Source organism: Sorghum bicolor, chromosome 8 (genome assembly GCF_000003195.3).
Source record: "Sorghum bicolor cultivar BTx623 chromosome 8, Sorghum_bicolor_NCBIv3, whole genome shotgun sequence".
Classification (NCBI taxonomy): domain Eukaryota; kingdom Viridiplantae; phylum Streptophyta; class Magnoliopsida; order Poales; family Poaceae; genus Sorghum; species Sorghum bicolor.
In genome coordinates, this window is record NC_012877.2 from 12354094 (window position 1) to 12426182 (window position 72089).

At 42.9% G+C, this 72089-nt stretch overlaps 3 protein-coding genes and 2 pseudogenes across 3 annotated transcripts; 3 read left to right on the forward strand and 2 right to left on the reverse strand.

Annotated features, from left to right (window-relative positions):
* LOC8084209 lies at nucleotides 8365–12657 on the forward strand (annotated as a pseudogene).
* Nucleotides 21801–23256, reverse strand: LOC110429943. Its single transcript, XM_021446720.1, has 3 exons — nucleotides 22741–23256; nucleotides 22618–22674; nucleotides 21801–22047 (listed from the first exon to the last, which is right to left on the reverse strand). Exons 1-3 carry the CDS (start codon nucleotides 23254–23256, stop codon nucleotides 22036–22038), a joined length of 585 nt encoding a protein of 194 aa, XP_021302395.1. The 3' UTR covers nucleotides 21801–22035.
* Nucleotides 27725–51155, forward strand: LOC110437509 (annotated as a pseudogene).
* Nucleotides 41654–50185, reverse strand: LOC8084212 (obtusifoliol 14-alpha demethylase). Its single transcript, XM_002443015.2, has 3 exons — nucleotides 50134–50185; nucleotides 43230–43782; nucleotides 41654–43074 (listed from the first exon to the last, which is right to left on the reverse strand). The coding sequence occupies exons 2-3, from the start codon at nucleotides 43704–43706 to the stop codon at nucleotides 42049–42051; spliced, it is 1503 nt and encodes a 500-aa protein (XP_002443060.2). The 5' UTR covers nucleotides 43707–43782; nucleotides 50134–50185; the 3' UTR covers nucleotides 41654–42048.
* LOC8084213 lies at nucleotides 60508–61281 on the forward strand. The gene has a single exon (XM_002441972.2). It carries the CDS (start codon nucleotides 60508–60510, stop codon nucleotides 61279–61281), a length of 774 nt encoding a protein of 257 aa, XP_002442017.2.

Genomic DNA, 72089 nt, shown 5'->3' on the forward strand with positions numbered 1-72089 from the left:
CCAAAGAACAATAAGAACAAATAACTTACTAGAATTTAGAAGTTGAAATACTGAAGAATCCTAGGAGCAAGCCTCGGGTTAGGAGACTTGATCCCGCAGGTACAACCTCGGAGTAGACACCGACAGGCCGGGCTTCCTCCGATCTACACCTCCACTCTATCTCTCTCAATCTAGAAGAACTAATTCTAATCTCACATTGGATGCTAAGCCCTATGAGGTTGGAACCCTAGAGGGACCTCTCTCTCTGAATCCTCTCTGGAAAAATATGCTAATGAATAATGGGATTGCCCTCCTCCAGAGGCCAGGGGGCTTGCTTATATAGCCCCTCCAAATGAACGTGGGCCGTCGGATCAAACCGACCTTAATCGCACAGTTTTCCTTAATCCTTTAGGTCGGTGGAGCATAATCCGCGAGGTGGAGCCTGATTGGCTGAGACACCTAGGCGGGCGCCCAAGGGGGAGGGCGGGCGCCCTGCCTCCGGGCCCGCTCGGCCTCCCGTTTGTTCTCGTGGCTTCTGGACTCTTCTAGATGATAGAAAATTACGCGGCACGTAATTCTGTCAGATAAAACCCTAAGTCTGGGTGTTAGTTGCATTTGGATCTTTTTCTTTATTTATTTGATGATTATATTTGGTACTTAAGGACCGTCAACAGCCATAATGTGGACAATGCCACCATGAATAATATTAGGAACATTTTTCCTGTCCCTGATTTACCTCCTAATACTATGCACCTTGGCCACCCTATTATTTTCAACCACAAAGACAAGAACCGTGCCTACCATTTCATTTACAACAAGTTCCTTGCCAAACTCACTACTGCCAAAGCTAATAAGCTTAACCATGCTGGCCGGCTTACTTATATTCAATTTGTGCTTTCTTCTATTCCTGTGTATTACATGTCCACTGTGCTTTTCTCCAACACTTTCATTCAGAAAATTAACTCTGTTTTAAGACATTTTTGGTGGGCACGTGTGCAAGATGATGATCCCACAAACCCTATTGCTCATAGGTCTTGGGATGACATCTGTCAATCCAAAGAAAATGAGGGGTTAGGAATTAGAGATTTGCACACGGTTAACAAAAGTCTTCTCATTCATACCGCTTATAATGTGGCTAACTCTAAAAACAAGTTCCTTTCTACAGTACTTAAAGCAAAATATTATCCCTACTCTTCCTTTTGGACAGCAAAGAGTACAGGAACCAAGTCTATATTCTGGTCCTCTCTACAGCAGGTAAAAAATGAGGTCCTTGAGTTGACAATGTAACTCTACAAATCCATGCAGGTGATTCCTCCATTTGGTCCACGCGTTGGTGCCCCTGTTGGAAATCCATCCATAGCCACCTGCTGGACCCTACTACTACTAATCCTTTACCTGCCACAGTTTCTGATCTGTGGCTACCAAATACTCACAATTGGAATATACCTTTATTGAACCATACTTTTGATAACCAAGCTGTTCAGGAAATCCGAAGCCTTAGCACAGTGCCTCAAGATACCCCAGACATTCGTAGATGGGTTCCCTCAAAGAATGGTATTTGTACTACTAAAAATATTTATAGATGCCTTGCAGCCCAAAATCAGGTGCAGCTACTCATTCAAGGATCGAGGAGCATCCTTCCTCAAGTTAGCCACATCATGACCAAGGTATGGAAAATAAAACAACTCCCCCCTATCATTAAAACCTTTACTTGGAGAATGATTAGAAGAGCTTTATCCACGGATGAAAGGGCATCTAGGTTCTCTGTCAACATTGATCCTTTCTGTGCCAGTTGTGGCCACGTTGAGGATGACGCCCACCTATTTTTCATTGTAATCTTCCTAGGGTGGTATGGTCTTCTTTCACGTCTTCCTTGAGAACTGAATCTTTACCCCAAGAAGACGATAGAGTACACCTTATTCTTCAAACCATTACTGCAAATAATATTACCAATGACTTGCTCTCCAAAATGCTAATTACATTGTGGTTTATATGGAAAGCAAGAAATGACTATCACTTCCACAGGAAGTCTTGGACACCCGTGCAGGTACACAATGCAGCTAATGCACTGTGGGAATGGACTAATGGTGACCAACTAGTGCCGCTACATGATCCGCCTCAACAGCAAAATCTGCAACCAGTAACTCTCCAACAAACCACTATAAGCAAACCTGATATCAATCAAGGCATTCACCTTCAACCTGACACTGCTGACACTTCGAACCGCCACAATACTACAGGTATAAACTTTTCCTTGCAACAGCTACTGAACCATCAATGTTGCAAGGCTCTAGATGCTACTTCGATGCTTCCTTGCTGCCTGATAACATCAATACTAATCCAAGGCAGGTAGGGATAGGCATCTTCATCATAAACTTGCAGGCTACTCCAACACAATACATCCACATCCAAGCTCGACTTCAGATGTGTACTTGTGTGCTCATGGCGGAATCAGCAGCCCTAGCGCTGGCTGCTTTGATGGTCAGCAGGCTCAACATCATGGAGTGCTCATTCCTATCTGATTGTGAGCAGTTGGTGCGCTTCATCAACTCCCTAGATCACTCCAATCCTCCTGACTGGAGAATAAAGCCTTTCACCCAGATCTTCAGTAATCTATATAGGGCCAGCTCTTCAAAACTCCTAAAAATTAGCAGAAACTTCAACTCCACAGCGGATGCCTTAGCACGTCAAGCTCTCAACTCTCAATCTATAGGTCTTCAGTCTGGGTGTTCTCATCAGCATGGCTTAGATCATTGCTTTATTTCTCAAGCTCTACATTCTGTAGACTTGCACAATGTACTTATACTTGCAGCGCGTTGCTGCCAATGAATAGAAATTTATGATTGCTGTAAAAAAAACGGAGTACAAAGGGACTTGTATATACTCCATAAGTTTCAAATTATAAGTTGTTTTGACTTTTCCGGTACATCTATTTCGATAATATATCTAGGTACATAGCAAAATGAATGTATAAAAAAACAAAATAACTTATAATTTCAAACAGTATAACTATCTATCTATGGACTGAAACCTGCAGCAACCCATTCGTTCGCCTCCTTGAGAATCCGTGCTGCGCAAACTTGTTTGTTGGGAGTGTTAGGAAATAATATAATAACAGATCGAACACGAGACATACATTTTATATGGAAAACCCTTACGAGAAAAAATCATGGGCGCCAACCGGCGATCTTCACTATATGATGAGAGTTTACATCTCTCTCTCTTAACTCTTCTCATACGACATCCAAGATGTATATGGATGGACTGACTGCAGTCAAATAGGGAAACAAATCCGCTAATAAACATAACCTGAACAACGGGCCCTCTAGGTATTTTCATAGGACTCACGTTATAATTCGGATCATATTCTGGAGAGTGTTCCTTTAATTTCGTCGTGACAAACTGACTGCAATTAAATACGAAAACAAATCTGCTAATAAACATAACCCGAACCGCGGACTCCTCTAGACGTTCTCATAGGACTCACGTTATAATTTGGATCATATGAAAAATGCTCCTTTAATTTCGTCGTGAACACCCGGATTCCTTTTCCATCCAAAGTCTCCATGCAACAAGCATTACTTCGTCGGAGCCGCGTATGCAGATCCTTGTTCGGCACTATTTTCCTCTAGCGCGCAAAAGCCGCAAACAGGTGCCCCGAGGTTTCTCGAAGCTGATCACATACAGAGAGCGCAGTCATAAGATGGCTGCATCAGGTTGTGTTGATCTTCATTGTCGCTTCCCCGTCCATAGCCTTCCATGGAGTGCCAGGCCAAGCCTGTTCATCTAGGTGGTAAACTATGATTAAAAGTACTGTTTGCTAATTTGTTATGATAGAAAAACATCGTTGAATGGTTGATAGATTCGACAGATAAACTCAAGCAAACCCTCAGCAAACTCTGCAGGAGGAGGACGCAAAGTAGCAGCTGCCATCAACTGATCAAACAATGAACTTGTCTGCCACCGTCTCATCGATGCTGACATCCTGAAGAGTCTCCCAGAGACGAAGGTAGTGACATAGGCCACCTGCTTGCGTGGACAGTGCCGGTAAGAACACATCGGCGTTGATGTAGAGCTAGAGGCTCATTCACTGTCGATCCTGCTAGGGATGGAAACCGATCGAATTTACATGGAATCAGATCTAGATATTATCTTTTGTCATATTTCAATTCAAACTTGAATATAAATATGGATACTTTTGAATGCAAATGCAAAACGAATGTCTTGGATTCATATTTCTATTCGAATATTTATTCATTTCAACTCAAAGTGTATATTGTTAAATTCAAAATACGTGAATAGAATTTTACTACTAACTTTACCAATAACCAAAGTGAAATAATATCAAAATACACTTCTAATGATATCTAATATCGATGTGAACTAAATTATAGTAGATAATATTTAATAAGATGATAGGTCAAGTAAAGAAACTCAAATAAGAATGGTAGACAATAAGTAGCCATTTACTTTACTATTTTGTAATTACAGAATTCTTACATAAGTAGAGATTAAAGTATATGGGTTATAACATAGACAAAAATAGCTCAACAGAATAATATAGTTATCAATAAATATTTAATAGTTAAATGTATCAATTAACAAATAATTACTTATATAATATTTATCATATATTTATAAATTATATAAAATAATTTACATAAGTAAATAATAAATAAAATTTCAAAATAATCTACAACAACAAATATATTAGGTTTAGGCTAAATTAGAAAACTACTAATTATTATTTAAGTATCAGTACTAATACTAAAATTTATTTATAGATGTAATACTAAATAATTTTAATAGATGTACTCCTAAATAGTTTTAATTTATCATTAGTAATATTAAAAATTAAATAATTAGTCACATGAAGTCATGGAGAGAAAAATTTAAATAGTTTCATTATACCTTGTTCTTCACGGATACAGATAAATGTTGGATATTCTACATTTTTATCGAATACGGATCTGGATTTAGATAGAATACTGAAAAACGAGTTCAGATATATCTATTTAGCATCCACAATAGAAAGAAATACGAATATTGGATATCTATATAAACATGTTTTAGCGGATACGAATGTCAGATAATAATTGGGATATCTATTTCTACGTTCCATCCATAGATCCTGCAATGGAAATTCTTTGGTAGCCCCTTGGCATGAAAATTCGGCGCCACACTTGTAGCCAAAACCCAAAATCTACACTGCAAATGCTGTGGCTGCCAAAGCTAAACAACGGACCAAACAACAGCAGTATATGTGGCCTCAGGTGCCCAAATCCACTCTGGTGAACGTTCACTACTTTTCAAATGAGCGATCACTTTTTTCATGCTCTTCACTTTCACGCACACTCTCTGCACTACACTGGTTATGTCAACAAGCAGCTACGTCCCCCTTTCTCAATTTATTTTTCATTTTCTTTTTTTTGATGAAACTGGAGGAACTTGAAAGCCCCTACAGGAATTTACTGGAATAAAAGCACAATTTTACAAAAGTAGCAGCCTGAAGCAAAAGACTCAAGAAACAAAAAAAGAAAAGAAGAAGATGAAGAAAGAAAGACAGATTACAATAGATTTTGAATCCATAAATCAAACTCTACGGAGTGTTTAGTCTTGACCCTTAAGGTAAGAATTTTCAGTTCTAGGGCAAAGACTGCTTTTGCTCTCGTGACATCTGGGGGAATTCCTTTGAAGATCCGATCATTTGTTATTGTCCAGATTGCCCAACACATCAAGATTACCAACATCATAAAGAAGTTTTGGTTGACCTGTTCCCTAATCTGTTCCACTGCTTGAAAAATGCTCACTTGATCATGAATGACAATCCCCAATAAATCCCAGCACTGACTCGCGAATTGACAGCCTAGGAAAATGTGTTGAAGGGTCTCCTCTACTCCTGCTTGGCAGAGAACACAGCTATACGATTCCAGTTACATTCTTCTCCTTCTGAGGACATTCCTTGTACTCAACTTATCTTTCAAAAGGAGCCAAAAAAACACCTTGTGTTTTGATTGACACCTAGATTTCCAAATCCAATTAAATGCTGCATGTATCTGGTTGTGCCCTTTAATGAATCTGTAAGCTTTAGAGCATCTCCAAGGGTTTTGCATTTTTTCTTTTGCAAAACAAGGAATTTGTCAAGTCTAAAATCAATATGCCAAACTCTAAAATTGAGTGTCTCCAATGGTTTGGCAAAATTGAGTTGGCAAAACTAAATAGTGGACCCAGTCGTTATTTTTTCACACACTTTTTTCTTCGCGTGCGCCGTCCAACCTTGGTCGCGCGTCTTTCTCCTGCGACTTCTTACGCCGCCGCCCATCACTTCCACACTTTCGGCCAGATCGCCCTTTGGGAGACGTAGTACAGATGAAGGGGATCGCTGAAGGGGATCGAGACTGAAGGCCTTGAACTGGCGCTGAACGCCAGCGTGGGAGGAATGAAGGGCGGCCTTGAACTCATGATCATGGGAGGAACGAAGGGCCGGCGTGGGAGGAAGGAAGCAGCGCGATCCTGTCCAGTCAGTGGCGCGACGAGTAGGGTTTCTCTTGCGATGGAGAGTCCTCGCGACGAGTAGGTTGTGTCGCACGGAAGTTTCCCAGGTCGCGCGCGAAGAGGAGTCGGGGGGAGGCGCGGTACACCAAGACTCGCGCAGGATGTGGGCCATCGGCGTTTGGCAAGTTGTCCTGGGTTTGGCAAAAATGCCAACTCTCCTCCCTCATTTGCCAACTTTGCCAAAATACAAAACTCAATTGCAAAACCATTGGATACCTTAATTTGAGCTTTTTGGCAAATAAGTCAAATGCAAACCTCAATTGCAAACCATTGGAGATGCTCTTAGCAGCTTTGAAAGCTGCCCTTCATTTTCTTTTTTGTTTCTACTTTTTTCTTTGCCTTTTAATTTTTTATACACTAACCTATCTATTTGATATGATTGTATATGATTCATATACTAGTTGTACACATATAATATAAAGTTGTGCACTATGTTTTAAATGATTGTGTATTTTTTTGTTATATATTTATTAGTTATAGTACAAAGTTATTTTCTTACATAGTTTCCATATTTTCATTTAATATGTTATGATATTAATTTGTACATCTAAATTCTTGAATATAACTTATACATCTAACTTTACTCTAAATTATTCATCTAGTTATATATCTAAGTTATACATAAAAGTTTTGTATATAAGTTTGTTTCACAAAATATTATTTATACATAAAAGTTATGCGCGCGTATAACTTTGTCACTTAGTTAGTTATATGCATGAGTTATGTGCATAACTTTGTCACGTTGAAGATTACATTGAAGTTATGTGTATAAGTTATATGTATAAGTTATACGTTGAAGTTTGTTCCACAAGTTATACGCAAAAAATATGAATATAACTTTATAACTTCCCAAAAAGAAAAACTAGATAATATTTTGTCCAAAAATGGAAAAACTTTCAAAAAAAGGAAAATTATGGATTTTTTTAATAAAAAAATAGAAAGTCACGAATTTGTCGGATCGTTCCTCAAATTTCTGTTCGCTAAGGCTAGTTCAATTTTTTTTACAAAATAGACATTATAACATTTTCGTTGGTATTTGATAAATATATGCTGCAAGATTTGATGTAACGGAGAATCTATTCTCCGAAAAATTTTATAAATTTTTTTGATAACTAAACAAGGCCTAAATAGCGTGTGGCCGCCTCGGGTGTGCCGGTGGCGTGTAACCAAAGCACGCTAGAGGTCCGCAAAACTCAATCCCTGCAGCCGGCAGCCGGCCAAAACTTTTCGGTTTCAGAATCGTAGCACTTTCGTTTTTATTTGACAAATATTATCCAATCATAGAGTAACTAGACTTAAAAGATTCATCTCGTGATTTACAGATAAACTATACAATTAGTTTTTATTTTTATCTATATTTAATGTTCCATGTATGTGTTGTAAGATTCGAGGTGACGGGAAATCTTGAAAAGATTTTGTTCCTTGTTTAGTTCAGCCCAAAAACCAAAAAAATTTCAAGATTTCCCGTCACATCGAATCTTGCGGCACATGCATGAAACATTAAATATAGACGAAAATAAAAACTAATTACACAGTTTACCTGTAAATCATGAGACGAATCTTTTGATCCTAGTTAGTCTATAATTAGATAATATTTGCCACAAACAAACGAAAGTGCTACAGTATAAAAATCCAAAAAGTTTTCGCATCTAAACAAGGCTTAATGGCAAGAGGAGACGTCACGGCCCTCCCACCTTGTGTTACAGCAACTGCTCAACTGACAAGTCACTAGCTATTATTGGTACTGGTGGTACTGTACGCTCCACCTTACTAGTCACCAGAAATAGCGCCTACTTCCGACTTTAGCCACATGCCCACATCCACAATATATATATAGTACCAACTCTGAAGACGACGTCGAATGAGCATAGGAGATTAGAGAGCCAGAGCACGGGGAGAGTCAAGAAAAAACGACCAAGGAAACGAGAAGCAATGGCGCCGCCGCTGCCGCCGGTGTCGTCGGAACCGGACGAGGGGGAGCTGGTGACCAACAGGCGTGTGATCCTGAAGCGCTACGTCACGGGGTGCCCCACGGAGGAGGACATGGAGGTCGTCGTCGGCAGCCCGTGCCGCCCGGGTCGACGGCCATCGTGGTCAAGAACCTCTACCTCTCGAGCGACCCCTACATGCGCACCCGCATGTCGAGGCACGACCAGCCAAGCTTCATCCCGGATTTTGTCCCAGGGGAGGTACGTACCGTTTGTATGTGTATAGGTGCTATAACCTGTCATTGATCACAAATCAGTTTTGTTTCCCCCTTCCCGTCTAGTCATCTAGTTTAGGGGTATATGTACATATGTGCTTTGAACATGTTAAGTTTTTTCTACGGTAGTACCGTACTAGTTCATTTATTTCTAGCATTTGATTTGTTAGTTAGTAGTAGCCTAGATCATAAAAGGCCTAATTCATTGTATAGCTACTTTATTATTAAAGCATAACTACTGCATTAGAGCAAGTATAGTAGCAGATTGTAGGTGAGTTCAATGATAAGAGCAACTCTAACAGATATGTTATCTATATTATCTAGGTTATTTTTATATTTTTAAAGTAAAAATTAAAGTTCAACAGCTGTGCTATCTAGTTTGCTAAAATAGCAAGTTTGCTATCCCTAAACTTTCGCTTGTCATATATAACATGTCGTCCTCACTAGCTATCCTATACAAAGGCTGTTGCGAAACTGTTTGATTTGAGTGAGTTTTTTATTTTGCACAATGGCTAAATCTTGTAGTTTAGAATATAATTTTACTTAGTCTCTTGGAGATGCTCTAAGGTGGAGAAAAGAGAAGGTGAAAAAGAAGAAAAACATGCGGTACGCTTGTTACGCACAAGAATCAAAAAACATTGTGAGAGAGAAAAAATAAGTCATGTATTAATAAAATAATAGTAGAAAGATAACTATTATATAGGTGAGTTAAGGGATAGGCTACAAAGATCTATACAGTCAAGAGTGGACTATATTATTAGCTTTTACTCTGAGCTTACAGTAATCAATTAAGGCCTTGTTCAGTTCGTATTTTTTTTGGTTTTGCTACTGTAGCATTTTGTTTGTATGTGACAATTATTATCAAATTATAGAGTAACTAGGCTCAAAAGATTCGTCTCGCAAATTACAGACAAACTGTGCAATTAGTTTTTATTTTCGTCTATATTTAATGCTCCATGCATGTGTACAAAGATTCGATGTGATGGGAAATCTTGAAAATTTTTGCAAACTAAACAAGGCCTAATATGAACTGCTCGTTTCCGTTGAAACTGGAAGGCTTGATGCAATAATCTGATTCTTTCCATTAACACATATACTGTCAGGTTCTGGATAACTGGGCTGTGAGCAAGGTGGTGGTCTCTGGGCACCCGGATTTCAAGCCCGGCGATCTTTTGTGTCTTGTGACTGGGTGGGAAGAGTACAGCTTGATCAACAACACAACACTCTGTCGTAAGATTAAGCACTCCGAGTTTCCACCCTCCTATTACACCGGTGTTCTTGGTGAGTGCTTCATCAAGTTAATAAATTTTTGTGGTAAAGCAAGTAGCTAGTAACATTTTTCTGAATGGAACAATTCTGGCCTCTGCGACCATAAACAACCAAATCTTACAAATTCATTCAGCTAAGTAGCTGATCATATAAATAGGCAAATGCGAACCTAAGCAAAAAGGTAAAATCATAAGCAAAGTCTCTTATTTCTTCTGTATTTGTATTAGAAAAAAAATAACCATAGCAATGATCCCTAAGTATTGTCATGCATATAAAATAGGACAGTCACAAGTCCCGTGTTTTTTCTTGTATGTGGCCGCAGGGGTTCAAGCTTACAACCTCAGGTTTCGGTTTCACGCATAATTGCGCTGATCACTCCATCCTAAAATCACTTGTGACTAGACAGCACAAACACTCTCTCATATTCAGTTTACCCAATTGGCCAAATTTGAAATCAGTCTTCGAGACCTAAGTGAATTCAAATGAAAAGGCTTCAATTGCAAAGTTGAAGATATCATTGAGTCCTAAAATTTTGGTTTTGCTCATTTTTCCATCTGAGATCATTTGAAAATTTGTAAATCTAAAAAATTCAGACATAATTTTCATTGATAAATGGCCTAAAAAAATTGTCAACTCAAAGTTGTATAGCTCTTCAAGATTTATAACTTTGCCTTTTGTTGTAATTTCTCCATCTAAGGTCGTTTGAAAATTTAAAATTATAATATATAAGAAATTTAAACTGAATTTTAGGTCCATAGATTATTTCAAATAACTGTTTTATATCTTTTCGTGATATATAACTTTGGTCTTAGTCATTTCTCCTTACAAAGTCATTTGAAAAAATCAAAAAATTTGAATTAAAAAAATGAGAACTTCAAATAGAATTAGTCAAAACCAAATGATTTTAAATAAAAAAAGTTATCAACTATAAAGTTGTGGATCCTGATAACACTTATAACTTTGATATAAATTTTATCGTAATATAACTTCGTTTGCAAAAAGTTATGACTTTCACCATGCTACACCTAAAGATATGAATTTCACCATGCTACACCTATTTTTAAAGACAACTCAAGATTAGGCCGTCTCTGGCCTACTCATATCTAAATACATTTACAGAGACGGCTCAATTTAGAACCGTCTCTAACAAAAGGAACATATATAAAGACGGTTAAAAATAGCATCCACCTCTACAAATTTACTTTTAGAGGCAGCTCCTTTCAGAAAATGATGTTATAGAAGTGGCTAAAAACATCAACCATCCCTACAAATACATAGAAAAAAATATCAGCTACTCGGTCACAAAATGATTTTGAGGTGTGTAGTGGAAGCAACAAGTAAACCAAGAGGTCGATCTTGAGTTCGATCCCCGCAGCCACAAGTAACAAAAAATAGTGTGAATTATGACTGTGACGCGATTTATATATATAGGAGGCAGAGATTCAACTAGTGTAGGTAGAGGCAGTCCACTGCATGTTTTCTTGCTACTCCAGTGCCAAGTTCATTTTGACTAGATGTGTTTCAACAAACTCGTGGATAATTCAGGGGTGCCGGGGATTACCGCACATGCTGGGCTTTTTGAAGTGGCCAAGGCTAAGAAAGACGAGTATGTCTTCGTCTCAGCGGCATCAGGCGCCGTTGGTCAGATCGTTGGGCAGCTTGCTAAGCTCACAGGCTGCTACGTTGTCGGCAGTGCTGGCTCTGATCACAAGGTACCCGTACTCAATTTCTTTTCTCATTTGGTAATAAGAGGAGAGCAAAATCAACTAGATCGAGATGTTCGTTCCATGTCTTCTTCTATATATACGTGACGAAATACAAGCATTTGCTCTGCTACATTAATTTTAGAAGACCAATTACAGTAATATGTCTTTGTAAACTACAATGATACTGCTATTGCTGCGCATCTTCTCAGGTCAATCTGTTGAAGACAAAGTTTGGCTTCGACGACGCTTTCAATTATAAGAAGGAGCTGGACCTCGACGCTGCCTTGCAGAGGTTTAGAAAAACCATCAGACCTGTACTTAAGTTCCACTCCCATTTTGTATGTTCACAAAGCAGTGCAAGTGATGAACGCAGTAACGTCTGTCTTCTATATACAGGTGCTTCCCTGAGGGCATCGACGTGTATTTCGAGAACGTGGGCGGCGCAATGCTGGAGGCGGTGCTGCGCAACATGCGGCCGTATGGCCGGATCGCCGTGTGCGGGCAGGTGTCGCAGTACAACCTCCGGCGGCCGGACGTCTCGCCGGACCTCTTCCTGCTCGTCGGGAAGCGCCTCCGCATGGAAGGGTTCCTAGTGGGCGACGTGGAGGAGATGGTGGCCTACCTCAACGAAGGGAAGGTGGTCTACGTGGAGGACGTCGCCGAGGGGATCGAGGCGGCGCCGGCAGCACTAGTCGGCCTCTTCTCCGGCCGCAACGTCGGCAAGCAGGTGGTTGCCCTCGCGCGGGAGTGAAGCTTGGAGTTGTCGGTGCTCTTGTCCCACACTCTACATTGGCTATGAAAATGGTACGGATATTTTCTGACCGTATTTGAGATCGAATTTGTTTAGAAGGGTTTAGATTTGTTCGTATCCAAGTCCGAATATTCAATATCTCCGTATCCGAATACTTAAATCATATATTTATATTTTATGATGTCGACATCCAATCATATTTTATCCGACAGGATTGATAGTATCCGTATTCGAATTCGAAATTAATCAAAATTTCACAAATAAATGTGGTATTGGTGATATCCGTCTGTATCCGATCTATTTTCATCTCTACTCTACGTGCACGTACGATGCATGGTTATGGATTTAATTTTTGTCTCTCGCAGTTAAAAGAGTGTATTAATTATTATCTTCCTTTTCAAATATTAAAACGAAACAAAGTTTCATCCTATAATTAACTTCATACACATTTCATTTCATGACTCATGTTGATGTGGTAATGGTGAGTTCCATCCCAATTCAAAAACTCAATTCTTATCTAGCTAGAGCACCTCCAAAAGTATTCCATATCACTTTCCTATCCATATTTTTTTGGAAAAAAAGAAAAACTCATATCCAAGAGTATCTCATATCTCTTCTCCATCTATTGGCAATTGCCAAATAGGTAGGCATTATGCGTAAAAATACGTGCAACCTGCCATCTTCTACATGTTTTTTTAAGGAAATCAGCAGGGAAGACCCCTACCTATTTTTTTTGTTTTTTCTATTAAATGAAAGAATAGGAGCTGTACAAATTACAGGGCCTCCAGGGCCAAAAGAGAAATAAATCAGAAAAAAGAAAATGAAAAGGAGGAATAAAATTACATGAGATTATCTCTCCAGAGTCTAAGCAGGAGGCTTTTCTCTTCTTTAGCTTTGGTGCAAACCAAGCCAATTTCCTCTTTGAACTGACGATTCCAGGTGGTGACGAAGGGTTGCTCATTGTCGAAGATGGTAGCATTTCTGATTCTCCATAGTATCCAACACACAGTTATGAGGATTTCTCTGAAGATGGAACTTCCAAACTCCCTTCTGGCAGTGATTATCATATCCAGCGGTGGTAGAGAGAGATCCCACTGTATGTCTATACTGTCCCAACATTCCTTGCTAAACGGGCTTTGGAAAAAAAGATGATAACTTGTTTCTTCAAGGCTAGTGTTGCAGAGGGCACAGGTGTAATCGTCAAGATGCATATGCTTCCTTCTTAACATGTGTCTGGTATTCGGTCTGTCTCTTAGTAAGAGCCGAAAGAAAAACTTATGGTTGCCCAGGTTGCTGGATTTCCAGACCCAAGCATGTGCAAGGGTGTGGGAAAGAATAGAGCATAGAAAAGGATTTCTAATACAGATGTATGAAAGAGGGAATATATAAAAGTGGTTATAATAATTTAGAAAAAGTTTAAGATTCTTGAAGTAAAATTATCTTTTATTTTAGGAGTGGATTATTGGAAACTCTTGGAGATCACCTTTTTTTTCTCCCAATACCTTTTTAGGAGTAAAACTACATTGTTTCAGATAGAAATGATTTTTTGCTGATTCTAAGAAATTATTCTCTGAAATGAACTAAAAGTTTCGAAGCTAAAAAAGTAGCTTCTCTTGATTCTATGAAGTGATTCTCTATCGTGATTTTGAGAATTTATGCTAAAAAAACAAAGGGAATCACTTTTTATCATAAAATCACTTTTCTAGAAGAATCAACTTCCATAAAGAATTAAAATCATATGAAACTCTACTAAACAGCCCCTCTTGGCCGACGGCTTGCTCCGTCCTGATTAACTTGGTAGCATTTGGTTAGGAGTCAATATAGGGTGAGATGGCCCCATCTGAGTTTTCAGAAGCGGGGTGATCTGATAGGTTACCGATATGAAACGGCACGAGGGTGGTCCGATCTTCACGACAGTAGATCAAAAGAACAAGGATAACTTGCTGCGAACAGCGGGTAACTAGCTTTATACCTGACAAAGGTTGGATGCGACCAAGCGACTGGGAGAGAGGCACCGAAACCACGAAGACTTCGACTCGATCTCCGAACGACCGCAGAACCACAATCCGGAACTAATCCACACAATACGGCGCAGCCGAGCGGAAGCCGTAGAGCACGAAGTAGGGGAACCCAGAGGATTCACTTCACAAGTCCAAGAAGAACAAGGAAGAACAAAGATTGAGTAAGGCACTCAGCAGCGCGGCTGCAATATCATGTAGTTTATCAAATGATCAAAGGTTGCTAATAACTTAGAGGTAGGGGATATTTATACTAGGAACAACCCTCCTAGATAGGTATGAAAACAAAATAGAGTTTCTAAGGGAAGGCAATGTGAAAAGTCCCCTCGGAATGGATTCCCGAACTAGCTTCGCGTAACTGTTGGCCTCCAGAGCAGTTTCCAATAAACTGACCATAACTTTTTATTGGCAAGTCCAAATGACGAACCGTTTCTTGGGTGTGAAACTAGACTCGAAGAGCTTTCCAGCAACGTATGCCATGTACCTAGAAACGTTGTAGATTGGTACAGTTTTGCACGGCAAGTTGTACCAACGTTCTGTCATGGCAGACTGTTGACCTTCTGAGCAGTCTGTACTAATTCTGGTCTGCAGGCAATATGGAGTATCAAAACTGGTCGCCATTAGATTCATTGTAAAGTAGACTCAACAAGCTTTCCAACAAGTCCTCATGGCCCTTCATAGCTTTTGTGATTAAAAAGTTATGAATAATTCTTTGCACTGGTCCGTTTTTTACTTCCACTGGTCCGTTTTTGACGTGTCTTCTAGGACTTGCACTGGTTCGTTCTTCAGGGTCCGATTCATCCTTCTCTTCTTCTATATACCTGAGTACAATCAAGGTAGAACACTGAGGTAGTATATAATTCTCATTAATGTTAAAATGAATCTCACAAAGTAGCGCGTGGACCTCTTGTTGTAGCTTCTTTGCACGACTACGTGTAACCGGTCCATCGATGACTTGGGCTGGTGTCGGTGTAGGTAAAACTTGAGTGGTTGTAGCTTGACTTGGAGCTTGTGACATCTTGCTTATTGGCATGGTCATATCATCCTCCCCCTCTTGAAAAGGAGTCGTCCTCGACTCTAACTCTTCTGATCGAAAGAGTTGTGCTAGGCCATCAGTTTGTAATGTTGTGATAACATCGCAATCTTCTTGTTCCATGATAGTAAGGTGTTTGAATCTATAGTCATATAAACCAAGTAGTAGCCTTGTATGTGGAAACCTAAATGATTTGGAATTAAGTTTAGCTTTCACCTTGAGTGGATGCTTGAATGTTGATTGCCTTAGTATGGTCTCATCATCCTCACTCCCTTCAAGAAAAGTCGTCCACGACTTTTGTTTACCTGAAAACAGCTTAGACAAAATAGAGGGTGGATGTACTTGATAATTCCAATAATCATTTCTTTTGTTCTGTTCATTTGTGCCATTATGAATTATTTTTGCATTATTTCCTTTTCCATGTAAGAAACATTCTCTCAACTTTGGTGAACCTACAAACAGTTTAGAGGATGGTAGCACAAAAATTTCTTCCAATCCAATCATTTGATTCATGTTGTCATGTTTTATCTTTAGAAGATCAAACTTTTCATCAAATGGATGTTGAGAACTAATGTTATTCCAAAAATTATTGTGGCAGCAAAAATTATTGAAGGGTTTAGAAGTATAATTTTTAAACTCAATGCTCCAAGGTGTGGATGAACAACTTTTCGGTGTATAGGCTTTGCTTTGCACAAGATTTCTATCTTTAAGTGGATGGTACGAACATGCTGACAACACGAATTGATCGAAACCATAAGCACCAAGCATTTGTTGCATCTTAAAAGATTTCTCATTTTGTTTATCTCTCAACATTTTTGAGTCTAAATCAGCAAACTTGTTATATGTTACACAAATTGCATGAACTTGGAAGGTATCTACAACATGTTCTCCAATCAAGACAAATGTAAACTGGAAGCTATGAGTAGTATTCATTGAACTCAAAGATGTTATGTTAGAAATTTTCTCAAGCATTTGTTCAATATTGATAGGCATGTTAAGCATAGAATAACACAAACATTCAAGAGGAGATATCCTTGTAAACAAATCAGCACAAGTAACCGACTGGATGAGGTGTTGTTTGTTGTTATATGAAGTGTTGCAAGGATCATTCAAAGCACAAAGACTCTCATCAAAAAGAAATTCAGCACTTGTATCAACATGAGTTCCAGTCAAATCAGCACAAATGTTTTGGTTATGTTTTATTGCTGAAACAGTGATATCACAAGTACTCAACATGCGTTGAACAATCAGATTTGATTTATTTTTCATGTATTTTAAATCCAATGATTCTACGTGTACCAAGGTTTGAATCTCTGAATATTTACCTTCATTGTTAATCTTAGATGGTTTTGATGAATTAACTAAAGGGTTGAGAAATGTGCAGCCATCTCTAAGATGTATGAGCATTGAAACATAATGCATCGTATCACACATGTGAATGCAAATCATCATGTACATGAACCATATCAAACCATAGAAAAGATCATGTATGATTGAACTTTGGTTATCAACTTGTAAAATTTCAACACACGGGTGAATATGTGAAATAATCAAATCAGTGCAAATATTTCGTGTATGGTTAATCCCATTTAAACCATGTGTATTATCATAATTACATGCCATTTTATTTTGCAAACTCAAATCTGATTTATTTTCAATAACTTTTAGAATTTTTGGTGGTTCAAGCACCAATGATTGCACCTCTGAAATCTTACCGTTATCCATGTCATGGTTCAGATTTTGGGCAACACACAATGGGTTTAGTTGAATGGCTACCCTCTGATTTCTCTCAACAAGTATGGTGTTGTCTTGAGCATCCATCTCTTCCCTATTCTCATCACCAACCTGCACATTTGGAAAGACAAAACTAGAAGTAGAGATGAAAGTGTTAGTTTCAAAGATATCCTCACTTGGCCTGCATTCTAAATATCTAGTTTTTTGTGGTGTATCCCTCACACTCTCATTGTTGACACTCTCAACCTTATAGTGGGTGGAATCACTTGACTCTCCTTTGTCTTCACTCTCTCTCATTTTGGCAATGTGGCTCTCATTCTCACATAGGTTTTGATGCACAATTACTTCAACGTCTTCTGGAGCCACATATGCATGTGTATCGTTGTCATTGACAATCACTTGTTCTTCCTCATCGAAGATTGGGGGCTGATCATAATTCACAACATCATTTTCTTCATGAACCTGCATCGCAAAAGGAACAAGAATAGAAGGTATTATGATGTTAGAAGTAAATAATTCCTCACATGATTCATATCTTTTTTCTCTCAATTTTTGTGGATCACTCTCACATAGAGTTTTGTGGCTCTCCTCAAATATTGTGGAATCTCTCATCTTCTTATTTAGAACTCTCTCACTGAATTTTGGTTGGTGCCACTCTTTCTCACGTATGGTGGAATGTCTCATCTTTTACTTTTGATTTCTCTCACTCAATTTTGGTTGGTGGCACTCTTGCTGAATTTTTCTTTTGGGGGACACACAGTAATCTTCATCATCAATGAGCACACGGGGGCGAATGCTATGCCCATGAGCACCTCCTCCATGTTGTCCACTGTGGCCATAAAGACCACGGCGAGAGTTGGTTGAGCTATGTTGTTTAGCCCGACCGTGCACCACAGGAAGACGTTCATCAAACATCTTCTCCATAGCCTCCACAAGTGAGTTTTGTAGTTGGCGTAACTCAGCCCGCGAAACTGGTGTTTCTTTTTCTCCATATCGACCACCACGAACGCTCAAATTGGATCCTGGCATGTTAGCACTTATGCAAGATATAGTGGAATAGTTAATTTGTGGAATCACACAATCTCACCTCTTACTTACCAATGCTCTTTCCTATTCTCAAGGACAGTGAATTGTGCTAGTGTAGCAGCTCAACAGAAGTGATTCCGAGGTCGCAAGGATTACGAATCGAATGTCCTGGTTTCAGTTTTTGGTGGAGCTATAGGTGGCTAAACAAGGGAGGCTACGGTACTGAAAATCAAGTGTTTAGATGTGCTCACAAGATATAGTGTTGCTGGTATATAAATCACCAAGAATCTGAATGTGTGAACTGAATTTTCAGTGAGCAAACCGCAATACAACCCCTTTCCTCTTCTTCTACTTTTCTTGTTCTTTCTCTTTTCTTTTCTCTGTTTTTTTTTACTTTTTTTTACTCTTTTTTTTCTAACAGGGGTGCGGATAACAAATGAAACTCAACACAATATATATAAAGAGGGTGACTAGCAACTTGATGAACACAAAACACAAGATAACAGTACCGTCAAAGGGCTCTAGGATTATTTTTTGGCTTTTTTAGTGGACTATAGGTGATGAACAAAATAGTAGCAAATGATAGATAAACTAAAGGCAGATATGTGGATGATTGTGAGACCTACCGTGACAACGAAAGCTTTGATACCAGTTGATAGGTTACCGATATGAAACGGCACGAGGGTGGCCCGATCTTCACGACAGTAGATCAAAAGAACAAGGATAACTTGCTGCGAACAGCGGGTAACTAGCTTTATACCTGACAAAGGTTGGATGCGACCAAGCGACGGGGAGAGAGGCACCGAAACCACGAAGACTTTGACTCGATCTCCGAACGACCGCAGAACCACAATCCGGAACTAATCCACACAATACGGCGCAGCCGAGCGGAAGCCGTAGAGCACGAAGTAGGGGAACCCAGAGGATTCACTTCACAAGTCCAAGAAGAACAAGGAAGAACAAAGGTTGAGTAAGGCACTCAGCAGCGCGGCTGCAATATCATGTAGTTTATCAAATGATCAAAGGTTGCTAATAGCTTAGAGGTAGGGGATATTTATACTAGGAACAACCCTCCTAGATAGGTATGAAAACAAAATAGAGTTTCTAAGGGAAGGCAATGTGAAAAGTCCCCTCGGAATGGATTCCCGAACTGGCTTCGCGTGACTGTTGGCCTCCAGAGCAGTTTCCAATAAACTGACCATAACTTTTTATTGGGAAGTCCAAATGACGAACCGTTTCTTGGGTGTGAAACTAGACTCAAAGAGCTTTCCAGCAACGTATGCCATGTACCTAGAAACGTTGTAGATTGGTACAGGTTTGCACGGCAAGTTGTACCAACATTCTGTCATGGCAGACTGTTGACCTTCTGAGCAGTCTGTACTAATTCTGGTCTGCAGGCAATATGGAGTATCAAAACTGGTCGCCATTAGATTCATTGTAAAGTAGACTCGACAATCTTTCCAACAAGTCCTCATGGCCATTCATAGCTTTTGTGATTAAAAAGTTATGAATAATTCTTTGCACTGGTCCGTTTTTTACTTCCACTGGTCCGTTTTTGACGTGTCTTCTAGGACTTGCACTGGTTCGTTCTTCAGGGTCCGATTCATCCTTCTCTTCTACTATATACCTGAGTACAATCAAGGTAGAACACTGAGGTAGTATATAATTCTCATTAATGTTAAAATGAATCTCACAAAGTAGTGCGTGGACCTCTTGTTGTAGCTTCTTTGCACGACTACGTGTAACCGGTCCATCGATGACTTGGGCTGGTGTCGGTGTAGGTAAAACTTGAGTGGTTGTAGCTTGACTTAAGCTTGTGACATCTTGCTTATTGGCATGGTCATATCATGATCTCATTTGATGTTTGGTTGAGGGATGGAATGATTCTGTTTTTTGTTTGGTTCTCGGACAACAAAAGTGAGATTGACTATTGACATGTAGAGCTCACATTCGTTAGATTTTTTTTATTTTTATTTTTATTTTTCGTTTTTCTTTTTTCTTCTACCTTATCCTTTCTCCTTTTGTGGGACATCTCCTTCCATGGATGTCATCGTGGCCTCTACTGCCTGCGCTCGTGACACTATGGTCAGGCTCACCTAAAGATGGCGGGGCGGATATCCGTGGGTTTCAGTTCCTCAGGTTTCGGTTTTGGTGTCTGTTTTTCGCCCACGGTTTTGCGGGTTCGGATACCCGAAATACCACGGTTTTGGGGCGGATACTAATTTTCACCCATGGTGCTCCATCGGGGCCCCGAAAAATGTAGCCCACTAAAAGTCCAGCAACCAACCGTAAGTATATAAGCCTCATTGCCTCACTCCCTCAGCCTCAACTTGTCTTCTCCTGCAGCCGCACAGGCAGGGGAGGCACGGGCGAACGGCCGCATGGGTAGGCCGCAGGCATGACCTGAACTTCTGCTAATCTGCTCCCATCCAACGCCCTCTCCCATCCCCACGAGCACGGCAGATGGCGCACACCCTCTCTCATCCAATGCCCCGACGGGAGACCGAAGACCTCGCCGACTCGAGATGGTTTACCGGCCTCGGCGCCTGGCTAGTCCGCTGTCCGCGTCTCCGCAACCTTCGACTCTAATATGTGATGTGTAGTGAACTTGGGTTGCTTACTTGCTTCTCAGTACTTAGTAGTCGGTACATGGCATTGGTAGACTTGCATGTTTGCTAATATAGCATGTATTGCATTGCTGTCTCTGCTGATTTATTATAATATTTTTGGGTTTCGGTTAATCCTTGGGTTTCGAGGATCCGCGGGTTTCGGTTTTGGAGATGGATTTTCACCCGAATCAGGGTTTGGAGCGGGTTCGGGTTTTAATTTCAGGTTTCGGTTTTGGGTGCCCAGAGACTCCACCCGATCCGAATCCGCACCGTTGCCATCCTTACTCACACCCGTGCTGGCTGCCAGTCGTGGGCATCGCCACTGCCTAGTCATTCAGCTCCACCACCTGCCTCGCTCCTCGCGCGGCTGCCGCCCAACCAGCAGTCACGCCGCCACCACATGGCCACACACTCAGAGCCGCTCGCTCGCGACCTCCGCCCTGCATGTAACCGACTGTGGTCGTTGGGCCCACAAGCCACCTCGCACCGTCGACCTCAGACCTGCACGCTATCTTCCTCATGCCTCCCTCTTCTTTAGCACCGATTGGTGGCTGTACTTGTGGACGCCCTGACCTCTTAGGCCTACTTTGGGAAGAGAAGAAAGTCTTCCCTAGGAAGATTGCCCTGCGGATGGAAAAATTTTTATCTTTCCATTCCCGCCTTTTTCCAGGGGTAGTTTCCTTGCGTGGGGTAGTTTCCCTGCTACCATTTGGCAGCAGGTTTGTTTGGCACTGGGAACTAAACTAAGCATAATGTCTATTAGTAATTGTCTAGTCTTGCAGCTAATCTAAAAGTACGTTTTCATGACCAGAAATACACAGATTTTTTTTGAACTTGTAATACTTTTGCCAAAGTACATACAATAAAACTGAAAACAATCTCAATTTTTTTGAATAATATAAGGAAATCACCACAAATCGATGCCAACCACAATATTTTCGTGCACATAATGCATGACAAAATCACAAGATCAAAATTATTTGACAGTCCAACACATAGAAAATTTAATTCAAGTGGCAAATTTAACCTAACTAATAGATCATCTCTATCCAAATATCCAAGACATATATAGAAAAATAAATTATTATGGTTTAATTCCTTTTCATAAGCTTCTCGCACACTGCATCTGCATTTTTCTTCTCAAATCATAGATCACCCAAAGCTCTGCAAGTAAACACAACTAACAACATTAGCAGCTAGAAACATAGCTAAAGTAAGCTAATCAAAGTTTCAAAAACTGAATCAGAAATACTCTTGAATTCATGTGCTGCTAATCATACTTAAGACAAGAGGCTAACAAGATGTTCAATAAATTGAAGAGTGAGGATAAATAAATTGATCCTGAGACCAAGCCGCTGCAATGAACTACAATGTGCAGAGTATAGTTGTTGAGGGCTACATCAGAGAGGAGATCTAGCTAGGAACACTAGTTTAAGTATAGGTTTCTGCTCGTGGTGCATACAGCGCTACTGTTGAGTATGCAAATGCATGCAGACACGAAGGTAAGGGATTTAATTAGCATTACCTATAGGAAATTCCATGAGGTTCTGTGAAATTTGAAAAAAAAATGAACTCAAATTGACAAAGTCAACACTAATCGAGCGAGCAGGTCAATATTGGAGAAGATAGGAGCTCTGTCATCATTCTTTTTAGCGATCTATATACTCAAATTGGCCGCTGCTGAATGATTGCACAATAGCTTATCAGAACAAGGAGAAGGGAGGAAGGACTCACCAGATCTTGAAACGAGGCATGTCCAGGCAAGGGCTCACCGGATCTAGGAGGAACAATCTGTGAGAAGAGATGGTCAAGAAATGCGAAACCCTAGCAGAAGGCACGGACATGGCAGAGGCTCACCGGATCGACGAGATGACAGAGGCGACGGGAAGCCGGGGCAGAGGAGATGGGGTGCCGGGTTGGAGGCGATGGGAGCCCGACGGCGGAGCCTGGAGCACCCAGGCAAGCGGCGGCGACCTTGACTAGGTGGCGTCGCGAGCACAGAAGAAAGGAGTCGTGCGGCTCGCGAGCGGACGGGGAAACCCTCCCGGACGAATGAGTCGTGGATTTGTTCCTCAAGGAAAACACAAGGGAACGGGCTGCATCCTCGACTTTGTGGGTTGCCCAAGGGCACATAAATTTGTCCTGAGGGAGGCTGACACAGGCTAGATTGGCCCATGGAAAAGCCGGGATCCCTCCGTGATACTGGGCTACCAAACACCGCCGGAGCCGCATCTTGCTTGTGCGGTCATGGGGCCAGAGCTCACCCGCGCGGCGGTGACGGCGGCAGCGCATGAGCTTAGCCACGCCTAGACCTTGCCCTCCTCTGCACATCTCCTCTTCTTCCACGGCAGTCAGTGAACGAGCTCGTCCCATTTGGGACTGACCCTGTCCAGCCTTTTCGGTGGGATGGTCCCAAATTCCCTGAAATATTTTACGTGGAATGTCCCTAACTCTAAAAGATGTTAGGCGAAGTAAGTTACTCGACTATAGCTTGGTTGTAGCACTTTTATTTTTATTTGACAAACATTGTCCAATTATGGAGTAATTAGACTTAAAAGATTCGTCTCGCGATTTACAAACAAACTGTGCAATTATTTTTTGTTTTCATCTATATTCATGCATGTGCCGTAAGATTTGATATGATGAGGAATTTTGAAAATTGGTTGGTTTTTGTGTGAACTAAACAAGGCCACAGTGGTTTCTTTTCTATGGTCATCAATTGAGCATCGTGTGCTCCCATCTGATATTTTATCATGGGACGAAGTGTTGTAAATTATCATTGTTTCACACAACAAAATCCACGTCAACATAAACAAAAACGTACACACCGTACACGGTTCCAACCCACACGCCAAAAGTCCTTTGTTCCTGTGCGAAAACGCCAAGAAACGCTCCGTGAGCCCACGACGCGCCACGGTCCCAATCCCAAACCACAGCCCATCCACCGCCGAGGCGAGCCCGGGAATCGAGCCATGGCGGCGGCGGCGGTGGTCAGGACCGAGGAGCAGGAGGTGCCCAACCAGCGGGTCATCCTGAACAGGCACGTGATGGGCTTCCCCTCCGAGGATGACATGGAGCTCGTGGCCGGAGCCGCGCACCTGGCCGTGCCACCGGGCTCGGCGGCGGCGGTGCTCAAGAACCTTCACATCTCGTGTGACTTTCCAATGAGTTCGATCTTTTCTTTGTGCGGAGAATAGAAAAATTTATGAACGGACACCATCATATTCGCCTCAATCTAATGGGGTTGCCGAAAGAAAGAACTGGACGTTAATGGACTTGGTGAATACCATGTTAGGAACATCCGGTATGGCTAAAGCATGGTGGGGAGGCTGTTTTAACAGCATGTCATGTTCTAAATAGAGTTCCAACTAAGAATAGTGAAGTTACTCCGTATGAAGGATGGAAAGGAAGGAAACCATCACTCCATTAGTTACGTACGTGGGGCTGTTTGGCCATGGTCAGCGTACCAATTAATAAGAAACGCAAGCTTGAACCAAAGACCGTTGATTGTATCTTTTTGGGTTATGCGCACCATAGCACGGCTTATAAGTTCTTAGTGATAAAATCTGAAGCGTCTGATGTTTTAGTTGATACACTTTTGGAGTCAAGGGATGTTACTTTCTTTGACAATATTTTTCCAATAAAAGTTGCTTATTTTTTACCGAGTTCGTCTAATGAATTTACTCCTGAGTCCATACCTCGATAGAACAATTTATAGACCCACTTGGTATTGAAGATGATAACCATGTTGTAGCTCCTAGAAGGAGTAAGAGACAAAGGGTTGAAAAATCCTTTGATGATGACTTCATTGTCTATCTCATAGATGATACTCCCATGACCATTGCAGAGGCATATGCATCACCATATGCAGATTATTGGAAGGCACTGTTCGCCTAAACGGCCGTTTACACCGTTTAAACGCCGTGTAAACGCTACACAATGGTACACCGTTTCCATTTAATCATCTGTTTAGTCCGTTTAATTGACCGTTTAGCCCGTTTAATGGACTGTTTAGCCCGAATAATGGCTAAACGGCAGGTGACCGACTGTTTACCGTTTAGCGTTTAGCAAAACATTGTTGGAAGGATGCAGTCCGTAGTGAGATGGACTCCATCACTGCAAATGGCACATGGGAAGTTGTAGATAAACCAGCGGGTTGTATACCAATTAGCTGTAAATGAGTATTTAAGAAGAAACTCAGGCCTGATGGTACTATTGAAAAGTATAAGGCAAGGCTTGTTGCTAAAGGTTTTACACAGAAAGAAGATGAGGATTTCTTTGATACCTACTCATCTGTTGCCAAATTAACTACAATCCAAGTGCTATTATCCTTGGCTGCTTCCCATAAGCTTCTTGTCCATCAGATGGACGTGAAGACGACTTTCCTTAATGGAGAGTTAGAGGAAGAAATTTATATGAATCAGCCAGATAGATTTATAGCACACGAACAAGAAGGCAAGGTGTGTAGGTTACTCAAATCCTTATCCGACTTAAAGCAAGCACCAAAGCAGTGGCATGAGAAGTTTGAAAAGACGTTGACCTCTGGTAGGTTTGCAATAAATGAAGCCGACATTTGTGTGTATTACCGTTATGAAGCCCTGATAAATGAAGCCCTGATATCTCATTTGCTGTAAGCAAGTTGAGTAGATTTTCCTCTAATCTAGGAAGCGATCACTGGCGTGGTATTGATCGAGTAATGCGTTACCTAAAAGGTACAATGATTTATGCAATTCACTATTCAGGGTACCCAGGTGTACTTGAAGGATATAGTGATTCAAACTGGATTTCAGAAGCTAATGAGCTTAAGGCCACTAGTGGATACATATTTACTTTGGGTGGTGGTGCTGTCTCTTGGAGGTCTTGTAAGCAGACAATACTTACAAAGTCCACAATGTAGGCAGAGCTTATAGCTCTGGATACAGCCTCTACTGAGGCTGAGTGGTTAAGAGATATGTTGATGGACTTGCCTTTGGTTGAGAAACCAATTCCTGCTATTCTCATAAACTGTGATAATCAAACAGTGATCACAAAGGTGAAGAATAGTCAGGATAATAGGAAAAAGTCTAGCAAACATATAAAGTGTAGACTGAAGTCTGTTATGAAATTAAGGAGCTCCGAAGTAATAGTTGTGGACTACATCCAGACAGCTAAAAACCTGGCAGATCCCTTTACAAAGGGACTATCACGCACCGTGATTGACAATGCATCGAAGGAGATGGGATTGATACCCATGTGAGTTAATCTCAGCAGTAACCCAACTTATGTGATCGAAGGTCCCGTGAATTAGAACCTAGGAAGAACAAGTTGTTGGTTAATGGGAGAGTGCAACCGTTTTCATTTGACCCACTCTGTTGGAGATGCAGTACTCTCATTTCTATAAGGCAAGTTGACTTTGTCTTAATATGTTCTGAGGCTTTATAGCAAGATACTGTCCTACAGAGTATTCTTGTAAGAACACACCTATGTGAGCCCAACTGTTAGTCGCAGTTTATAAGAATTGGGTATTCTTTAATAGGCTCATGAAGTGAGTTAGGAGCATGACTTATACGCTTCACTCACGGGGTTGGCTATGGCAGCCTAGTACGAGTCAAGACTTCGAGTGAAGTCTATTCGCACTAAATTGCCAATTCAAGGCCTAGTCCATTGTGCAGTTGCAGATGGGCCTATCTTGTTGTTCTAGGTGGATGTTCAACCTTAACCGGTCTCCACTGAATAGCTGGTATATTAACAATACTGTAGTACAGGGAGTATGACTCGCGTGCTCTTGGGATGTGGTGGAGGATTGTTAGATGTTTTGGGCCATGGGCCAAACAATTCCAAATAAATCCCAAAGACCCACTCACACATGCATGTATATATGGAAAGGTGGAGGACTTTAGTCCCACCTTACTACTTCAAGTGGAGAAAGGCCAACTTAATAGTTGAGCTATCTCCATCTTGTTAAAGCTATTGGGGAGAGAAAAAGGAAGAACCACACGCGCGCGTGCTCGCTCGCCACGCCTCGCGGGGCGGGGCGGGGCGGGGCCAATGGGCGCGCATACGCGTGAATGGTCCGGCGATTTCCCGCTTCGACCCTTGCGGGTGCGCAGCTTTCTTTTGCTAACTTTTGCATGCATGGAGGAGATTGCGCTGGCCTATTTGGTAAGCAATTATTCTCGCATTATTGCAAGTGCGTAAACGATAGATAATGTTTCCATAGTAATGTGATTGATTACTTGCCTATTTGCTACGTGTGACGTGTGTATAAATATAGGGCGAGGCGTCGTCCTTTGTACCCAAGAGTTTTATCTTTTCCTCGCCACATTATTGCGCTGCCGCCGTCTTCCCCATCCCGTCGCCGACGTGCCATCGGTGTCGGGAGAGCAGGCTCCGAAGCCTATGTCTCCTCGCGTCCCTGCACGGGGTAAGGGCGTATCAGGTTTTTGGGAAGCGTCGTCGCGACTGCTCACTGGACGTCTTCTTCCCTCTACGCCTGGTGTTCGCCGATCTCCGTCGCCGGTCTTCTTCTTATTCCTCCTTCACGCCAACAACCCCACTGTAAGGACGTTTTTCTTCTCTCTGTTGTTTGGTCTTATATCATTTCTGTTGCTAGCACTAGATCCCGTGAATTTGATTCAATTGTAGTGCTAGTTTTGATTCATATACCTGTGATATATGTTGTTTGTCTTTTTCTTATTGTCGAAATTAATCTATGCATCGCTAAATTGTTTTTATTTCCAACACAAACAAATGTTTTCTTTTGTTTCCAATCGGAAACAAGCTGTTCCGAATCTTCTATTGTCATAGGGTACAATGTTCTTCTTTTTCTAACTATTGCTACAACCTCACCCGTTGTTCAGGCATGCCTGGCCTCACTGCATACTTTGGACTTTGTGATGTGGCAAAACCTAAGAAAGGTGATTACGTCTTCGTTTCAGCAGCAGCAGGTGCTATGTGGTTGGAAGTGCTGGTTCCGATGAGAAGGTCTGTGGAATTTCAGCTAAAAATTGGTCTAGAACAGCACTTTAGGCAAAATCACTACTATCTGCCAACACATTTGGTACTTATCTTAAAAAAAATGCTTGCATGTTGCCTCTTCAGGTTAATCTTCTGAAAACCAAGTTTGGCTTTGACGATGCTTTCAACTACAAGAAAGAGCAGAACCTCGACAAGGTATTGCAGAGGTTTGACATTCCTGCCCCCCTCTTTCTCTAGCATGAAGAGAAATAATGCAGAAAAACTGAAGTTGCGTAATCTTTGTATAGAGTGTTTCACTTTCCAAATACACATATACGAACACTAGGTCGAGAAATACCCTTGTAGTTCGTTTTGTGATGAGTGATTATCGACGTGATCCACGAATAGGTTGAGTTGGCGACTAACATTACCATGGCGAAAGCTATGTGTGTGATATGTTTCTTGGCTTGTGGTGTTTAGATATGGAGCTCGGATGTGGTGGTTGACGGCGAGGAGAAGGTCAAGTAGAGACGTGCTGTGCCGATGGACCTAGAGCGGTGAAGGGCGGACGTGAGGCTTGGACTGACGGACCAGGAGGCCGGGTGACCAGCCGTTGTGGGTGACATCTGGGACATCTACAAGTGCAAGTGTACATGAGAGTGGCCGTGTTGTCCAAGTCAAGACGGCGGACGCGAGTCGAGCGAGGCTCAGGAGGACTTGGCGGGCCGACCGGTCGAGGACATCGGTGACACGTGTCGAGTGGCAGAGGAAGCATATGGAGTACGCTACTCGTGGCGGGTTTCGCGGGTTTGGGCCTCAGAACCCAGGCGGAGGTTCCAAGGCGGAACGGATGACACGTGGCGGTATCGGATAGTTCGCGTCTAGTCGAAGCTACCGATGAGGAGGCACGGTGGCCGTCGGATCAAGAGAGAAAGAGTTGGACTAGAATGCCCTGTGGTTAGCTAGTTCGCTCAAAAATATCTAAGAGCATTTGAGAAATCCTTTCATGCCCACCTGGGGACAGAGAGTTATGGTGCCAGGAAGACCTACAATGCATCGAGTGGTTACTGGTGCTCTAAAACATGTCAACAATGATCTTGCCATTGCTTTTATCTACCTGTTGCCGCAGGCTCAGCTAGATTTCCCTGCTATTCGTGCAACTTTAGCTGAGTTTCTCAATGTTCAGATGGGCATCCCATATCATTTGATTCAGCCTTGTCCTTTTGGGCAAGCCTATGTAACTTTCAGTCGGGTTTCACACAGAGATGCTATGATCAGTAATGGCCCCCATGTCTTTGGTAACACTCAGATTTCCTTCATCCCTCATGATAAGGCTTGGAATAATAGGACTGCTATCTTTACTCATGAAGCTTGGTTAATGATGCTTGGCCTTAATATTGATGCCTGGTCCTATACTCTGGTTGAAAAGGCTGTTTCCAGCTTTGGGTAGCTCATTGTCCGGGAAGAAAATCATAACAATATGGCTAGAGCTCTGGTCAAAGTTAGAGTTTCTGGTTTAGATGAGATCCCTTGGTTTTTCAACTTTTCATAAGGGGAAACTTCTGAGTCAGATAGCTGGACAGTGCAGTGTGAGATTATCTCAGCAACAATGTTAGGTGCACAAACTCAGGATGAAGACTTTCCACCAGATGATCCAGAGGATCTCGATCCCAACCACTTTGAGTTCTTCGGTTATGGTCAACCAGGACAAGGTCCACCCCCACCTCCATTTGGTAATGGTAATGTTGGTAATGGTAATGCTGAGGATCAGGGCTAGGTTCCTTGGAATCAGCCAAATGCAAACAACAATGTGGCTCAGCACCCCAATCCTAATCAGGATGAGGCTCCACCTCTTATTCTCCTGCAACAGGAGCTGCTGGACCATGGTAATAATAATAATGAGATTGGCAACAATGAGAATGGTGTCCCTGAGGAAGAAGTCATACAAGTTAATAATCCTGCTGCTGTTGACCAACCTGAAATTTCTAATCAAGTGATAGCCATGGATGATGGCACAGACACAAACTCTGACATCCACCCACAAGCACAACTTCCTATTCCCCCAGTGGAAATTGTGGCCTTTCCTGATTTCAACAATCTGCAACCTCTCAATCTGCAACCTCTCATGCCAGAGGAAATTCAAGAGGAAGATTTGATAGACTGGTTAGACATGAACCTTGAGCTAGAGGCTCCACCAAATAATCAGGCTTTGGATCTGCACTTACCTGAAGATGCTCAACATGAAGTTCCTGCTTTGGATCTGCAGATACCTGAAAATGTTCAGCAAGCTCAGAAAGCTCCTTTGGTGCCAATACAATAGGGTGGCGGTCCTATTTCGAATCAACCTCTGTTGGAGATCCCTGACTCGGACTAGGTGCAACTGGGCTTTGTCCACACTTTCTTCCCACCTTTAGTTCCTGATTTGCTTCACCAGCAAGCAAAAATGGGCTCTCTGGACAAGCACACCTTCATGGATCTTGGGCTTTCAGATTCTAGTGGCTCATCTACTCTCAGCCCAAGCCCAATGGCCATCAGATGCTGGGATAAATACTTTGCCAGACAGCAGCCTTCCAAAGGTCACAGTTCCATCGCAGTGGGTGGACTTCTTCACTCTGATGCTGCTTAAACAAGGTTCTTATGAGTGGGCTAAGGAATTTCTTCAATCTGAAGCTTGGACTTCTCTGGTAATATTAAATCTTTCTCCTTCTCTTTACCTCCCTCAAAACCCTCTGTGGTCATCTCTGATATCACCTGTTCTCTCATATCAGATCACTCCGGACAGTCTGCTGATTCCTCCGATGGTGGTACCGACCAAATCTTTTTTGATGAAAACAAAGCTACACCACCTCCAGCTCCCTCAATCTGCAAGACGCCACCTAAAGGAAAGAGAGGTAAAAAAAACATACATCTCAGAAGCTGATCTAAGACGCAGTGATCGAATCCATAATCAATCTAAAGGTTTTAAATCCTCTATCTGCAAGGATAGAAATTGCTTAGGATGCTCACCTAATCCTCCGGTTCTTTCTCCGTCTGTAGTGCGGGACCTTGGAACTGCTTTCTGTGACATTGAAGCTGCAAAACTCTCAAACGACCTGCTTAGTGCCAAGAACAGCAAAGCTGCAGTACAGAGACCTACCTCCAAGAAGTTAAGGTTAGCAAAGGAGATGGATCAAGGACCATCTAAGAAGCCTACTACTAAAGCTAAGAAAGGAAAGAAATCAGCCACTGAAACGGCTGATGAGGTCTCTGAAGCTAGAGCTTCTTCACATTTCAAGGACTGATGTTGTCACAGTTCCTCCATCCGTTTTTATGCTTTGGTTATAATGCAAGTTAGAAAGTGGAATGTTTTGTCCTGGAATATCTGGGGGATAAACTCAGACATAAAATGGAATGCTATCCGTGACAGGCTTTGTGCCAATAATTGTGATATTTTGTGCTTACAAGAAACTAAACGTGATAACTTTGATCCTTCCTACCTTCTTATTTTTGTCCTCCTTCCTTTGATGATTTCGCTTTTTTACCCTCTGTTGGAGCGTCTGGGGGTTCCATTATCGTTTGGAAGAGTGCTATTTTGTCTGGCAATATGATCTTTCAGAATGGTTATGCAGTTTCCATCGAGTTTACGTCCCTTCATACGAAGGTAACCTAGATTCTGACTAATATATATGCCCCTTGCACCCCTCAAGGCAAAAGAGAGTTCCTCAGGTGGTTTAAACACATCCAAATGCCTGACCATGTTGACTGGCTCATAGTTGGGGATTTTAATCTCTATCGTAGTCCTGCAGACAGGAATAGAGATGGTGCTGATCATGCAGAAATCTATCTGTTCAATGAGGCTATCAGTGCTCTAGGACTGATTGAGTTACCTTTAAAAGGAAAACGTTTTACTTGGTCCAATAAACAAAACCCACCTCTGTTGGAGCGTCTTGACAGGTTTTTTACCTCAGCTACCTGGACTCTTAATTACCCTTCTACCAATGTTTCTACTCTAACTGCTGAAACTTCGGATCATGTTCCTTGCCTCATCTCTATCTCCACTGCTATCCCCAAAACTCATATTTTCAAATTTGAAAACTATTGGTTACAACGTGATGATTTCTTCGATCAGGTTACCCTGGGCTGGACCACAGAATCTCATCATTTGGATGCTGCTAAACTGTTAACTTCCAAATTTAAAAACTTGAGAAAGGTGTTGAAAATTTGGAAATTGTCTCTCTCCAACTTAAAGCAAAATATTTCACATGTCAAGCTCGTACTGGATTTTCTTAATTTGATAGAAGATTTCAGAGATCTTTCGCTTGTAGAATGGAATTTTTGATCCATCTTGGAAGACAAGCTTATTTCCCTGCTTCAACAACAAAAAGCATACCGGAAACAAAGGGGCACAGTCAAATGGGTAACTCTTGGGGATGCCAATACAAGATTCTTTCATGCAAATGCTACTGTTAAGCATAGGCGCAGTCTTATTACTCATCTAGTCAATGACCAAGGGCAATCTCTTTTCAATCATGAGAATAAAGCTAATCTCATTTGGAATTCCTTTAAAGAGAGACTGGGCACTTCCAACTTCTCACATGTTCACTTGGACTTGCCAAATTTGTTACGGAATACTGTGGATCTTTCAAGCCTGATTCAGCCCTTCTCACATGAAGAAATTGATGCAATAGTGAAGCTCCTCCCTTGTGACAAATCCCCAGGCCCAGATGGTTTTAATACTGACTTCCTGAAGAAATGTTGGACTCTGATATGTCAGGACTTCTATGATCTTTGTCAAGCTTTTTACTCTGAAAATCTCTGTTTGCAAAGTATCAATGGTTCTTACATAACCCTGATCCCCAAGAAGGATGACCCTTCAATGGTTTCTGATTTCAGGCCCATCTCTTTGCTCAATAATTCAGTTAAACTCATAACAAAATTACTTGCCAACAGATTACAATCTATGACCCCTTCATTGGTTCATAAAAATCAATATGGTTTTATTAAGAATAGAACCATTCAAGACTGTGTTGCCTGGGCCTTGGAATATTTGCATATGTGTCACCAATCAAAGAAAGAAATCATTATTCTCAAGTTGGACTTTGAAAAAGCTTTTGACAAAGTGGAGCATGGCCTAATGTTACAAATAATGGAACATAAAGGTTTTCCAACAAAATGGATTAATTGGATGAAGTTAATCTTCACGTCTGGAACCTCTTCTGTCCTTCTCAATGGGATCCTAGGTAAAGTGTTCCATTGCAGAAGGGGGGTCAAACAAGGTGACCCTCTATCACCTTTACTCTTCGTCCTAGCAGCTGATGTGCTTCAATCAGTCCTCAATCTTGCCTATGCTAATAATAGACTGGCTTTACCCCTACCTCTGGAGCATGATACTGATTTTCCAATCCTCCAATATGCTGATGATACTCTCATCTTCATGCAAGGGGATGTATCTCAGCTTCAACACCTTAAAGACATCTTACATGTTTTTGGAGAATCTTCTGGATTGAAAGTAAACTTTGACAAATCCTTCATGGTTCCTATCAACATTTCTAATGAAAGGTTGGACATCCTAACAGAGGTCTTGGGTTGCAGTAAACAAACTTTGCCCTTCACCTATCTGGGTCTACCACTGAGTATTGCCAAACCCTCGGTTGCTCATTTCTGGCCTCTTGTTTCCAAATGTGAAAGGAGACAAGTAATTTTTTCTTCCCTGCTCTCTGAGGCTGGCAGATTGCAATTAACAAATGTTGTTCTTTCTGCTCTACCAACTTTTGCTATGTGTACCTTTTTGATTCCCAAGACGGTACTTAAGCAGATTGACAAGTTTAGGAAGCACTGCCTTTGGAGAGGGTCCAACTTGAATTGTAAGAAGCCATCAAAAGCTGCCTGGCCCTTGGTTTGTAGACCAAAAATTGAAGGGGGTCTTGGAGTGCTTGATTTTCAAATTCACAATGAGAGTTTACTCATGAAGTTTTTGCATAAATTCTTCAATAAACTGGCTATCCCTTGGGTTCATTTGGTCTGGGAACACTATTACTCCAGGAATAATTTGCCTACTCTGCATAGACTCTTTAGAGGCTCCTTCTGGTGGAGGGACATTTTAAAACTGCTGCATTCCTACAAAGAGGTGGCTTCGATTCATATTCAGAATGGTTCTACTTGCTTCATGTGGCTTGACAACTGGAATGGTACTCAGCTTAATCAAAGGTATCCTGAGCTCTTCTCATATGCTAAATCTCAACGGGTCACTCTAAACACTGCTGTCTCTTCCATCTCTCTTGAGGAGCTTTTCCATCTTCCTCTTTCGGTAGAAGCTTTTCAACAATTTCAAGATCTTTCTACTGCTCTGCAGACCTTGCATCTCAGTCAGGATAATGATGTTTGGTCCTATCGTTGGGGTTCTACTCATTTTTCTTCCAAGCAGGTGTACAAACATTTGGTTGGACATAGTCAGACTCATTCTTCTTTCAGATGGCTTTGGACCTCTTGCTGTCAAAACAAAAGGAAAATTTTCTTCTGGCTAATCCTATGTGACAGATTAAGCACTCGAGCACTTCTCAGAAGGAAAGGGATGTTTCTTCAAAATTATAATTGCGTCTGCTGTTCTCTCAACCTGGAAGAAGATATACTTCATCTATTCTTTCACTGCCCTTTTGCGATGGCCTGTTGGTACAGTTTACAAGTCTTCATACCAAACTCGGATGACATTGCAATCATTCTGGAAAGTCTTAGGACTCAGCTGGGAGTTCTTTTTTTATGGAGATCATCATTACTATGTGTTGGTCCATCTGGATGATGAGAAATGACATTATCTTCAGAAATATGGCGCATACAATTCGAAGATGCAAAGCGGTTTTTCAGAAGGAGTTTGCTCTAGTTATCCTAGAGCAAAAGCAAGATATCACCCCTCAATAGATTTATGGCTAGACAATTTTGTGTAATCCTTTTTTGTACCTTAATGTTTGTACTCGGCGCTTCTGTTTTTAAAGTTTTAATAAAATCCTAGTAGGGGTTGTTTTCCTCAAAAAAAATATGTAATATGAGGGGTAGTCCTCATCTCCCTCACCTCTCTCCTGCTCCTTCATTCTTCCTCTCCACGTAGAGTTAGTGTCCTTGAGAGGTCCCAATGAACTGAAAAATTTGTGGTATATTTTGTGTGATTTCGAGTTGGGAATGGAGACTCGAATCCTCCATTTGTCTTCTGGAATTCCAATTTTGTGTCTGTGATTTTCGTTCACTCATTTCTTCGTTTTTCTCCTTTTTCGTTCTTGGCTACGATGTGATTTTTCCGGAGCTTGGGTTAATCACAAGCGATGATTTCTTAGGGATAAGTTCGTGCTACGTTGAATTTTATCTGTGCAAAGTTTGGGAGTGAATCCTTTTGTTTTGGTTGAGTTTCCCTTGGATTTTGCTCTGGGCGTTTTTCTGTTCTTGCTCTTCGTGCGTCTCGGTGAGGTTCTGTTCCGTGCGCTCTCGAGGTCGGCAGCAGCGCTACCAGCACGGTCGCTTCGGCGCTGTGCGTGCTCTGTCGCTTGTTCATCTGCTAGCACAAATCGATCCCAAGGGTCCCTTCTATTGGTGTGCAGTTTCACCGGCTCATCCTTCTTGGTTGTGTTAGTTTGCAGCGCTCTGTCCGTTCGTCCAGCTGCAGGGCAGGTTTTCAGGCACTTGCTCTTCGTTGCTTCAGATTCCAGGGCAGTGTTGTGCATCGCTGTTCTTGGATTTCAGTGTCTACAGGTTTGGTCTAGTGCTTCTGCTCAAATCGGTGCTTAGGCCTTGGTCGGATGTGAAAATATTTTGAATTTCGCTACTGTAGCACTTTCGTTTGTTCATGGCAAATATTATCCAATCATGGACTAACTAGGATCAAAAGATTCATCTCGCGATTTACAGTTAAACTGTTCAATTAGTTTTTATTTTCATCTATATTTAATGCTTAATGCATGTGTCGAAAGATTCGATATGATAGGAAATCTTGAAAACTTTTTGGTTTTTGGGTTGACTAAACAAGGCCTTATTTGAGTTTTTCTCTTTCTGGAACCTGGTCTTCCATTTCTCTGGTGAGCATGTTCCAGCAGCAAGACTGTTCGTTTGTTTTGTTAATTCGTGTAGCAGCTGCTTCTGTGTGCTTTGTTTGCTTGATTTTTGGTTGGTCCAGGTGCTGTGTGCTTGCATCTGTGAATTTGTCAAGAGCAGCAAACCCTTGACTAGCTGGACTGCGGCTACAGAGCTGTGTAGCCGTCGGCTGTCTTCTCTCTACGGTAGGCTTAGAGAAGATAGAGAGAGAATACTTCTTGCTTGATTGATCATGACTCCTAGCCCGTGGCCTGCCACACTTGGCAACAAGAAATTAGGAAATAACTAATTAGGAATGAATTCCCTAAACATTAGGCCAATCAATCATCTAATCAAATCAGCCACTTTCCTTAGCTGCACCTTCCTCCTGAGCACCTGCGTCTGATGCCTCAGCGCATGCTGCGGCCTGCCTGACATCATGGGTCCGCTGCTGACGTGAGTAAGTGCGGCCCTACATGACATCTCTCCCCCTCGAGAGTCAGCTCGTCCTCGAGCTGGAAGTATGGAAACTGCTCGAGGAAGGACTCAGCATCTTCCCATGTGGCCGACTCTGGAGGTTTGCCCCGACAATGGACGAGCAGCTGACGAACGCCTCGCGCCACGCGAGCACGCTCAACCCTGCTGGGTTGTGGAGCCACCGTGCCATGGTGGATGTGGGGCAGAGCCGGTGGAGCGTCTGGAGGGGTGCCGGCGAACTTCTTGAGGGTACCTACATGAAATACATCATGTATACGAGCTTGCGGGGGAAGCTCCAGACGCACAACCACGTTGTTGATGATCTCGCTGACACGGTAGGGCCCGATGTAGCGCAGCTTCAGCTTGCCGGTCTGCGCCTGACCGAGGGACGCCATGGTGCGCTGACGAAGACGCAGCAGCGCCCAATCGCCGACTTGATAGTGCACCGGGCGATGCTGCTGGTCGTAGTGGCGCTTCTGGACGCTCTATGCTTGCTCCAAGCGATAGCGAACATTAGCGAGGAAGGCCTCGCGCTCCGTCATGTCGCGCTCCACTGCTGCAACTCGCGTTTCACCCGGTTCGTAGGAGCGGATGGTGGGCGTGTTGCGGCCGTACACCACGCGGAACGGCGTCTCCCGAAGCGAGGACTGATAAGCCGTGTTATACATGTACTCAGCCCATGGAAGCCATCTCAGCCACTGCCGGGGTCGATCACCTGTAAAACAGCGTAAGTACATGATAATGACCCTGTTGGCCGCCTCCGTTTGGCCGTCGGACTGAGGGTGGAAGGCGGAGGTCATGTTTAGCTTGGTGCCCATGAGGCGCATCAGCCCGCGCCAGAACAGCGAGGTGAACACTAGGTCACGGTCGGACACCATGGACTACGACATGCCATGGAGGCACACGATGTCGGTAAAGAACACCTGAGCCACCGACTTGGCAGTGTACGGGTGCGCCAGAGGTATGAACTGGCAGTACTTGCTGAAGCGGTCGACGATGGAGAGGATCACCGACTTCCCATTCACCCGGGGCAGCGCTTCCACAGAATCGAGGCCGATGTCGGCCTAGACAGCTGTGGGGATGGGCAGCGGCGGCAGCATCCTGGCTGGGTGCAGGTGCTCTGACTTGTACCTCTGACAAGTGACGCACTGGCGCACAAAGTCCTGCACACAACGACTCATGTTGGGAAAATGGAAGTCGCGGCCGAGGCGGTGCAAGGTGCGCTGGACACCCTCGTGCCCATCGTCGTGGATGGCCGCCAGGATCTCTTCTAGTAGTGGCGATGACGGTGGGATGTAGAGGCGTCCACCGTGGGTGACCATGCTGTCGGCCAATCCCTAGGGAGCGGAGCGGGTGCCGGCGCGGAGCTCGTCGTGGATGGCCACCAAGGCGGGGTCGGTTGCCTGGGCCTGGCATAGACAGCCGATGAAGTCTAAGCGAGAGCCCAAAATCGCCATGAGCGCAACCGCCGGGTCCTCGTCGGTGCGCGGCGTGAGAGGGCATCAGCCACCGTGTTGGTCACCCCCGACTTGTACTCGATAGAGAAATCTGAAAAAATGATAGTCACGACCCAGTGATGATGTGGGATCGTCGCGAGGCGCTGATCGAGGAGGTACTTGAGGCTGTAGTGGTCCGTCTTGACGTAGAAGCGACGTTCCCACAAGTACGGCCGCCAATGCCGCACAACCATGACGAGGCCAATGAGCTCCCGCTTATATGCCGCAAGGGAGCAGTGTCGTGGCACCACTGGACTGCTGAAGAAAGCGATCAGATGCGCCTCCTGGATGAGGACCGCCTCGAAGCTGTGGGTAGACGCGTCGCACTCGACGATGAAGGGCTTGCCGAAGTCCAGAAGGGCCAGACAGGGGCTGACGTCATAGCCGTCTTAAGAGCGGTGAAGGCAGCTTTGGCGTCGTTGTTCCACGTGAACCCCTCCTTCTTCAGGAGCGCGGTGAGGGGCGCTGTGATGGTGCCGTAGTTGTGGACGAACTTCCGGTAGTAGCCCGTCAGGTCGAGGAAGCTGCGTACAGCACGCGCAGAGCGAGGCTGCGGCCAGTCGTGTATGGCCTGGACCTTGGCGGGATCCATGGCATGTTGCCGAGGTAGCCCACGAAGTTGACACCGAACGAGCACTTCGACCGCTTGACGAAGAGGCGGTGTTGGCGCAGTAGAGTCCAGACGACGCAGAGGTGTCGGAGGTGGTCCGCCCAGCTAGAGCTGTATATCAAAATGTCGTCAAAGAAAACAAGCACAAACCGGCAGAGGTAGGCACGCAGCACGTCGTTCATGAGTGCTTGGAATGTTGCTGGGGCATTGCAGAGGCCGAACGACATCACCAAGAACTCGTACAGGCCGTCGTGGGTGCGGGACGCCGTCTTGTGGATGTCTCAGGCCGCATCCGCACCTGGTGGTACCCCGACAGGAGGTCGAGCTTGGTGAAAAAGCGCGCCCCATGCAGCTCGTACAGCAGCTCGTCGACGACGGGGATGGAGAATGCACCCTTGATGGTGAGGGCGTTCAGGGCACGGTAGTCGACATAGAACCGCCATGAACCATCCGCCTTCTTGACGAGGAGGACCGGCGAGGAGAATGCCGAGTCGCTGTGGCCGATGATCCCCTGGGTGATCATGGCGGCGCACTGCCGCTCGAGCTCGTCCTTGTGGGTCGCCGGTACCGATAGGGGCGGACGGCCACTGGAGGGGCGCCAAGTTGGAGGACGATGCTGTGGTCGTGGGTGTGTGGCGGTGGCAAGCCGGTGGGCTCGGCGAAGACATCGCTGACGGTGGCCAGCAGCTCATCAAGGAGGGACGCGCTCAGCGCCTCTACTGTCGCGCGCAGTGCTGGTACCAAAGGACAAGACACGCCGGCAACCAAGGTCCCAGACGATGGGCCCCAGCTCGCCGAGCCACCGGGTACCAAGGACGACGTCGTACCCGGCCAGCGGCATGACGTAGAGATCGGCCAAAAATGCCTCGCCATCGACGTGTAGGGGCGCTTTGCGGATGACCCGAGCGCAGGTGACCCGCTCACCATTGGCGACCAAGGCGGTGAGGCGAGGCCGCTGGCGAAGGGGTAGACCGGAGCGCCGTGCTGCCTCCTCCAAAATGAAGTTGTGCGTGCTGCCGGAGTCCAGAAGGGCGACGAGGGCCGCAGTACCGAGAACCATGGTGATCTGCATAGTGCCCGCCACGGGACCCCAGCCACTACCTATAGGGAAAAACAGGGCACCTCGGCGTCGTGTTCTGCGTCGTCCGACGCGTCCTCAATCTCCACGCCGTCCACGAAGAAAATGCGCCTGCACAACTGATTGTGGCCACGTGTATATTTTTCATTGCAATTGAAAAACAGACCTAGACGACGCCGTTCCGCCATCTCGTCTGGGGTGAGGCGTTGTTAATTGCCCTCGCCGTGGCCCTGCTGGGCGGCCGCTAGTGGAGCCTGGAGCACCAGTTGCGCTGGGGGCGCTGGAAGTGCAGGTCGGGTCACGGGCGCATGCAGGATGCCGCATGGTGGAACACGAGCTGGGGCCGGCGCCGATCGGTCAGCCTCCATCGGCTCCACCTAGCGGGCTAGGCTCGTTGTAGCCGCCAACGTCTCTGGGTTGTGGATGCGGACGACATGGCTGAGTGGTAGCAGAAGTCCACCGGTGAAGAGCTGGACGCGCTGCACCTCCTCCAGATGACCCGCACACGGTAGAAGGGCCTGGAAGCGATTGGAGTACTCCACCACCGTAGCCGTACGCCGGCACTCGACGAGCTCAAATAACGGAGCGAACAGAGGGAGGCCCGAACCGGAGGTGCAGGAGATCCTTGAAACACCCCCATGGTGGCGTGCCTTCATCTTCTTGAAGCTGGATGTACCAGAGCTGCGCGACGTCCTCCAGGTTGTACGAGGCCATCCAGACTCGCTCCTCCGCCATGGTACGCTGCTGGCGGAAGTATGATTTGCATTTGTTGATGAAGAGCAGCGGATCGGTCTTACCGTCGTAGCGGGGAAAATCCAATTTCTGGAATTTCGGAGGGTGATCAAGATCGCGCGCCCTGTTTGGGTGGCCGCCGATGCTGCTGTCCGTTGATGGCGATGCCTTAGCCTTCATGGCCGCCACGTCGGACTTCATGGTTGTCAGCTCCAAAGTGAGGGTCTTCAACATCTCCATCACATCGGCAATGGTCGGCTCACTCATGGTGGCTGGGTGCGGCGCGGACGCGTTGGATGAAGGGCTGCTAGGATGGTGGGCGACTGCTGTGGTGGATTGGGCGGAGCGGGTGGGAGAGGGTCGTCGGGAACGGGAACGCCTGGAGTCCGATACCAGGTTGTCAAGACCAGCAAACCCTTGACTAGCTGGACCGCGGCTATGAAGCTCGTAGCCGTCGGCCGTCTTCTTCGATGAGGTGATACCCCTCTACCGTAGGCTTACAGAAGATAGAGAGATTAGGAATACTTCTTGCTTGATTGATCATGACCTCTAGTACAGATTATATAGGCATGTGGCCTGCCACACTTGGCAACAAAGAAATTAGGAAATAAGTAATTAGGAATGAATCCCCTAAACATTAGGCCAAACAATCATCTAATCAAATCAGCCACTTTCCTTAGCCGCACCTTCCTCCTGAGCACCTGCGCATGATGCCTCAGCGCGTGTTGCGACCCGCCTGATGTTACGGGCCCGCTGCTGACGTGAGTAAGTGCGGCCCCACATGACAGATTTACAAAGAGCAAATATCTTTTATTCACTAGAGATAAAATTCGTCTTTTTGTCATGCTGTTTGAGTTAGCTGGCTTAATCGATTTTGTGCATCTTCTGTGTCAATCCAGGCAGCAAATTGTTTTCTTTCTTTTTCTGTGTTGATCGATTTTCCAGAGATTTTTCAAGCCATTTTTTTAGCATCAATTTCTTGTTTTATGTCTAGTTTGGTCGTTTGAGCTCCAATTCATATTCTGTCTGTTGCGTTAGCTCCCTACCGTTCTGAATTTTTTGATACTTTTGTCACTAGTTGGCTTGAGTATCTTAGTTTTGGAACGTGCTTGTGTTTAGCAGTGATTTTGGGACAGCGGCTAAATATTTTGAAAGAAATTTATGGCTCCCATTCACTCCTCCCCTCTAGTCGCCGTTTTCAATCCTTCAACATCACACTTTCATGTTCCAAATAGCATGCTCAAATACTTTACTATACATCTTTTTTAGGTACTTTACAGAGGGCATCGACGTCTACTTTGAGAACGTCGGTGGGGCAATGGTGGACGCCGTGCTACTCAACATGCGTGTGCACGGCCGCATCGCCATGTGTGGGATAATCTCTCAGTACAACCTGGAGCAGCCGGAGGGTGTGCGTAACCTCACAAGCTTGATCATCAAGCGTATCCGCATGGAGGGCTTTGTGGCCTCGGACTACTTTGTCAAGTACCATGAGTTCGAGGAGGAGATGGTGGCCGGCAACGGCAGCGCTCCATGCGGATTGAGAAGTAATTAATATATGTTGCACTACATCGGGGACGCTGCACATTACATTCACCGGTACACTTTTTATGTGGGAATTGAATCAGTTCTTATTAGTATGGTGGTGGAGCCATGGAAGCATATGCCTTCACTCCTCCACTGTTGTACCGATAAGAATGAATTCCCAGTACACACTCTCTCTTATTAATTATATTTGAAATTCATATATATAGCACCCGACAGTCCTCCACACGCAAAAGAACAGAACCTAGCAAATTCTTTCAAGCAGAACACACCCTTCTCCTATAACTTACCAACACTTTACCTTTAGGCTCTGGAATGAGCTTCTCCCATGCTTCCTCCGGAAAAGGGGAGACCAATTCGAGGTCAAAGTTTCTCAGCAAATGGCTCCATATCACCTTGATCTGCATGTAAGCATAGTCCTTCCCAAGGCAAGCATGCCTACCGGCACCGAACGACATGTAGGAGAACTTGCCACCTTCAACTTTGTCCTCCTCTCTCCCCGGACCAAACCTACTCGGATCATACACATGCGGGTCCTTATAGATGTATGGCAGGCTGTTGGCGACGGCCATACATGTTACCAAGGTATGTCCTTTAGGGATTTCATATACGTTGCCTTCTCTTGACCGCACACTGAATCCCTTGCTCGCGTGACGGAACAGCATCATTGCTGGAGGGTGTAGCCTCAACGCCTCCTTGACGCAGCTATGCAAGGTGACCATCTCCTGCAAGATGTCGTAGTCCAGGCGATGCCCATGCCGGCCGACGATCTCCCTCTGCTCTTCCACGGCGGCGGCCAGGTGGTCTCTTCCACCATCGTCATTGAGCAGGCAAGCTCCTGTCCAGACGCCGGCGCTGGAGGTCGTGTGCTGCCCTGCAAACACCATGCCGACTACTAGTCCGGCGATCTCACTCTCGGTCAAGGGCCGGCCGTTGATGCAGTTAGAGTCTACGAGTCTCTGCAGCATGTCGTCGTTGTCGTTGTTGTCAGCTAGACCTGATGAGGTCCTGCGTGATCTCACCACGTCATGGATAATCTCCCCAAGTTTAGAGCGAGCCTTGTCGCGCCGGTGGTGCGGCGGGATAGGGAGGTAAGGGAAGAAGAAGCTGATTAGGTAGGAGGTGTTGTCGAAGAGTTCGTTGAGGAGTGTGGCTACTTGGTCGAACATGTTTTCCCGTATATGCTTTCCGAGCAAGCACCGATTTGCGATGACAAGGATCAAGTGCCAAATCTCATGCTTTAGATCAACAACGCCATGTTGCCCCCATTGTGCAAAGTAACCCTACACATTAATTTTGTGTTAGCTGAAATAAGTACTATATATATATAATTATAAATAAAAAGATCTCTGCTCCAGAGAGAACATGCATCATCAAGAAATCAAATTAACAGATTGAGAATATGTGTGTCAATGTGAATAGCTTATATATTACGTACCTCAACCTCTTGAACCATAGCATCAACATGGCTTCTCACGTTCATCGGCTTTATCGCGTTGGTGCAGAAGCTGAGCTGCCTGCTCCTGGTAGTCAAGTCCACATCATACAGAACTCCTCGGCCAACAACGGGCACACTGAATTCGTAGATATTCGACTGTCTGATCTCTGACTCTGAGCCTTCGAAGAAGTGAGCTGTGGCCTCTGGCCCAACCAGAAAGGTCACCTTCTTCACCCCAAACAGGCTTATCGTGAATACGGTTCCGAGCTTTGCGTGCAGGCCATGGATCACGGCAGGGAGACCCCTTGTTAGGAGTGTAGGCAGAGAAGCAATTAGTGAAACGAAACTCACAACAGGTGGAAGTGCTGGCACTCTTTTGTTTAGATCTTTTCTTTGTAGGATCATCATTTTAGTGGTGATCAGAAACAGAAGTGCTATGGTGAGACATGCTGCTACATGGATGGTTTTTAAATCCATGTCACTAACTCTCTCAGTGCAGGGGCAGCGGCGGTACGATGCAGCAGTAGATCGAGGAGCCAATCAACCAGCAAGCCTACACATATAGAGTAGTGTAATGGGTGAAGATAATTAAGTTAGATGAACATGGAAGTTAATAATGGAGAGTAACTTTCCAACAAAAATTATTTGGTTGGAGTGGAACAACGAAGAAAATCAAAGTGCTCACATTGTAAAATTTGAAGAGAGATAGTGGATGGACAGATAAATATATATATGCGCTAGTTCCCGTATTCAGATGTTCAGTTCTCGTCGTTTGAAAACTGACACCAAAACCGCACACTAAAGCAATCAGAACATGCAACCGTCATACCAAGAACCAAAAATCCTGATAGTTCGTCTCAATTCGGTTCACATTCACGGTTCTCTGCTCAAAAAGTGCCCAGCTACCCGGTGTGCTTTGCTGACCCTCAGGTGATGTACCTGTTCCTCTCTTAATTAAGCTATCATTTTTTTTTTTGAGAATTACACTGCTAATCCTGCACAGCTTTCCCTTTAAACCAGTTCAGGCACATCCACTACTACAGGATTCATTAACCGCAACGAGCCCATTTCCACCTCCGTGGCGGGCACAGTTTTCGCCCGCCACGGTTATTCATCCGCACGCCAGAACAACCGACCACAGAAACGCCCGCTGCGGTAAACGATTAACCGTAGCGGGCAATATAAAACGCCCGCTTCGGTTAATCTTATTAACCGCAGCGGGCTTCGTAACATGCCCGCTACGGTTAATGCATTTACTGCAGCGGGCTGTTTAAGATGCCCGCTGCGGTTAACTAACATTAACCGCAGCGGGCTCTTTATGTTGACCGCTTCGGTTAACCGTTGGCACTATAAATAGCAGCCAGCCGACCCTCTTTTTCTTCTTCGTGACGGCTCCTCTCTTCCAAATCGTGGGGGAGTGGTTTTGCCCTAAAATTTGACCAAATAATTGAATTGTGGTTTAGAACTTTGATTTGGTGGAGTAGGACATCATAAGAGGTATATAGGAGGTCTCTCCCCTCTGTCTCCTCTTTCTCTCACTTTTGAGCCTCCTCTATGTCTATATATAGCTAGATCTAGATCTAGTTTCATGGAGGAGAGAGAAAGTTGTGTTTTTCTTGTCTAGATTCTTAATGGATGCATATGAAACCTTCATCGCAGGCACGAGATGGATAGGTCGGAATGGATGTACGGGATGAATCGGGTGCTTGACCCGCGGTACCTTGTTGAAGTGAGGAAGTTTATTGCCGCGGCGGAAGCTCACCGTGAGAGATCGAAGCGGACGACAACCATATGTCCATGTTCTCGCTGCAAGAATCTGACAGCCTTCACGAACGACGGTATAGTGCAGTCTCACTTGATTCGGTTTGGTTTCATGGAGGGTTACACAGTCTGGACTCATCACGGTGAAAGAGTGGACCCCAGTGGCGATGCATCTAGTTTGAGCTCAGCGTCGACGACCATGAACCAAGAACCTAGAGCGCCCATCTCATCTCCAGCGACTGCAGGGCCAACCTGTGGCAACAATGACAGTGCTCGTGATTACATCACGGTGGATGATATACTCGGGGAGATGGCAGATGGTGTTGCAGATGGCGAGGCGGCTACCGTGCAGGAACCCGAGGATATCGAGGTGATCGAGGGTTTAGTCAGCCACATCGATGAAGACGACGTTGTGTATGGCTCCCCGAAGTGGTTGGAAAATTTCAGGGAGATGAAGCAGGCTGCACTTGATCCACTGTATAAGGACGGCGGCGATTGTCCCAAGGAGTGTACGGTGCTTCGGTTCAACCTCCACATGTTGATGATGAAGGCCCGGCATGGCTAGTCTGATACTAGCTTCAATGAGCTGTTAAGTTACTTTGCTACCACGTACCCGACGGGTAACAAGGTCCCCGCAAATACCTACCGTGCGAAGAAGTTGATTCATCCAGTTGCGATGAAACTTAGAAAGTTTGATGCCTACCCCAACCACTGCATTCTGTATCGAGGCAAGAAGTATGAGAATATGACGAGTTGTCCGCACTGCGGCGCCAGTCACTACAAGAGGAATGCTGGATGTCGTGTGGACGAAGACGACGATGTGGCCTTGCGGGGTGGTCCGAAGAGGAAGAAGGGGGCCAAGAATAGCAATGCCGCAGCCAATCGCATCTCGTCTCAGCAGGATGAGGAAGAAGAGGGTTACACGCGGAGGAAAAGTCCAGCACTATCGTTGTGGTACCTGCCTGTGACCGACCGCTTGCGTGCACTATTCGAGAACCTAGAGGATGCCAAGCTCATGTCCTCGCATGCATCAGCTGACCGCAAGAAGGATGATGGCATGCTGCGGCACCCATCCGATGGCCAACAGTGGAAAGATTTTGACAAGGCATACCCGGAATTTGGTAAGGATCCTAGGAACGTTCGGCTCGCGCTGAGTACTGACGTGATGAACCCTTTTGGTGAGCTTAGCAGCTCGCACAGCACCTGGCCAGTTGTACTCACCGTCTACAACCTACCTTCCCATATGTGTCAAGGGCGAAGGTATCTTATGCTGACCATGCTTATCTCAGGACCGAAGCAACCAGGTAACGATATCGATGTCTTCCTAGAGCCGTTGATGGAGGAAATGCAGGAGTTATTTGATGTTGGGGTAGAGATGATTGATGCATCCCGCAAAGAGAAGTTCACCCTAAAAGCCATCATCATTGTCACCATCACCGATTACCCCGGTCTCTTCTCACTATCAGGGCAGATCAAAGGGAAGACCGGCTGCGTAGTGTGCATCGACGGGACCTGCTACACTTATCTCCAGCAATCTCACAAGATGGTGTACATGAGGCATAGGCAGTTCCTCGTCAAGAAGCACAGGTACAGAAGAAGTGTTATGAATCAGTTCTTCGCTGATCAGGAAGAGCCGCAGGGTGAAGCACCGGCGTAGACTAGTTGGGGGCCAAAGGTGTATGAGATGGTGAAGGATATGGATCACATAGAGTTTGGCAAGAAGAAGAAGAAGGTACCAGAAGAAGAGGGGACAAAACAGACAAGGAAGCGAAAGCGGGACATGAGGCATAGGTTGACGGTCACTATTAGCAACAAAAGGCCCCATCCTATCCTATACCTCTCTCCAATGCATATTGCTGAGAGAGTGATCAAGGGTTTCCAGATAACGGACCTAGAGTTGACCGTGCGGCAGAGGGAAAAGAAGTACGAAGAAAACATGAAAGAGGAGAATAAGAAATTGTCAAGGTACATCTTTGAGGTAATGAAGAAGCTCAACCCGGATGGGCCGCATTGTATTATGGCTGCCTACCACTTTGGGTAAGTCGAAAACATGCATGTAGAGCAAAAGTGGCTAGGGTCATGCCTTCTCGTTGACATAACCTATACTTGTTTCAATGGTGTAGAAATGACCTAGCCGGTGGCCACTGGGTTGCCTTCCTCGTCTATCCTCAAGATGGTCGGGCTGTTATATTTGACTCGTTACAGGTACCAAACAAAAAGGGGTACAAGGCCTTCGAAGACTGCTTGAAAAAGTAAGCCACCGAGCTTCTTGATCATTTACGATTATCGTATTCAAATTGACGCTAACACTAATACACTTCGTGCAGCGCTTATAGTGCATATCTCAAGGATCCGCAATGCTGGGATCGGAGAATGGAGAAATTCAAAAAGAGGCATAAGCACCACCTCAAAATCCGACGCGATTTCCGCGTAAGTATATTTCAAAGGTAGTTCAATTATGCTATTGGTATATATGTGTTCTAATGCTTTTGTATCGATCGTGCAGTGCGCCAAACAACCCTTGGGATCAAAGGCATGTGGCTTGTACACCTGCGAGAACCTAAGGGAAAGCAAGGAGTACACCAACAGCTGGAAGAAGCTCAAAGAAGCAGTGAAGAATCGTGGAGAGATGATGAAGAATGAACGCCAAGCTTTTAAGCAAATCAAGGCGGACATCTGTAAGTTCATCCTAGAGAAATGCGTGCTCGAAGGCGAACCATTCTTCGACAATGAAGGTGAATTGGCAGTTCGACCAGAGTTCGAGAAGCTTAGGAGATGGGACACCATGCTACGGCCGACGGATTACACCCACGTAGTAGAATTGTGATCTGTAGCGGATTCGTGGCTTATGCTTAACAATGCTGTGTTGACAAAAGATAATATGGTTAAAAGAAAATGGACAGGTGATCCCACCTGTTATTTTTGTGATAAAGCTGAAAATCTATCTCACTTGTTCTTTCAATGTAGTACTGCTAAAGCAGTTTGGGCTATAGTAGCTAAATGTATTGGAGCTGATAATATTCCTTGTTCTTTTGAACAATGTTGGAATTGGTGTGATGTTTGGATACCTACAGGAAAATAGTTTCATGCAATTGGGATTGGGGCAGTTTGTTGGGCTATCTGGAAAGCCCGGAACAGAACATGTTTCGAAGGAAAATTGTTATCAAACCCAATCTCTATTATTTGTCATGCTTGTGCTTTAATGAAATACTGGGCAGGTCTTTTCAAGGATGTAGACAAGGAAGCCTTGGAGAATGGAGTGAACACGATGCTCAAGATAGCTACCTCTCTTCTTGCCAAGAGAAACAGAGAGGGGGAGCTGCTAGTGAGAAACAATGATGAGAACAACGAGGAAGAAGAAGAGTAGAAGATCTCCGGTCAAGTGCCTGAAGAAAGCGGCCAATCGTGATGCGGATTGGGTCTACTCTGTTTCCATGTCTTGTAATCTGGTCGGTTATCTGACTTTCCAGAGTCAGATCGGTGGAGAGATAGGTTTCAACAGCCTTATTTCTTTGGTAGCTTTTGTAATCGTAAGGTTTCTTTGGGCTCTGCCCATTCTGTCTCTCTAAACTGCTTCAAAGACTTTGTATTTCCGTTAGTGATAATGGAAATGGGGTTTACCTCGGTTTAAAAAAAATGAGAACAACTAAGTGGATTTATATATTATGTTATGTCTTATGTATTGAACTGCTAGGCATATGTGTGTGTCTATATATATATATATATATATATATATATATATATATATATATATATATATATATCTTCTGTTTCTGAAATGAAATCTAGATTCTGGAATTTGCAAATTGTTTAATTATATATGCAGCAATGGTTCTACAAAAGTGTTTTTTATTTATTTAAAAACACTTAACCGTGGCGGGCAACATAAGCCGACCGCTACGGTTAATATCAATATCCGTTGCAGGCAACATAAGGAGCCCGCTGCGGTTAATCAATTAACCGTAGCGGACGTCGTTACGTGCCCGCTACGGTAAATGAGAGTTAACCGTAGCGGGCGCTTTACGTTGCCCGCTGCGGTTATTAACCGCAGCGGTCGCGCTCGCCCGCCATGGAAGTGGCCACGATTTACCGTGGCCTTATGGCCGTGGCGGACGCGTTTGCCCGCTGCTGAAAAGGGAAAACACCCGCCACGGTTATTCTTTCTGCAGTAGTGATCCAGTCTTGGGTTTCGGTTATCTTATTGCTGTTCTTGTTGTCTCCATGACAATGGAGGGTGATCGAGCGGATGATAAGAGCACACAAATACCAGGTTACCAAGGAGTATAATTAAGGCACCAAAAAACATTACTCCGTACAGGAATTTGAGTGCAAAAAGACTTGGTTGTGCTGGCAAGCAGGAATTTAGTAAGGAGTGTTGCGTTATGGTATATATTATTAGGGCATGAAAATCATTGTTAAAATTCATGCCGACATTCTTCAGCTTTGTTTAGTGTACTGTTCTTTCTTCCATTTATTAAAAAAAGTGGCCTAAGCTAGAAATGTTTGAACTAAAACAAAGATAAGAGATTCTATTCATGTTCAGTCCGTAATAATGATGGAATTAGTGGAGCGAGTCTGAATATGTATAGCACTTGAATTCATGGTATCCTGATTTCTACAAATTTTATTTGAAATTCCTTGAATCTAATAAACAAGGTCTAAAGTTTGAATGTGGACATCTTTTTATATGTTTGTATAATTTGTAACCATAGCACGCCTGCCAACAAAGAATTAATTATGAAAATAAGAATGTGATTATGTTAAGAAATATCACGCGGAAGACGTCTATCCAAACATGGATATGAACTATGATTTCTTCATTTAGGATAGATGAGGATCCTCAGACCTAACAAAACATCCCAGGAAAAAGAATATTGCTCCCATTTCAACCCATATGGGTATATAAATGGTGGTTCCCTAGTATATATGCAGTTCCCATGTTCGAATTATTTTATATGAAATAATAAAGCATAAAAATGATGATAGAAAAATAGAACATCTCAACACACACAGCTATGTACACTACACAGGCTCTTGATTTTAGCTAGCCATGTAATTGCAAAAACCTTAGCTAGTTTTAATTTGCTCTACAAAATGAGAGAGAGAGAGAGAGAGAGAGAGAGAGAAAGAGAGAGATTCTCACCTTGAAGCAAGCCGGCCAGCCCTGATCTGCTACGAAAGCTAAGATGATCGACCAATGGATGAATCGGCCTGGTAAACTGACCTTTTATATGGGCTGGCCGCAATTAATAAGTAATTAGTTCATGAGATTAATTAATTTATTCCTTGTCATTATTATAAGGCACCTAGTTGTTGCCTTTAATTTGCCTGTACGTCTACGCCGGCCATGCTGACTTGACTTTGGATATATCAAGGCCTTGTTTACTTTTAAAAAAAATTGCAAAATATGAATAGTAACACTTTCGTTTGTATTTGACAAATATTGTCCAATTATAGACCAACTAGACTCAAAAGATTCGTCCCGTCAATTCCGACCAAACTGTGCAATTAGTTTTTATTTTTATATATATTTAATACTCCATGCATACGTCTAAAGATTCGATGTGACGGAGAATCTGAAAAATTTTGCAAAATTTTTGAGGAACTAAACAAGGACCAAATGCGCCTGCAAAACCAAAGAGATACGCCTGCAAAACTATGAAAAAACTATGAAGAAGGAAGAGGAAGTTCATGTACTAGAAATTTCTGCGTGCCTTTGCGTGCCCTACCAACCAGAGGAAAGTAAACCATATAAGGAACACATGGGGAACATGGAGAAGATCAAATTGAGAACATTGAGAAAGAAGAAAACACAATTCCTGATACATCACATGTATATGCCCAAATTGCAGTAATGGACAAGAACTCATGCAGTTAGTGTAGCCATATATCACAAGTTTCGACCAACTCATAACAACCATATATATGTCCCGCCAGTTGTCTGAAATACTAATATAAGTTTACATGGGGGCAACGGATAGGCAATCAGTTAATTTGTCAAGTACTACACCACCTCAAGGATGGCAAGATTGCCTACATCGAGGACGTCGTCGAGGGATTGAGAAGGCACCGGCAGCGCTCATTGGGCTCTTCACCGGGCGCAATGTTGGCAAGCAACTGGCACCGTTGCCCGGGAGTGATGTTTCCCAGAAAGCTTTGGTTTAGCGTGACGTGTTTTGGATTCAAGTTAGTTAGGGCCCGTTCGGTTATTAGGCATTTCTAGCCTAGAACGCGCCGGCACATTTCCAGTGTAGTACAAAATATCGAATGGTTTTAAGTCCGGAATAGTTCTAGGCCATTTCAGCCCACAAACGAACGGGTTGTTTAGATGTTATCCTATTCATCGCAATTAATATATGTTGGGATGGACTAGAGTGAAACTTGAACTAAATTCTACCATAATCTACCCAATTTCACATCAACACATATGGATTGAGGTAAATACGATAACATCCAAACAATCCCTTAGCTTAGATTTTACATTTTAGTGATAGCTTGTTTGGATCCCATTAATTAAAATCACCATCTAGCAAGTGCTTCTCATTTTCCAATTCCTCTCAATTCAAGGATACCAAAGAAGGCCTTCATCTGATTCCACAATTTTTACGTACGCCATTTGTCCCGAATAAATTAATTCTAGCTAGAGTTACCAAGAGTCTAAATATCTTAAGTTCGATAAAATTTATAAAAATGAGCATCGATATTTATAATACTAAAATAGTATCATTAGATGAAAATTATAAAATATATTTTATAGTGTATTTGTTTGGTGTCATAAATGTTAATGCTCTTCTTTATAGAACTGATCATATTTAAAATAAAAAAAGTCTAAATAACCCCCTAATGTATCATGTATGGCTTATTTAACCTCCTAACCTACAAAACCAAGTATTCAACATCTTAAACTTTGTTAAACCGGCTATTTTACCCCTTGGCTGGTTTAGATGCCTTGTTTTGCCTACGTGGCATTCTTGGCCAAGCTCGAGTGCTCGACTTGGTCCGCCAGCCGGTGGCATGCGCACGCCCCAACCACATCGAGCGTCTCCGTGGGGAGGCCAGGCCATCCACATGGAGGGTGTATGTTTTTTGGGAGTAAAATGGCCCAACGCCCTAGTCTTTCAATTATAATATCAAAAGACCAAGAGTTATTACAATTCGGCACAGAAAGTCACCAAAGCCAAGTGTTCTCCTGGACTAAAAGAAAGAAAGCACAGCAAAGCCGATACCGCTAAGAGCAAGTATTATAAGTCCTACTCAGCAGGCTGTAATGTGATCTACGTCATCAAAATCCTATGTGGCAGAGAGAGAAATAAAGAAAGAGAAGGAAGCCGATGTTTGTCTTACCGTCGAGCGTAGCGCATGTACCGAGATAAATGGGTTGCATGCACCATGCATGGATCAATAAAATAGTATTTCATCTCTGTTATCCTGCTAGTATTAAATGTTAACCGCTCACCTCCTAGCTCGCCTTACTGTACGTGATGGTTTTGCTGTCTCGTATACAGCCCGTTTGCAGCCGGTAGTCGCCGTTGCTATTAACCTTGCTCTAAGGAGCGAAACGCCTGAACCTTACAGCAGCCAGAGTTTCAACACTAAACCAGCCAAACAAAAACACCCCCACAACTAAAGGTCTTTTGCTAGATTCAGTTGAGCGCAATATCCAGCGCACTCCACCAAGGGGTGTCATGTCCAACTTAGATACAACACGCCCAGCGCACTCCACGCCTCAGCACCAACTTCCCCACGAAAAAGCTTCAAATGGTGTTCAGATGTTCTTAAGGCAGCCACAAAGTCCTTCTCACTGTTAACTTGATCTTGCTGATATAATCCTTCCAAACTTCTTTCTTATCTGTAGGGCAGGGGACTGTCCAGTTCTCGAAAAGCCCAGAAATTCTAAGGAGTAAGATTTCCATGCTTCTCCACCCATACCTCTGAAAACAAAGATCGTTTCTCAGCTTCCGATGGACCAAATCATAGCTGAAGAAACCATATTAATAAGACAAAATTTCTTATTACTTAGCCAACATTTCCCTATATCAAACATACTACTACCAATATTATAACCCAGGACATCAGAGATTATGCAGCAACACTGTTTGGCTACAGCACATTTAAAGAAAACATGTTGAATCGTCTCTTTTTCTAAGCAAAAAGGACTGTTTTTATCTTCGACTTTCCTACGCTTAGCCAAGTTATCTAAGTTAGAGCTCTATTCTTGACCACTAACCATAAGAAAATGTGAACTCTTGGAGGAATCTTAAGACTCCAAACAGCTGAGACATGGACTGGTTGAATACCTCTAAAATTAATAATTTTATAAAGGGACTGTGAGGAATAAACTTCTGAACTATTAAACTGCCAAATCATCTCATCAGCATCATCAGTAAACTGTATAGTGCCTACTAGTTCCACAACTTCAAGCCAAGATTGATAAAGATCTTTAGTAACACTCCTCCTAAAAGTACATTCTAAATTAAAACCATCCCAAAGGTCCCCAATAGTTTGCCTAAAGAGGCCAAAACTAAATGGCTAGGCTATAGCAACCTAACCAGTTATCTTCCCACAATCTAATTCTTCTACCATTTCCTATTTTCCATTTATATCCCATCTTAGCCGCTTGGGTAGCCCGCATAAAACTTTTGAAGAAGCTAGAGGCTCCTATGTATTGGATTGGAAAATATTAGGCTTATCTGTATTATACTTATGATCTATAAGCTCCTTCCAAAGCTTCTCCTTATCCACCGAATATCTTTGAAGCCAAGAAGCAAGAAAACTAATATTTAAAACTCAAAGATTAGGAAGACCTGTTCATTACTCATGGAAACTAATTCCCAATTAGCTAAATGATACTTATGATTATAGGCTGAATCATTCCACAGGTAATTGCCCATGTGAGTGTTCATTATTTTAATTGCCCACTTAGGGAACTTGATCAAAGATAACAGATACACTGGAATACTAGCAAGACAAGACTTAAGAAGCATTTCTCTGGCAGCTAAAGACATAAGACTACCTCTCCACCTAGCTACTTTCTTTAAAATCTTATCAACCAGAGGTTGTATATCCTCTCTACTTAGATTATCATAGTGCAGGGGGACCCTAAGTACTTAATAGGAAAAGAACCTAGAGGGCAAGAAATAATATGAACAAGTCTATGAGTTTCATCCATATCTAAGTTTAGTGGAACTAATTCACGCTTATGGAAGTTAATCCTCATCCCTAAAATTTGTTCTCAAGGCACAATCCTCTGCCTTAGAGAAGAGGATAGTGTCATCTGCATATTGCAGAGCCACGATACCCCCAGGTTTAAAGTCTTGCATGAACCCTTTTATCAAGCCCTTATTGGTAGCTTTAGATAACATTTTAGACAGGCCATCACCTACTAAATTGAAGAGAAAAGGAGAAAGGGGGTTGCCCTGTCAAAACCCCTTACCGGCTTTGAAATAGGAACTATCTTCCCCATTAAGCATGATACCTATAGACCCTCCAACTACCAAATGTTTTATCCAACTAATAAAGATCGGATGGAAATTTCTAGCTTCAAGCATATCAAAAAGGAAGGTCCCGCTAACTCAGTCATATGCCTTTTCATCGTCAAGTTTAATAACTACACCTTTCTCTCCCGATTTATTTATACTGTGGACAATCTCATGAGCTACAACCACACTCTCAAGAATATATCTACCTTTGATAAAAGCAGAATGAGTCTGAGCTACTATTTTTTGCACTATAGTACTCAACCTAAGAGTCAGAAGCTTTGAGAAAATCTTAAAACTGCAACTGAGGAGACTATTGGGTCTAAAATGTTTCATGTTCATAGCCACCTACCTTAGGAACTAGACTGACCAGGGCACAATTTAACCTATATAAATCTAAACTACCCTTATGAAAATCCTTGAACAGATCTACAAAATCATCCTTGACTAAATCCCAAAAATTCTGGTATAACAAAAAAGGTAGCCCATCTGGCCCAGGGGTTCCTTCAGGATAACAACTAAAAATAGCAGATTTGATCTCTTCTTCACTAAAAGGCTCAACCAACACATTATTATCCTCATTAGAAACTTTATCCTGCACATCCCAAAAATAAGGATCTAGCCTAACATTAGGCTCAGCACCCCTAGCAAACAATTTTTTTGTAAAAAGCTACTGCTACTTGGATCATACCCTTCTGGTCGTAAACTAAACCATTAGGACCTTCTAGACACTCCACTCTCTTTTTTCGACTTCTATAATTTCCTATAGCCTAAAAGTTGGCTTTGTTCCTTACACCTTCTAACAGATTTCTCTCCCTTGATCTTTGTCTCGGTTCAATCTCTTCTAACGCCTAGATGTGCTCTAACTCTTTTTCCGTAGACCAAAGCTCATTAGCCTCTTCTATAGAAAGTTCTCTACACTCAGCTAGTCCATCTAACCTACTATAATTATCCATGAGGCTGGATTCTGTTTTGTTTTTTTAGACAAAGGATAGTTTATATCCGGCTTCATCTATCGACAGATAAAATCAGGCCAATTATTATAAAGTTTTGCCAACAGGCCAACACACCACTAAAAAAAGGTATAATTTAAAGCAAATAAATAGCCAGAATAAAGCTGGTTAAGAAGAGGTAATAAATTTAGTTGACAGCCATCCACTGGAACTGAAGAACTTTAAGGCTGACGTCTCAAGATAGTGCCCCGTTGAAACCAGCTCATTCCGTAGAGCTTCACATCGCTGCAACTGTGCCCACTGTCAAAGCCAATGAGTTCCCCTGAAAAGTACCTGCAAAAAAGATTTTGGTCTACTTTTGTCAAAAATCACCTCGTTTCTCGTTAACCACACCGTCCATATAAGCGCCGCTGCTGCTATCAATAACAATGCATTTAGGTTTTTATTACCTCTTTTGGACCACCTATTAAAAAGGTCATATAAACTTAAGGGGGGTGATATGCCAAACAACATATGTACGGCACGCCACAGAAATTTGGTATAAAAACAATCCAAAAAAAGGTGTTGAATGGTTTCTGGAGAGTGACAGAAGGCACACGTCGTGTCATCAATCCAGTGCCGTCTAACAAGGTTATCCTTAGTTAATAACACACCTTTTTCAGGTACCACAAAATTTTTTTTGTTTTTGTGGGAACTTTAATTTGCCAAATATCTTGTGAGACTATGATGCCATTGTTAATTAATGCAGCATACATGGATTTTACAGAGAAGCTTCAAGATGAATGTAACGTCCAGACAAAAATATCCCTTTCTTCATGTAAGTTCACCTGTAAAGAATTAACAATTCTCTGCCAATCCCTTAGGTTTGCACCCACCAAATTTCGGCGAAAAGAAATATTTAGTGGGGATGAACTATGTACTTGTGCTACAGAATCTTGTTTTCTTCTTACAATATTGAACAACGCTGGGAATATATCTTTTAGAGGTTTGTTTCCCACCCAAGTGTCAAACCAAAATTGGCTTTGTGACCCGTCTTTCACCTTGAATGAGCCAAACCCCATAAAGATGTCTTTAACATTCATTAGACTTTTCCAAAAGTGTGAGTCTGTAGATTTTTTAACACAGCTCCCTAGGGTCTTATCTTTTACATATTTATTCCTTAAAAGTTCCTGCCACAAACCATCCTCGTTCAGCAATTTGAATAACCATTTACTCAACAGACATTTATTTAGAATGTCCAAATTTTGTATACCTAGCCCACCTTGTATTTTAGGCTGGCATAATAATTCCCACTTGGCTACTATATCTGCGCTTGTGCTGGTCGTTTTGCCAGTAGAATTGTGATCTAAAGCAATCAATTTTTTCTAACACCCCTCTTGGGAGTTCGAAAAAAGACATCATAAACATCGGTAAACTAAAAAGCACCGAGTTTATTAAAATTAAACGTCCTCGAACCGAAAGTGTTTTACCTTTCCAACCAATGAGTCTCTTTTCAATTCACTTTTCAATCATTTGCCAGTCTTTGTTATTTAATTTTCTAGTATGATAGGAAGACCTAGATAGCGAAAGGGAAACTTCCCAACTTTGCATCCAAACAGCTGCGAATAAAACACTTCATGATCTTTTGCTTTACCAAAATAAAAGATTTCACTTTTGCGAAAGTTTATTTTGAGCCCCGATAGTTGTTCGAAAGTACTCAATATTAATTTCATATTTATCGCTTTCTCAACATCATAACTCATAAAAATCACTGTATCATCTACATACTGTAGGATAGATAAGCCATCTTGAATAAGATGAGGAATGACCCCTTCAATTTGCCCTGATTCTTTTGCTCTAGAAATTATTATGGCCAGCATATCTACCACTATATTAAATAAAATTGGCGACATTGGATCACCCTGCCGTAGGCCTTTTTTTGTTTGAAAATAAGGGCACGGTTGATCATTAACCTTAATATTAACATTTCCCCCCCTGTGTGAATTGTTCTACCCATCTGCACCATTTTTGTGAAAAACCTTTCATTCTTAGTGTTTGTTGTAAGAAACTCCATTTTACCTTATCATACACCTTCTCAAAGTCAATTTTGAAGATTACCCCATCCTGCTTTTTTGAGTGGAGTTCATGTATTGTTTCATGAAGAATTACCGCCCCTTCCATGATATTTCTACTGGGGAGAAAAGCTGTTTGTGTTGGTCTAATAATTTTATGGGCTATGGTAGATAATCTATTAGTTGCCACCTTGGTGAAGATCTTGAAAGAGACATTCAACAAACAAATTGGCCTGTATTGTTGGATCGCTTTCACATCCTTCTCTTTAGGTAGTAAAATTATTGTTCCAAAGTTTAGACTATTTAGTGGAAGTGAGCCATCATAAAAGTCCATGAACACAGCCATCAGATCGTCTTTTATCAAAGACCAAAAGACCTGATAAAACTCTGGCGGGAACCCATTTGGCCCTGGTGCCTTATTATGTTCCATTTGGAACACAACAGTCCTCACTTCGTCTTCGGTAAAATTGGCTGTTAAAAACTCATTTTCCAGTACCGAAACCTGAGGGATGTCCTCAATTTGAAACTCATCCATAGAAATGGTAGAGTTCTCTGATGGGCCAAAAAGTGACTTATTATACTTGGTGATATGCTTTTTAAGTTGAGCATCACCACTTATTATATCATTCCCATCTTCTAGATGGAAAATACGAGTTTTTCTACGCCTACTATTTGCCAACAAATGGCAATACTTCGTATTTGCATCACCCTCTAATAGATATTTCACCTTAGCCCTTTGGTACCATTTAAGTTCCTCTTCTCGAAGTAGGTCTGCTAGCCTTTCATTTAGCACATGTTTTAAATTTAGTTCTGTTTCATTAAGAATGCAATTCTCTACCTTTTTATCTAATTCGTCTAGTTTATTTAAGAGAATCAACTTTTCTTTTTTATAAGCCCCACTTACATCCTTTGCCCATCCTCTGAGATATTGGCGTAGCCTTCTAATTTTAGCTTGCCACCTCTGTATAGGAGTACCATGAGCCGGTACCGTCTGCCACACTTGTCTTACTAAATCACAAAAATCATCTCTCATCAACCATCCCAGTTCAAACTTGAATTGAGTTTGGTAAGATGAGGATGAATTATTTGTACAACAAAGTAGGGGAGTGTGATCAGAAATCTCTCTAGATAGGGCAATTACAGTGGTATGTGGGAACTTTGACTCAAAATCCATACAAACCAGTATTCTGTCTAATTTTTTGAAAGTTTGACTTTGTAAATGATTAGCCCAAGTATATTTTCTTCCTAATAAATCTAGTTTTCTAAGGTTTAAAGTGTCGATGACAGCGTTAAATAAGAAGGGCCACCTATCATTATAATTATCAGTACTCTTCTCCTCAGAACTACGAATAATGTTAAAATCACCACCCATAATAATAGGACCAGGGGCGTCCATGGGACTGTGCGGGCTGTGCGCTCGAACTGGGCCCCCAAAAACCATGGGCCCCAAGATTTACTTCAGGTCCCTCAACTTTTGCAAAAGTCTGTTTTTCATCCCTGAACTTCAAAACCGGATAAAATACATCCCTCAATTTTTGAAACCATGCATATTATGTCCCTGACATGGTTATGAGCGGTTTTGAAGGCAGTTTTGTCTTTTTCATTTTTATTTATTCTGGCTAAATATTTGTAAAATTATAGTAAATCACATAAAATTCATAAAATAGTAATTCTAACTTTGTTGAACTTCAGATAAGTAGATCTACATAGTGAACATATAATATAGTATGCTTTAGTACAAATTTTTTATTGTAGCTTTAGATCTGTGTTTTTCTATAATTAATTAGAATAATGCATAGCTATAGTTTGTATGGTGCAATTGTGGTGAATTTTTTATGTTAGACTAATTATTATATATTTAAACTATGGTAAAAATTTCATACTCATTAGATCATGTATAACTTAGTTATAGATTTATTATAATTTAACAAGCATAAACCTAAATAAATCTATAACTAACTAATACGTGATTCAATGAGTATAAAATTTTTACTATAACTCAAACATAGAATAATTAGCTCACCATATAAATTTCATCACGATTAGACCATAGAAAATGTAGCTATAATTAATCTAATTAATTAGAGAAAAACATAGATCTAAAGATACATCAAAAAAATTTGTACTAGAACATACTATATTATATATTCAATGTGTAGATCTACTGATCTAAAGTCCAACAAAAATTGAGTTTTCTATTTTATGATTTTTATGTGATTTACTGTGATTTTTCAAAAAATTCAGCCAAAATAAATAAAAAGAAAAAGGTAAAACCGCTTTCAAAACCAGGTCAAGGATGTAATGTGCATGGTTTTAAAAGTTGAGGGATGTATTTTGTCCGGTTTTAGAGTTCAGGGATGAAAATTAGACTTTCGCGAAAGTTGAGGGACCTAAAGTAGACTTTTTCCTTTCCCATCCTATATATATATAATGAATTTGGGCTTTGTTTTATTTAAAAAACCAACATAAGCTGCATGCGTTGGCCCAAAATATGGCCTGCTAGCCGGTCGTGACTTTCTTCTGGAGACACGGAGCCGCCGCCGATCGTGACTTTCTTTTGGAGACGGAGCCGCCGCGGCGTTTCAGTTTCTTAATTACGTAACCCTTCGTCTTGGTCGCCTAGACGGATCTCTTCGCCCTCAGATCGCAGAAGATCATCAGGTAAATTCCATGCCCAATCTCTATTTTTATTTAGTTAATCTTTTGTGCATTCTCTTTGTACACAACATTTGCTAAATCTACTAAGAAATGGCAGATTTTGAAAGATAACATAACTGGATTGACTCTAAAGTCAGTATCATCTACTCGTTGGGAGAGTCGTATTGATAGTGTTAAAGCTATTAGGTTTCAGTGTGCAAATATTCGAGAGGCTCTACTTCAAGCATCTGATAGTGACAATGATCCTTTGACAAGCAGCGAGGCTAAAGGTTTAGCAAATAATGAACTTGGAGAGTATGAATTTTTAGTGTCAATAGTCATTTGGTATGACATATTATATGCTGTTAACCTAGTAAGTAAAGAATTGCAATCGAAGGATATGCTAATTGATGTTGCTATTGAGAAAGTGCAGGGGCTAATATCTTTCTTCAATCAGTATAGAGAAACTGGTTTCTCAAATGCAGTGGAGGCAGCTACAGAAATTGCACTCGACATGGATATTGGTACAATATTTCGTAAAAAAAGGCAAATTAAAAGAAAGAGGCACTTTGATGAGAATCCTGATGACTCAAGTGCTGCCGCAGAATCTCTTGAGGATTTATTTAGACGCAACTATTTTATACCAATTGTTGATCAAGCTATTTCCTCTCTTACTACAAGATTTGAACAGTATCAAGGTTATAAGAAAATATTTGGTTTCTTATTTACTTCTGATGCATTGCGTTCTTTGGATAATAAGAGCTTGAAATGTTGTTGTCATCATCTTGGGGCTGCACTTAAACGAGATGGACAATCTGATATTGATGCTGATGACCTTTATGTGGAATTGATTTTTCTTCAAGATTTTATTCCACAAGAAAATAAAGGCCCGATCGAAATTTTAAATTTTTTGAAGCGGCACGCGTGTTTTCCCAATGCAACCATTGCATACAGAATTCTATTGACCATTCCAGTGACTGTTGCATCAGCAGAGCGGAGCTTTTGTAAGCTGAAGCTATTGAAGACCTACTTGCGAACTACAATGACACAAGAAAGACTTAATGCACTGGCATTAATAGCACTTGAGAGTGGCATGCTGGACAAGATTGATTATGAGTATATCATTGAAGATTTCGTTTCAAAGAATGCTAAAAGAATATCGCTTTACAAGTGATGATTATACAACAGGTATAATTCTTGGCCTATGTTACTATACTTTGTAATATAAGTAATACATTGATATCTGTTATTATTTTTTTTATTTTAGCACTAGATATTAGGCCTCCACTTAGTGTTTCGAACTGGGTCTCGTATTTTGCCGGGACGCCCCTGAATAGGACAAGTGTCTTTTGAACATACTCGCACAACCTCTGATAAGAAATTTGATTTGAGATCATTCTGAGCCGGCCCATAAATAGAAATTAAATTCAATTTGAAGTCATCTTCCTTATGATGAACTTTAAAACGAATAAAAAAAATCCCCTTCTTCAATCTCACCAATATCATAAGTTAACAAATTTATCCCTAGAATCATGCCACCATATCGACTCCGTGGAGCCATGCGATGCCAAAGAAAATCTCTGGCCAGCACAGATATTATTCAAAGTAGATTGCGGAAAATTGGCTCTACCCGTCTCTGATAGGACAATAAAATCTAAGTTTCTTTCTTTTGTTAGGTCAGATAAGAATCTATATTTTTTTGGGTCAGCAAACCCGTTACAATTCTAAAAAATACCTTTCATCTAGAACACCTTATTTTTATTTTTATTTTTTATTTTTGGTTTTTTCGTTGTACCAAGGTGCGACCTTTTTTTGGTGATACAGGGGTCTGTAAGTCGCAACCCCCATCACCTAGGCCTTCAGAAACCCCAGAGCAAATAAAATTTAAGGCTTCTAGATCTATATTTTCTTCTATGGAACATAAAGAAGAGGCATCATCAAAAAACAAATCCTTTTCTAGCCTAATATTCTCATTCAACCTATGGACTTCTAAGTCTCTTAGAGAATTCAAGGACAACGACACTTCCTTTTCACTACTGCCAAGCGCAATTCCTAAAGAATTAATAGAAGACTGCAAAATATAATCATCAACGGTATGGAAAGAGTTTGGGAAAATTCCGTTACCTTCGCCTGGAGAGGAGTCCAAATTTTTACGAGCTTTCAGTTTGGACGCCTTCTCAAGAGAGTCCTGACCTGAAGTCTTCTCATTTCTTTTGCTGGATCTGACCAGAGGCACTGTCCCACCATTGAGCACATTAGCCTTCCAATGGCCTATTCCATCTTCTGTTAACTCGCACTGGGAAAGCAATACTGTTTGTTTCTTGTTTGCTTGGACAACTGCTGGTGCTGATTGTGCACCTATTTCCTTGCTCTGAAGGACCCCAGAAAAGGCACCCTTTTCTTTTTGAGCTGCACCATTGTGCTTACCAGGTTGAGGTTGCTGCTCCTTAGGTGCATCCACATCTGCTAGTCTCTCTCTTTTACCATCTTCATCCATTGGGTCCTCTATCTTTTCCCCCTTTGGATCGTCTTCATCTATGGTAGAGTCCATGTCGGTGACTTGAGGCTCACCATCAGATATCCTTCCTCAACTCAAAATTGTAGCTCATAAACATAATCATCGATCACTATATCCACAAGATTAGGGATAATAGTGGGGTCTAGCACAGCTACCTTTAACCTTGCTCGGCCATTGCGGCCCACCTCTAACCAACCTTCTGGGAGTTCTTACTTTGAACTGCCACCTATCAATACTTTTGACATTACTGCAAGGAGAGTTCCAAGCCTTTTCAACCATACCCCTAAATGAATCTTTCTCTACCCACCCTTTTTCAAACCTAAACCTCTTTTTCCCAAACATAGTATTATCTCCCGAATTCAAAAGCAGTGGATTATGATCACTTGGGAGCCTTTCTAAAGCCTTGATACTAACTAAGGGAAATGCAGAAATCAATTCTGCAGAGACAAAGATTCTTAGCATAAATCAGGTTGTCTTGGTTATTTGTCCAGGTGAACCTCTTATTGCTAGCATTAAGCTCAACTAGAGCCCATTTGTCTACCCATTCGTTAAAACAATCGGCCCATCTATGGTTAATTAAAACATTGCTTTTGTCACTAACAAACCTGACAAGATTAAAGTCACTGCCTATAAGCAATGGACCTTTCCAACTACTCATAACATCCTCTAACCCTACTAAAAAACTTGCTTTCTGTTCATCATAAGCCGGGCCATATACAACTATGAATTTCCAAGAGAATCCTGTTTTCTTACAGGTTAACTTGACACTAATAGAAAAGTTCAAAACTTCTACAGCCATATTAAACAGATCAGCATTTGCTCCGACCAGGATTCCTCCTGCTGAGCCGTTAGCTTCCAACACTAGTACACAGAAGCACTATACAGGCGGTTTCCAACCCCTTTTCACAGGCGGTTTGCGCTGGGTGCCTGTGGAAATCAAGGGTTTCCACAGGCGGGTAACTTAGAACCGTCTGTAGAAATAGATTTCTACAGGCGGTTCAGCTATGCAACCCGCCTGTAGAAATAAACTTTCTACAGGCGGTTCTCATTATATAACCACCTGTGTTAAAAATTTTAAATCTCTCACCCAATTCTAAATTTTCCCACCAGACCCTTTTTTTCATTTTATATTTTAATATGTACATACAACATATATATATATATGTAATATTCAAACTAGTGAAGCCTAGAGATCACGTAAACCATTGCAACATGCAATTCATTTATATATATATACTGTTACTTTATACATAAGGTTACATTAATTACAAACATGATCACACATCAAGTTTTTTCTGTTACATGCATTAGAGGTTTCACCTCTGAAACCTCTGCTCTAATAACCAGATCGAGTTAGCTTTAGCCTAGTAATCTCCCTTAGCGCTCCGTATTCAGGCTTTGCTAGGGCGCTGGTCCGATCGTGATATTTCCCTTCGCTGGGAATGACTTCTCGCAACATGAATTTGCAGAGGTCCTCAACTATGTTGTATAAAGTGGCTTCACTCATGCTCTTCGCCTTTTCAAAGTCTTTTTGCTGCACAGGAAGTTAGAAAACATCATATATTTATTAATGTTCATAATACATATTTAACAACCTTAATTACTTAGAGCATTAATTACCTTATAAGGGTTAGTCATATATCTTCCGCCCTCTCTCATGAACTCACATACGTAGAATCCACAGTGGACCGATCCTAGTGGTTGCTTGTGACACTATATAAAGAAAAAGAGCATATTTGTGAGTTGCAACATGATGCGTATTCTATGTATATAGTTAGCGAGAATAACTTGGTAAACTTTCATACGTACCGGCCACTTATGAAAGAACCTCAAAGGCTGCCCCTGTATTCCTGACTCGCACTTTCCCCCTTTAATCTTATAATACCTATAGGCCCTATGATATCAAAAACATTCTGCAAGTTATTGTCAAACTCTTATAAAAATTTGTATGCATATTTTACTTAGCTTACCGTTCTAAGAGAGAAATGAATGGTGCATAAGTTGTTGGTTCATAGTCTGCGGAGTCTAGGACATGCACACGTCCATGCTTGGGATTAATCATTAAGCAGATCCAGTGGTCCCTGAGAGAATGAACTTTGTGATCAAAGTGTGCATTTTAACTATTAATACGATGCATGCAAACTGACACTTACCTAAAGTGATATGGTGCGAATATTAATTCCCTGTCTTGAAACTCTAGCATTGTCATGGCTAGGTAGAGGCCGTAACTAGCTATTTGTTTCTTTTCCCTTTTCTTTATTTCGTCCTCCTGCTCTTTTGGATCCAAACCTTTTAAGGAGTCATCATCTTTTCCGATCCTAAAAGTGTGCTCGTCCTCACATATCCTCATTGGGCTCATATACGCGACCCTTTTATTCGCATTAGTGCTTGGATCCGGACCGTACCGCATCTATTGCTGTTCATATTGCATTCTGCAACGTGCACTTGTATGTTAGTATTAAAATTTAATGTAACTCACAAATAATAACTCACAAATTTAAAGCATTGTATGAGTGACACTTACAATGCAAACACAGTTATGAGCTGCACGTTGAGTCTTTGTAGGTTCATCATTAACCACATGTCCTCGAAGGTCACAATTGCTCTTGTATGATCACTATTAAATGCCTCTGCTGGTATATCTACACTGATCGTGTCAATGCCAACAGAAGATGCTCTCATATACCAGTCATGGAACCTTTTTACACCAGCTGGGACCTTTTTAAGTTTATCCCAAGTGAGTAGAGGCCTACCCAACTCATATTTCTTAGGGACATATTTATAATCATCTTTAGTGGGTGGCCTAATATTTACAAAAGCTGGTTCAAACTTCTTCGCTGCCTTCTCGTGCTCAGCCAAGTCAACTAATTTTGTCGTGCGGCTCATTGCAATTCCTGACAAAAATAGGGCAGTACCAGCAGACTTCCTCTTCTTTGGCTCGAACGGAGAAATCAATTTGGGCACCGAAAATTTTAATTTTTTTGGTGGCGGTGGTGTCGTCTCGTCATCTTTGGTTGGTTGTGGTGGTGTCTCGGCATTTTTGGGTGGTGGTGGTGTGGAAGATTCTGGTGGTGCTGGCGAAGGTTGTGGTTTAGGTGATGGTGGTGGGGAGGGTGGGTGAGGCATTATAGGTGAGGATGGTGGAGCGAAGATCGGAGAGGGTGGTGGACTCGGAAGAGTTATGGTACCACCGACATCTGGAAGGGATGACTCCTGAGTCAGTGGTACTTCTTGGGATGAAGGTTGTGGTACCTCAGACAACAGGACGTCTCGTCGAGGCCAAAGAATGAAATTCTTGATAGCTTGTCCCAGCTTCTCAATACCCTCAGCACCAGGAATGTCTAGCATGTCATCCTCATATCCTTGGACAACTGTCAGCACTTCCACCCTACAGTAGTCCTCTGGAATTTCGCTACCATGAAACTGGCGCCCCGGGATTGCAAGTCCTGTGGCTACTTCCCTTGTACGATTATTGTTAAGACTGTACCTTATGACTAGGGAGCAACGAACAGGACTTTCAATCTCGTCAACTGGATAGCGGTCCTTGTTTCCAGTAGACGCGACACTACTTGGGACAACTGGAGCCTGTTGTGATGTTGTCGGGGCGACCACTAGCTGCATCTGGCGAGGCTGACCACTTAATTGGCTAGACATTGCAGACGCCAGTCGCTGCATCAACTCAGGAGGAGGATCAGAGAGCATTTTATTCATCACCTGTTCGACTTCTTTCTTAGCCTCCTCCTTAAAAAATTAGACAATTCTTCCTTGTAGCGATTGCGTTTTCTATACATTCCTTCCCACTCTGGTCTGAATCTTTCTTTCCATTCTTCTTTGGATGAGATACCTCGTACACGACCAGGATGCTCTGGGTTACCCAGAGCAACAGTAAGAACATCCTTCTCCCTTTGTGGCTTAAATTCGCCTGCTTTCTGCTTAGCTGCCACCTTGAAAATATTCTTCGCAGCCTCTTCGACCATTGGGTCAGCAAATGACACGCCAGAATTGGCTTTCTTTGCCGGTACCCGAGCACGAACCCACCGCGAGCCCCTGCGACCAAGTTGGTCAGGGAGCGCCGGCAAACCCTGAGCCCTCTGCGCTTCATCCTCTTGCTCCCATTGGGCAAGCTTGCGCTGGTAACCACCTGTGCCTAGGTGGTGGTGGTACTTGTTCCTTTTTGCGAGTTCAGATTTGGATTCGCTCAAAGCTTTGAAGTCATCAGAACTCCTCTGCTCTAGAAACACTGCCCACTGACCAACCGTGATTTTATACCTCTTTGTCGGGTCCAACCCTTTCTTTGCCCACTTTGAATTCAACTTAGACTTGTAATTCCTAAACATGATCGCCCATTGCTTCAATGTGTGCTCTTTTACGAGCTCTTCTAAACCCTGAGGCAAAACAAACCTCGTAAGCAGCCTGTTCCACATTCTTGTGATCTCATTGTTGTCCACATTTTTCCACTCCCTGACTGTGATGTCAAGATGGTCTCTAACTAAGAAACCGAGTGTGTTACGCCACTTAGGTAAGGTCTCCGCTGGAGCTAAGGGTTGTCCAGTCGCACTGACATCTGTAACTCTATAGGTTACTTTTGGGAACTGATTCAATCCTCTTTCACCTCGTTTCCTTTTGTTCCCGGTCTCAGTGGTCGTCTCCGTCGTCGGCTCAGGTGCACTTTCACGGGCAACTTCTTCTTGGGATAGGATTTCCTCCATTTCTTTCAATTGAGATAGCACCTCCTATTCATATAAAGACATGTATTATTCTTTACATATACCGAGGCGCATAAAAGTATAGAAACATATAATTATGAATGAGTAATTCACCTCTTCTATCTCTGGGTTGTAATCGGGGTCACGTGCGTACTCACGACGGGCGTTCCTCTCTATGCGAGGATCAGGAATGTCGCTTACCGAGGTCTCGTACGAAGGAGTTGACTCACGTGACCCTTCTGCCTGCTCCGTGTTGTGGGACCCTTGTTCCTTCTCTGCGTGCTCGGGCCTTTTTTCTTGCACGGTGGGGCTAGACCCTGGTGCCTTCTCGGTGCAGTCTGACCCTTTTTCTTGCACCGTGGGGCCGGACCCTGGTGCCTTCTATGTGTGGTCTGACCCTTTTTCTTGCACGGTGGGGCCAGACCCTGGTGCTTGCTCCATAGGGCCGGACCCTTGTGCCTGCTCTGTGTTTTCACTTGGAGAAGTCGTCATTGGAAGATTCTAAAGAATATATGTTATCAGAAATGTTATATGGTATAGTATGAACACTGAAGATAATACTCTAAGTCAACCGTTGACTTATAACTACACATGTGCTTAACCAAAAATTGTGTTGTTTAGCTTTTGGGAAAGCTTATGAAAAGTACTACAACTCATATATTTACCTTAAGGCAAGATTCACATCTTAACTGAGTCAAACAATATAAACATGCAAATCTACTAAGAATAAGAGCAACGCAACGTAGGGCATTTGTTATTTTTATATCTCTTAATCTATTATTCCTAAATTCATGAAACAATTACCAGACCTCCAATATCATATGAAAAGCATATCACAATAATTTCATATTTATTTGAGCACTACTACTACAGTTATGAAAAAGATAAATACAAGAAGCAATTAAAACCTAACTTCCTAAATCTATTTTTACAGCTAAAATTTCAAACTAAAACATGCCATATTATAGATCTACTGGATAGACAATTTTACAAGGATTCCAAAAAGTCTATATTTTCTATTTTATGATTTTTTTATGAATTACTATGCATTTCCAAAGTTCAGCCAATTTCATGCAAAAGAAAAATTAATGTGAGTCACTGACGTGTGGGCCCCACACGTCAGGACCTTCTTCAACCTCGAGCGCAGGGCATGTTTCTTCGACCGCATGAGTAGGGGAGGTTTGTTGATGCAAAAGCGGATCTGCAAACACAAAGGGCTAATACCCGATTTAAACGTTAAGGCGTGCCAGCCGATTTGACCTTACTATCGGCAAAGGTGGTAACTCGAATACTTTGGTCCCGACAACAGCGATGTGCCCGGATGTCACGGCCAAGAGGTATTCACGCGGAACTTGAGAACACGCCAAGCTTAAGTCGACGAATTCCTAAGAACTCGTAGTAAAAAGGAAAAAGTATGACGAAGTCGTCGAAAAAGTAGATGCTTGGAATATGAATAAAAACGTGTGTTTGATTGATTCCTTAGATTTACAAGGCCCTAGGGTCTACATTTATACCCTGCTCAAAGAGCTACAACCAGACATGACTAGAACTCGAATTCCAAATTTAAACAGAATCCGTGTACAAAACGATCTAAATAACTAAGGAAAACGTAAAAGTATCCTTACGTGACAAACCAGAACATCCCAACTAGCCGATCGGTAACTTCCAGAGCCCCCTTCCGTATCATCGGCAGAATCCTTCGTCATAGCCATCGGCATAAGCACCACCCACCTATGGACTTGGTCACGTTCAACCATCCTTCCGTCGGCAATTAGCTTCATCGGCAACTCACCCTGCAGATCAAGCACCACCGTCTTATCTCGCCGATCTACACTTCACCGATCATAGACACGTGCCCAAAAACGGTGTCAACACATGCCCCCCAATTTCGGAGTATGAAATCATTAATGCTCCTAAATTCTCTGCAGTAATGATGTCTTTTTCCCCGATTAATGCCCCAATCTGGTAACCGATATCCTTAATCTGAGCAATTCTGATTTGATTCTTCCGCAGATCCCTCGAAACCCTCACCTTCCCACACGGACATTTCTATTTTAATCGCGCATCGGCAACACTACTGTTACAAGGACTTGCCGATGGACTGACCAGGACGCCCATATCTTATCTTCCCAAACGGCTATCTCCACTTTATTCGCCCATCGGCAATATGACCGTTACAAGGCGCTGCTTATGGACCGACCAGGAGATCCCGCACAGTAAAATATCTCTGGATAATGACCGCTTCCTGTCCAATCACCTGCACAATCCCTTGATTACCGTGCAAACAGTTACCAAATCTACCTGAGCACCCTCGGATTTCACGGATACGGCGAAGAGATAAGTCCATTTTACCCTTTCCCGTTTTGTCCTATAAATAGTTCCTCCTCGGGTACTCCTTCTCCATCACTTCATTCCACAACCCCAACTTTACTTTCCAAGCGGCGGCTCTATTCAAGGTCTCCAAGATCTCTGACGAAGTCCTTCCTTCACCAACTCTGAAGCCCTCGATCATCCTCCCCGTGGCAAGATGGCTGTCAACTTCATCGTTCCTGAGGTCAGTTCTTCATTCCATCTCCTGTACTTTTCTCGCACCCCTGTTCATCCGCAATCCATCTTACTGAATATATATATTTTTTTTGTTTCCCCTTTTTTTACCTTCAAAACCATTAGGATTTGTCCAACAAAACTGTCATTCCCACCGATCAACCACACCTCCAATGCCTTGGCCCGTTAGGAGATCCAGATCCAACCAACCTCATTAACGCAGAAACCAATAGGATCCCTTTTAGAGCCGAGAACTTTTCTTTAGATCTGTGGAAGGATACTTTCCGTTCTTGGCCTAGCCCTACCGTGGGGTGGAAGGATTGGTTCTTGAGGGTCAGTAATTCAATTGAAGTCTAGTGGGGCGAGAGAAAGCTAGACCAATGCATTAGGTTGTCTATTGCCGATATGCACAGAAATGAATCACTGCTGATAGCTGCATCATATTTCTGGTCAGACACGCTCAATGCTTTTGTCTTTGGCCACGGCCCTGCTTCTCCTACACTTGCCGATGTAGCCATGCTTACCGGCCTAGATGTATCCTCTGCCGATAGCACCCATTTCTTCGACACCAAACCCAAGGCCAAGGTAGAAACTCGTGCCATCGGCGGTTGGTCGGGGTACATCCAGAAATACAGCAAAACAGGCCCTGTCAACATAAAAGAGCAGACTTGCTTCCTGAACATGTGGTTAGACAAATTCGTGTTCTGCGGCCCATCGGCAGGACCAACTTCCGTCTATCTAGCAGCAGCAGAAAACCTGGCCAATGGTGGCCGATTCCCTCTCGGCCGATATCTGCTCGGGGCAGCCTACCACCTCCTTCACCAAGTAACCAGGAAACTCTTACTCGGCCAGTCTATCGGTAACTTGGGAGGTCCTTGGTGGTTCATCAACATGTGGCTCAGCCTCCACATGCACAAGCGCCTTGAGTTCAACCTCTTTGCACAGCGCTTTCCAAGGGATATAGTCGAGGACTATGTACTGGATGAAGAAGAATCGGCAACACGTCTTCCCCTAAACTTTGGTGAGGCTGTCATAGCTCTGCCTGGCACAGGAGGTAATCCAGATCAGGTTAGCCGATTCTTCCAAACTTTGAACGAAGGTTTGGCCAGAGATGAGCGAGCATGGTTGGCCTATGACGACCCAGACACTATGTTCCCCCTGGTTTTCAACCCATTCAACGATGCTCTCGACAAGGATCACGAAGTGATGATGGCACTGGTCACTCCCCGAGCTATACCAGTGAATTTCTTTGGCAGTGGGAAAACCACCCCTCAAACTTATGATTTTTATAACCCATCGGCATTAGCTCGACAATTAGCTTTCGGCCAGCTGCCGATTGCACTCTGTTACGCCGATGTAATAAAACCGAGGGAAACCATCACCAGCCTCCTTGAATGGATTCGAGTAGCCCAACTGCCGTCAAGTGCCGACACAGATGTAGATTTGTCAGCGTGGGTTCCAGCTGCCTTTATCACTCAGGCATATAAGCAATGGTGGGCAGAATGGAAGGTGCATCTGTTCTGCAAATCGGCCCTCTCATACCACGGTATGATCGATCCTGAGTACAAAGTCCCTGATGATGCTGTAAGTATCTTTGAACCGATGTTCCAATTCTCTCGATTTCACTTCCATCGGTGATTTACTTTTGTATCGTTTTGCAGGTTGACGACACCCCTCCATCGGTCAGCAGGAGTGGCAAGCCGATTGACCTGTTCGCATCGGGTCCAATCTCTTCAATCGGCCACAACGCTCCTACCTTGGCTGCCATCGTGCATCGAGGCATACGACTCAAGAAAGTTACCACCAAAAGAACTCAGACATCACCATCGGTAGCAGCTTCCACTCTAGCACATGCTTTCAAGGTAACTATTAAACCTCTTTATTCATACCAATCTTATTCTCATATCGGTTATATTGGTACACACAAATTCTCCTTTCTGTAACAGCAAACCAGTGCATCGGCAAGAACCAAAGGCAAAGGTGCCGATGCCCCCCAGTCCAGCCAGCAGAAGAGAAAAGGTGCCAAGAGTACCAGGACACAAACCAAGCGCCAAAAAGTAGCAACTCCTTCTCCTCCTCCGATATCTCCCATTCCAGTGGAATCTTCTCCTTCTCACCTAGAAACAGAGACTCAGCAAGTACCATCTCCCCTTCAACCGCAAGAAGCACCGCAAGCGGAAGAACCCCAGCAAGAAGAACCTCAATTAGAAGTAC

What these genes read in the sequence shown, in the direction of transcription:
- LOC110429943 (XM_021446720.1), bottom strand. Translation starts at nt 23,256, where the DNA reads ATGGGACGAGCTCGTTCACTGACTGCCGTGGAAGAAGAGGAGATGTGC. An exon ending in TCTGTCATCTCGTCGATCCG is followed by an intron (nt 22,675 to 22,740) that starts GTGAGCCTCTGC and finishes CTCTTCTCACAG; the next exon opens with ATTGTTCCTCCTAGATCCGG.
- LOC8084212 (XM_002443015.2), bottom strand. Translation starts at nt 43,706, where the DNA reads ATGGATTTAAAAACCATCCATGTAGCAGCATGTCTCACCATAGCACTT. An exon ending in CTATGGTTCAAGAGGTTGAG is followed by an intron (nt 43,075 to 43,229) that starts GTACGTAATATA and finishes ATTAATGTGTAG; the next exon opens with GGTTACTTTGCACAATGGGG.
- LOC8084213 (XM_002441972.2), top strand. Translation starts at nt 60,508, where the DNA reads ATGCTAATTGATGTTGCTATTGAGAAAGTGCAGGGGCTAATATCTTTC.